This window comes from Oncorhynchus kisutch, linkage group LG3 (assembly GCF_002021735.2).
Source record: "Oncorhynchus kisutch isolate 150728-3 linkage group LG3, Okis_V2, whole genome shotgun sequence".
Classification (NCBI taxonomy): domain Eukaryota; kingdom Metazoa; phylum Chordata; class Actinopteri; order Salmoniformes; family Salmonidae; genus Oncorhynchus; species Oncorhynchus kisutch.
The window spans coordinates 39,208,953-39,281,041 of record NC_034176.2 but is presented as its reverse complement, the minus strand read 5'-3'; the positions used below and the strand labels follow the sequence as shown (position 1 = coordinate 39,281,041).

General features: G+C 42.7%; 1 protein-coding gene across 1 annotated transcript; it reads left to right on the top strand.

Moving 5' to 3' along the window:
- Window positions 1-28,644: 28,644 nt before the first annotated feature.
- LOC109872339 (NMDA receptor synaptonuclear signaling and neuronal migration factor) lies at window positions 28,645-69,428 on the top strand. The gene is made up of 15 exons (XM_031805816.1): window positions 28,645-28,994; window positions 38,899-38,960; window positions 39,453-40,265; window positions 41,789-41,861; window positions 42,819-42,824; window positions 57,350-57,402; window positions 58,471-58,560; window positions 60,408-60,535; window positions 60,828-60,911; window positions 61,168-61,201; window positions 61,339-61,409; window positions 61,569-61,648; window positions 61,783-61,885; window positions 64,390-64,465; window positions 65,056-69,428. Exons 1-15 carry the CDS (start codon window positions 28,924-28,926, stop codon window positions 65,151-65,153), a joined length of 1,842 nt encoding a protein of 613 aa, XP_031661676.1. The 5' UTR covers window positions 28,645-28,923; the 3' UTR covers window positions 65,154-69,428.
- Window positions 69,429-72,089: the final 2,661 nt, after the last annotated feature.

Below are 72,089 nucleotides of genomic sequence, written 5' to 3'. Positions count from 1 at the left end.
TCATCTACTATAGTCCCACAACATTTCTATGTATTATATTTAAATCATTTTAAAATAATGTTTACATTTATATATTGAAAGGTTTCTGGTTTGCTCAGTTAATTTATTCAATTTCTTTATTGCTCTAAATCGAAATGTTCTTTTGCCTATTTCTCTTTTCTGTCTGAATAACACATAGATGGTGGACAATCTATTCCTAGTATTTAGGGAATGTCTGTCTCTTACCAACTGAATACCGTTGTGAACAGAACTTGGCAGTTTTAAATGATGTATATTATGAAATAAAATAAGCATGTTTTTTTCCAATTATTTTCAGTTATTCAAAGTGTTCTTCTATGGGGACAGCCAAAGAACCCTTTTAGGTTCTAGGTAGCAACTTTTTCTTCTAAGAGTGTAGTTTCAGGGGCTCCCGAGGCTCTCGAGTCAGATCCCGAGTGGCGCAGCGGTCTAATGCACTGCATCTCAGTGCAAGAGGTGTCACTAGAGACCCTGGTTTGATCCCGGGCTGTATCACAACCGGCCGTGATCGGGAGTCCCATAGGGCGCGGCACAACTGGCTCAGTGTCTTCCGGGTTAGGGGAATGTTTGGCCGGGGTAGGCCGTCATTGTAAAATAAGAATATGTTCTTAACTGACTTGCCTAGTTAAATAAAGGTAAAATAAAATAACCTAAGAGTGTTTTCCATAGTGCACTACTTTCAACCAATAAAAAGTTTTTCTTTGATGGAGTATATAAGGACCTTTGAAAACTTGATTTTAAGTGTGGACCGTCTACACAGAATCTTATGTTTCAAGAGTCTATGAGGAGTTCAAAGACAACACCAATCTGAAATATCTATTATTGAACTTGACATGGGGAATACGAAGCAAGCGCAGTTGATTATCCATTTTGATCCAGCATTTTCTATACCGTATATATAAATAAATACATTCATAGAGATTCAGCCTTGAACTAGGTGTCCACACACATACATTCCCAGAATAGGAAAGGCAGATTGTCTAGTTATGGAGCTAAAGCTTTTTAAGACTCTACAGTGCAGATGGAATGCTTTGGCAGGTGATGATGCTATGGCCAAAAATAGTTACAAAAATAGTTGCGGCCAAAAATAGTTACATCAAAGGGTTCTCCTAAAGGAACAGCCGAACAACCCTTTTAGGTTCTAGATAGCACATTTTTTTCTTAAAGACTGTAGGGTGCTATCGGGGCCTGAGCCTTGGCCTCTTGTTGACAGTAAGGGAGCTGGTCTGATTGGTCCAGTATTAGGGAGTGATGATGGACGGATCTGCAGGTAAGAATAGCACCTACTGAGGCTGCATCCCGAATGGCACTGTAAGGAGTGTGTATTGGAGGCGAAGTCAGGTGCAGGAGAGCAGAGTGTAGTGAACAGGCACACTTTTTATTCCGTTCCAAAATGACAGCACAAAGTAACATAAAATGTGCCCAAACACGGAACATAGACAAAAGTAATGCGCGTAACAATATCCACAATTCCAAAATACACGTAACACAAACAATCTTACACAAAGACATGATGGGGAACAGAGGAATACATACATATATAGAATGATTGGGGATTGAAAGCCAGGTGTGAAGGGAACAAGACAAAACAAATGGATACATGAAAAATGGAGCGGCGATGGCTAGAAAGCCTAGAAAGCCGGTGACGTCGACCGCCGAACAAGGAGAGGAGCCGACTTCGGCAAATGTCGTGACAGGCACCCTATTCTCTTTATAGTGCACTACTTTTGGCCTGGGCCTGTAGGGCTCTATGTAGGGAATAGGGTGCCATTTTGTGCAAATCTAAGTTCCGTTGGGCAGCTATTTCTGTCTGCTGCTGTTTGCTGAGAGGGAGGGTATATGTTAATGTACCTCTGATGTGCGTCAGCAAGCAGTGAAGCTTCTAAAAACAGCTCTTGCACCCCGGGAGGGCGCTGAGCTTTACATCCCTACAAGTCCAGTAAAATCTATGAGCAATGTGCATACTACCGCACAACAGTACAGATAATTAGGATGGAACCCCTATGATAATGCGCTTAATATGTGCATTCAATTCAGAGAAAGGCCCATATGGGATTGGTATGTTATTAATCTCAGCAACTCAGAACCAATTTTATAGAATAGGTTCTGAAATATATCCTAGTTTGAGTGATGAATGGTTTGGATTATGTTATGGTAGAGGGATCATTCTGCCCTGTGATGGTGTTCCAGTGTGCGTATGTGTGTGTAGGTGTGTGGGTGTGTGTGAATGTAATTCTCTTCTGGTTAGATGGGTTCTGCCCTGTGATGGCACACGGCCAAGTTGTGCTCTCAAAGTGCTTAATGATGGGGAGAGGATGTGATATACCCACTGCACCATGTGATCAACACATGAGCGAACACTCACCCTCATACTGATTAGTAGGCTATGGCACGTAAATGTAGACATCTACGCTATATGCCGGGAGGGATTCTCTTCCTCCTCATTGCACCCTGGAGTCGTTTCTTCACATTTCTATTTGGATCCATCCAAAATGATGCCCTATTCCCTTTAGACCAAGGCCCATAGTGCTCTTGTCAAAAGTAGTAAACTATCTATCGAATAGGGTGACATTTAGGAGACACAATCCACGACATTTAGAAATCTCAACATATGGCTAGTTTTCTCTACATTCATTGTTGTGGGTCTTGATGGAAGTTCAAAAGGTCATACTTTGTCATCATCACACTCCTCTTCCCCCTCTCCTCCATCCTTTCTCACCGCCTCTCACACTGATTTGCAGTGTCCTTCTCCCACACCGCTGACATTCTCTCTCCTACATACTCTCCACGGCTCCACACTTCCCTGTCACTCTCCAGGTTGCGTGCTGTGGGAAATGTCCTTCATGCCTTCTCATATGCTTTAATTGGAAATGGAGAATGAGTGTAATAACCATACTGCAATCAGAACTGCGTCTCAGTAATTCAAGCATTCAACTTTATGTATGGAAAGAAGACATTTTGGCAGGTTATTCTACAGTTTATAAACAATACAGTTACGCTCTCTGGTTCCTCTCCCCTTTTTGTTTACAGAATCCCTATTTCTCTCTCTCATTTCATGGCTCACTTGAATTGCAGGGAAAAGGAGAGGTGAGGATGATGATTATTTTGTGGTCATTTACATAAACCTGAATGACTTTTGTTTGCCTTTCTCCTCTGTTGTTGCAGAATACATTGGAGGTGAGGTGACTCTGAGACATTATGACTATAAAGGTGCATTTAAATACATGCGGAACTGAACTCACTTCATTGTCGGATAGAATTCATTCTAACTCTGTTAGGATTCAATCAAATTCTACAGATGCTAGACCTGAATGACTTTTGTTTACCTTTCCCCTTCAGTTGTTACAGAATAGAGTGGAGAGAGGTGACCGTGACACTCTCTTTCCGAGAAACCTGCCATTTAAAAGAAAATGGCTCCATTTCAATGCCTCTTGGCAAGCTTTGGAATCCTCTAGGGCAGTGGGGAACCTTCTACACCTTCAGAGAAGGCTTAAGGATTTATGAAATAATTATTGTAGTTTGAACATATTACGTTTCCTTTGCATTTATATTTTATCTTCTCAATAATATTTAAATTATATTCTGATTTAATGTCTTCAGTTTGTGTTGGAAAGGATGGACCTACTGTACTGTTTAGTATTGTAACAAGGGTTAGTTTGGGTTACTATGGTTACTGGTAACCGTTTCCTGTTAGCCAAGAGTATATAAGGATGTATTGTATAATATCCGGTTTGTTATAGCTTTGTATGATGTACACTCAAATTGGCTGGTCAGGACGGTCAAGATATTCCCGTTCTGTCTGAGCTAGACTGCACCTACAACTTCAATCAATAACTACAGAGATGAAACAATGAATTCTGAAATCTAAACTGTTGTGTCATGAGTGGTCCAAGTCTCCATGTGAGTATCTTATATCCATGAAAAGAGGTCTATGCCTAAGCTAGCAAGCCTTCCTAGATGTGCCAATCTCCATCATGCGTGGATAAGAAGATAACTTCAGTAAATGAAATGTATGACAGTATTGTACTGTACTGACAGACCTGTCACATTATCAAGTCACAATAGATAACTCTCAAAGTACCTGAGTGTTTTTTGTTTTTGTTTTTAGAGGGTAGATCAGCTTTAATATTGCAGATATATTGCAGATTATATCAACTATATCAATCAATTGTCTGCATCATTTCAAATCCCCCATAAATGTTTTTAAATAATTGTTTTAAATATCTTTTCCTTCTTTTTCCCATAACTCTACCACCCCTCCCCTAATTGGAGTAAACTAAATGACAACAATAAGAGTGTTTGTTTGTGCATCACTAGAATGCACACTTCCTCAAAACTTGAGGATAGAGCAGTGAGTGTTCCACACATTTATCTGTGAAATGCACTTTGAGGATCAATTGTACTGTAATACTGCTGACCAGCTGTTACTGAGTAGGGTTTGTGTGCCACCCAACAGGTTGTAGGTATCAGTAATGTGCAGGGGTGATGGATGGAGACAGACCCAATTAGAATAGAGGTAGGAAGGAACATGATCTGCTCCCTGCTTTCTCTTTATATACCAGACCTGTGTTCAAACACTATTTGAAATCTTTCAAATACTTTAAGCATTTGCTTTAGACAGCCTGGAGTGACAGATGTGCAGGGTTTGCAGTTTTGCAACTATTGTATTGGTTCCATTGTACCAGTCAAACCCAGCTAAAGTATTTGAAATGGTTCCCAATAGTGTTGGAACACAGGTCTGGTATACAGTAGTCCCAGGCAGGCAGTACTCTGTGTGCATACTAGATAAGCTCCTCCATTATGGCTGGCTCAGGCTCTGTGTTGTTTAGCATGCAGCCAGTGTGTCCGTTGGACATGTGCTACTGTTCATCCATCACGCTAACAGCACTGTCCAACATGAGCCAAGACACACACACACATCTATCACCCTAACAGTAATGTCTGACATCAGTGTGTGTGTGTGTGTGTGTGTGTGTGTGTGTGTGTGTGTGTGTGTGTGTGTGTGTGTGTGTGTGTGTGTGTGTGTGTGTGTGTGTGTGTGTGTGTGTGTGTGTGTGTGTGTTGGAAGGTAGTGTACAGTAGCAGCAATGACATGACTCAGCTCTGTGACTCACTGTCCATGCCTGCCAAATGCACGCTGGAGAGCCAATAAACCAGCCCCACACGCACAAATACACACGTACAAATACACATGCACACTCACCTTAACCATTGTCAGTTGTATATCGGGGAATAGGAGAATACAAATCATGTATAATCTTGACCTTGAATCCATTTACTGCCACTATGGTAATTGCCATATCGTATTATGATAACATTGCAAAGCTATGGTATAATTTGCACATTCAAGCAGTATTCCAACCTTGCTCAAAATATATAGCAAGATACCAATAATTCACCAGCGGCAATGTAATGAGAAGCCATTTAAATATGGCATCAGAGGGCAAACTGACAATACAAACATTCAGCTGCCTCCAATGAGATGACACTCCTGTTGAGATAGTAATTTTGCTGTTTAATGATCACATGGGGTTATATTGGATGGTGAGCTGGTGGAGGAAAGGAAGTGGAGGAGGGATGAAAGAGGAGAGGAGGGCTGGAGGAGAAGAGGGATGGAGGAAGAGGTGAAGGGATGGAGGAGGAGGAGGTAGATAGGAGAGGGAATATTATCAGTATCATCGGGTGATGTTTGGCAGCATTGGCTGTGTTGCGTTGGGGGGTTAGACAGTGAGTAGGCTGCAGATCATGTGTAGGCAGTTAATTGGATTACTGGAATGGCTAATTAGATAGGCCTTCTGCCAAGCAGAAGAGTGTCTGAGCCATACATTTTCTGGGGTCCTCCCGCATAATATTTTGAGTTTATATGAAGCTCATTTCCTGCATTCCAACACAATCTAACATGGCCCTTCTAGCCATCTATATTTAGAACAACAAAAAGTTAGCAAAAATGCCCACAGTCATCAAGCTAGGTAAGAGGTCATTATTAAATATGTTAAAGTGAGACTGAACTAGATCAAAGGTAATTCAATAGTCAATATTGTGTTGCACATTTAGCCAGTAGCCTAACAAATGAACAACTCTTTCAAATAAAGTACAAAGACTTATCGTTAGATTGTCTTTATTAAGACATCCTCTATGTCAAATTTCAGGCAGCCCGAGCCGCCTGGATGCCCGACCCCACCAGTCTAGTCAATAACTCAAATCTCTCCCCAACACAATTTCCTTCCCACTTTTTTTTGTTGTCTCAAGGGCAAGGTTTAGAAAACAGAAGTTTATTAAAATGCATACATCTAAACATTAACACATAGAAACAGTACATCCACCATATAATTCATATCATAGGTCTAATAGTACTGTAGAGCTCTTTTTACTTGCACACAATAGAGCTGTGTCACCCTGTTGTCATGACGTTGGCCTGGGGGGTAGGTTTATGACAGTCATAAATACCTCTTCCCCTCCTTTTCAACTCTCTCTACCCTACTGAGGTTACATTTGCAAAACCCTTGGTTAACATAGAGATTCTGGGAACATCAGAAGGTGGGGGGAAATGAACTATACTCTGGTAATCTGAACAATGAAACATATGCGGTGGTACTTAATGAATATGATGTCAGTTCGATGTCATCTGAGACATTCTCATCAATGATCAGATGACATAAACTCTACAGTGGAAAGTCTACACATCAGAGTTATCGGATTCACATGGTATTGTTGTTCAATTTAAATGTTTGAATATGACATTTTTCGTGATGGGATGAAATGTGATTTTAGCTTCTAAAATGTGAGATTTGGGTTTTCATAAGATAGGGCTCTGCTCAATCAGTGGCCCGCCCCTGTGAAGGGACATTGTCACGTTCTGACCTTTATTTCCTGTGTTTTGTATTTAGTTAGTATGGTCAGGGCGTGAGTTGGGTGGGCAGTCTATGTTTGATTTTCTATGATTTGGGGTTTTCTATGTTTCGGCCTAGTATGGTTCTCAATCAGAGGCAGGTGTCATTAGTTGTCTCTGATTGAGAATCATACTTAGGTAGCCTGGGTGTCACTGTGTGTTTGTGGGTGATTGTTCCTGTCTTTGTGTTTGCACCAGATGGGACTGTTTTAGGTTTTCTCACATTTGTTGTTTTTGTTAGTTATCTCGTGTGTAGTTTCTTTATCAATTAAAGAATATGAATAACCACCACGCTGCGCTTTGGTCCGCCTCTCCTTCAGATGAAGAGAAACATGACAGAATCACCCACCAACCAAGGACCAAGCGGCGTGGTAACGGGCAACGGCAAAAGCAGCAGCAAGAGAAGCAGGAGCAGCAGCAGCAGCAGTGGGAGAGGCTGCACTATTTGGAGAGATGGACTTGGGAGGAGATTCTAGACGGTAAAGGACCCTGGGCAGAGCCAGGAGAATATTGCCGCCCCAAGGCCGAGCTGGAGGCAGCAAAAGCAGAGAGGCGGCATTATGAGGAACTAGCACGGCAGAGCGGATGGAAGCCCGAGAGTCAGCCCCAAAAATTTCTTGGGGGGGGGCTCACAGGGAGTATGGCTGTGCCAGGTAGGATACCTGTGCAAACTCCCTGTGGTTACCGGGGGGCAAGAGAGACCGGGCAGGCACCGTGTTATGCGGTGGAGCGCACGGTGTCCCCAGTGCGGGTGCACAGCCCGGTGCGGTACATTCCAGCTCCGCGTATCGGCCGGGCTAGAGTGGGCATCGAGCCAAGTGCCATGAAGCCGGCTCTACGCATCTGGTCTCCAGTGCGTCTCCTTGGGCCGGCTTACATGGCACCAACCTTGCGCACGGTGTCCCCGGTTCGCCTGCATAGCCCAGTGCGGGCTATTCCACCTCGCCGCACTGGCAGGGCGACCGGGACCATTCAACCGGGTAAGGTTGGGCAGGCTCGGTGCTCAAGAGCTCCAGTGCGCCTGCACGGCCCGGTCTATCCGTCACCACCTCCACGCACCAGCCCTCCGGTGGCAGCCCCCCGCACCAGGCTGTCTCTCCGGCCCATCCTTACAGGGGCTCCCTCCTCTCCAGCGCTGCCGGAGTCTCCCGCCTGTCCGGCGCCGCTGCCGGAGTCTCCCGCCTGTCCGGCGCCGCTGCCGGAGTCTCCCGCCTGTCCGGCGCCGCTGCCGGAGCCTCCCGCCTGTCCGGAGCCTCCCGCCTGTCCGGCGCTGCTGCCGGAGTCTCCCGCCTGTCCGGCGCCGCTGCCGGAGCCTCCCGCCTGTCTGGAGCCTCCCGCCTGTCCGGCGCTGCTGCCAGAGCCTCCCGCCTGTCTGGAGCCTCCCGCCTGTCCGGCGCTGCTGCCAGAGCCTCCCGCCTGTCCGGCGCCACTGCCGGAGCCTCCCGCCTGTCCGGCGCCGCTGCCGGAACCTCCCGCCTGTCCGGAGCCTCCCGCCTGTCCGGTGCCGCTGCCGGAGCCTCCCGCCTGTCCGGAGCCTCCCGCCTGTCCGGCGCTGCTGCCGGAGTCTCCCACCTGTCCGGCGCCGCTGCCGGAGTCTGAGGCGCCAGAGCCCCTCAGCCCAGAGGCGCCAGAGCTTCCGCCCCTCTGTCCAGAGCTTCCGCCCCTCTGTCCAGAGCTTCCGCCCCTCTGTCCAGAGCTTCCGCCCCTCTGTCCAGAGCTTCCACCCCTCTGTCCAGAGCTTCTGCCCCTCTGTCCCGAGCTGCCCCTCTGTCCAGTGGGGTCATTGAGAGGGGTGGCCATGATGAGAAAGCCACGGAGGCGGACAATAAGGCGGACTAAGACAATGGTGAAGTGGGGTCCGCGTCCTGCGCCAGAGCCGCCACCGCGGACAGACGCCCACCCAGACCCTCCCCTATAGGTCAAGGTTTTGCGGCCGGAGTCCGCACCTTTGGGGGGGGGTACTGTCACGTTCTGACCTTTATTTCCTGTGTTTTGTATTTAGTTAGTATGGTCAGGGCGTGAGTTGGGTGGGCAGTCTATGTTTGATTTTCTATGATTTGGGGTTTTCTATGTTTCGGCCTAGTATGGTTCTCAATCAGAGGCAGGTGTCATTAGTTGTCTCTGATTGAGAATCATACTTAGGTAGCCTGGGTGTCACTGTGTGTTTGTGGGTGATTGTTCCTGTCTTTGTGTTTGCACCAGATGGGACTGTTTTAGGTTTTCTCACATTTGTTGTTTTTGTTAGTTATCTCGTGTGTAGTTTCTTTATCAATTAAAGAATATGAATAACCACCACGCTGCGCTTTGGTCCGCCTCTCCTTCAGATGAAGAGAAACATGACAGACATGGGCTATAAAACTTTTCAAACACGCCCTCCTCTTCCTTCCTATATAAGCCCTTGACGACAATATAACCTCCTGTTCCGAGGACGTGAGGACGACGGTCCTATGTCAGAATGGTTCAGATAATAACTACAGAACGAAGCCAACATCAGCGTGAGCTTTGATTGCGAATGGTATGAACTTTGAACTCTTATTCACTACAGAAGTGATACCTCCTAGCCGTTGAGTTAGCAACAGGAGATGCAAACGAGGGTTAGGAAGGAACAGACAGAGTATCCCGTCTCTCACCCAACGACGTTACTACAACGTATCCAATTGACAACCAGAGACATTCTTCAAAGGACTCGGTTGGGCAACACGGCCTCCCATCTACCACCAACCTAGCGAAGCGCATTTTTCTTTTCCTTTTCCAAATGGGCGGTAATTCCTTTTTTCCTCAGTCTTCCCGCTCTTTCACTCAAACCCAGCCCCTTTTCTTTTGTGTAACAAGCTGTCATATCTGTTCCGCCCGCCAGGGACGTTTTCCTTTATGACGTAATTTGTAATCAAGTTATGATTTAATTATGTGTATGTGTAATTCTGTGTGATTAGTTAGGTATTTAGTTACTAAATAATTAAACCCAATTTTGTATTGCTGATTCAACTTGTTAGCCAGGGTTCATGAAGATAACCAAGAATTTACAACTTTCAGATGAGATTGAATTAAGATGACGATTAATATTGACTGCTATTGATGTAAAATATTACTAGGTCTTTAATAGGCAGAAATAATACAGTGTTAATTTCGCCATCAGCTGGAAGACAGTGTCCCCTTTTCTCAGCGGAGGGATGGTAAGGCCCGTGTATACTACTGGCAGCACCCTGCGGTGAAACACTGTTTCACATTCATTTTCAATGGAAGGAAAGCAGTGAGGCAGCCCCTGCTCTCTCCCTCCCCTCAAACAGACCATCAGATGCAGGCCATCAGTCCAGTAAAATAGAACAAAACAATTCTTATGCTCACTCAAAAGTAATACAACAAATGATCTATTACAAATGTGATCGTATACGTACATTTAAAAAATATATATAATTTCAAAATAGTCTGCGGAGAACAACATTGGCAGGGCAATTCAAGCATAGCCAACATGCAGAGATAATGTATTGGGCAGATAGTTTACTACAAACCTCATTGCTCATTTTAATAGGTTCATGTTGCATAGGCTTACATTTTTTAAGTCATGTTTAAAAAAAGAAGTCTGAGCAGTAGATCTCGGCTTGCATTTTGATTCAGAAAGTGATCTTGACTCATAAAAGGTGACCACTGATCTAATTGCTTGGCCTTTTCACCAAATCAATGCATGAACAAACAAGCACTTGCAGTAAATGTCAACAGGTTCCATCTTGTTCCCATTCTGGCCCATGTTTGACAAACACATCAGTCTCGGGTTCCATTAGCTAATATCCATCTGTAGAATTAGACTGATATCCAATGAAAGTATAATTCATTCCATGAGTTATTGAAAAGTTTTCCTTTTTTCAAATGGAGTCGCTGGAGCAAATGGAGTGTTTTTGTGAGGGAGAATACATTTTTGGGATAGAAAAACGCTTTCAGTGTAAACCAGGGCTGTCCCGACTAAAAAAATATTGGTGGACCGAAAGTTATCTGTTCTTTTGACCAATCGCTTGAAATTGCTTGAAATGTTTAAATGTGTAATCAACTGTGTGCATTGAGCTTGTCTGATACTTTAAACTTACAGTTTGATGCCTCGAGAGAAGCAGAAGAAAAAAAACTGAACCTGACCCAACTATTCTCCTCTAGCTTGTGCTGGCTTTCGCAGATTCTGCCATTACTCCCCTGAAGTTGCCGATAATAGACTACACGAGGAGTCGGCAAACCTTCTCATCTGGAATGCCAATTTAACTTACCATTTCTACCGATCTGCATGCCAGTTGTAGTTTTCATTTGCACATTTTCATGAAACAGTTTCCTTTAACTAATATCTTCATATCTTCATATCTCAAAATCATTGGCATGTGGTTAATCAACATTTTGTCCAAATCTAAATGAAAATGATTCAAACTTAAAAAGTAACTTCTGTTGTCAACTATGTAAAAAAAGCCAACTTAAAGCCATAAAGCCATAAAGCTGTTGGGACAGCTTTATCCCGATTAAAAATACATATCATATGAATCACATTGGTTTCACATGGCCTGTCTGCAACGAACTTGAAACATTGAATCAACTATTAACTTGTGTTCGGCCCACAGTTTGCACTAGCGAGTTTCCAACATTGTATAAAATATTCTGGGCACACAGTTTCCTGGGCTAGTGTGCTCGGGACAGACACAGCTGTAGACTATTTGCACAAGGGATAAGAAGCAGTGCTTGACTTAGGCAGGAGCTCACTGGAGCTGAGTAGCAGCATCTCAAAATGTTCTACTGCTTGAGCCCCTGTATCTCTTATAGAATATTAGCTCAAAAGGATTGTGGAGCTCCTGCACCATATAAACAGTACCAGCAACCAAACTAAGTACGGGAATTTATTTCAGTCCAAGTCAAGCACTGATAAGAAGCCACTTTATGACGTTTCCACTGGATCAGAGCTTTACATTTTTCCCTCCTCATGTTGAGTGGTTATCGAAAAGGAAAGCTGGAAAGATTTTTCAAATACCTTGAGGAACTATTGTAATTCTCAATGGATGTAAAAACAGACTTTGTTTGCTTGCTGTTTGAGGTGAAGGAAACATGTATTTGAGAAGCTCCACAGGTCATTAGTGGTGGTGCGTTAATAACCTCTTGAGCTTAGGGCTGAATACTGCCCCCTTTGGAGGAAGTGCGTGCCCATAGTAAACTGAAAATATTTTTTTACAAAATTGCTAATATATGCATATAATAATAATTATTGAATAGAAAACACTCTAAAGTTTCCAAAACCGTTTAAATTATGTCTGTATGTAAAGCAGAACTCCCAGGGCAGCCTTTCTTCCAAACTCTCTCTTGTCAACAGAAAAGTTGGGACAACTTTGACGTCATCGCCCCCACCCTTCCCAACCAGCTACGGATCCAGGAACAGTTTCTATGTGTTCAGCGCGATGTCTGCTTTCAAATGACGCGTTCTTTGTGAGAATCTAGCGCGCCCCCGTCCTTTGGCGGGCTAAAAAGCGAATATACATGCACTCTATTGCGCGCCTCTGTCTTTTTTTCCATGAAACACCAATTGACTTCGGTTTGTCTGTTCGCGCTGATCTTTGTTTTACACGATTAAAACATCCTAAAGCTCGATTCTGCACTTAGTTTGATCAATCAGAAATATTATCAGATCCCGAAATGGGCACATTTATATTCCTACATTTCCACGCTGGCCAGGTAGTCTATAGGCCTAATTTCTATGCGTGTGTGTCCTTACTCAACATCGACAAAAGCTCTCCAAACAAAAGACAATTACTAAATTGACAGAACTCGTCAATAAATAAGCCAAAATTGGTTTATCACAAGTGTAGCACAGGTTGTGCACTCTCAGTGGCGACCCTTAATAAAACATTTTTGGGGGGGTGGCTGCCTGTTTTGCATGTTATTTTGCCATTAATACGTGTCACATATCAGTTTGCAAACAATGTCAAATATATATACAGTTGAAGTCGGAAGTTTACCTTAGCCAAATACATGTAAACTCAGTTTTTCACAATTCCTGACAATTAATCCTAGTAAAAGTTTTAGAGCAGTTAGGATCACCACTTTATTTTAAGAATGTGGAATGTCAGAATAATAGTAGAGAGAATGATTTATTTCAGCTGTTATTTCTTTCATCACATTCCCAGTGGGTCAGAAGTTTACTCAATTGGTATTTGGTAGCATTGCCTTTAAATTGTTTAACTTGGGTCGAACTTTTCGGGTAGCCTTCCACGTACCCTTCCACAAGCTTCCCACAATAAGTTGGGTGAATTTTGACCCATTCCTCCTGACAGAGCTGGTGTAACTGAGTCAGGTTTGTAAGCCTCCTTGCTCACACACACTTTTTCAGTTCTGCCCACAAATTTTCTGTTTTCTTGAGGTCAGGGCTTTGTGATGGCCACTCCAATACCTTGACTTTGTTGTCCTTAAGCGATTTTGCCACATCTTTGGAAGTCATTGTCCATTTGGAAGACCCACTTGCGACCAAGCTTTAACTTCCTGACTGATTTCTTGAGATATTGCTTCAATATATCCACATGATTTTCCATTCTCATGATGCCATCTATTTTGTGAAGTGCACCAGTCCCTCCTGCAGCAAAGCACCCCCACAACATGATGCTGCCACCCCCGTTCTTCACGGTTGGGATGGTATTATTCGGCTTGCAAGCCTCCCCCTTTTTCCTCCTAACATAACAATGGTCATTATGGCCAAACAGTTCTGTTTTTGTTTCATCAGACCAGAGGACATTTCTCCAAAAAGTCCAATCTTTTTCCCGTGTGCAGTTGCAAGCCGTAGTCTGACTTTTTTATGACGGTTGTGGATCAGTGGCTTCTTCCTTGCTGAGCGGCCTTTCAGCTTGTGTCGATATAGGACTTGTTTTACTGTGGAAATAGATACTTTTGTACCTGTTTCCTCCAGCATCTTCACAAGGTCCTTTGCTGTTGCTCTGGGATTTATTTGCACTTTTCACACCAAAATACGTTCATCTCTAGGAGACAGAATGCGTCACCTTCCTGAGCGGTATGACGGCTGCATGGTCCCATGGTGTTTATACTTCCGTACTATTGTTTGTACAGATGAACGTGGTACCTTCAGGCATTTGGAAATTGCTCCCAAGGATGAACCAGACTTGTGGAGGTCTACAATTCTTATTTTTTTGGTCTTGGCTGATATCTTTTGATTTTCCCATGAGCAAAGCAAAGAGGCACTGAGTTTGAAGGACGGCCTTGAAATACAATCACAGGTAGACCTCCAATTGAATAAAATGATGTCAATTATCCTATCAGAAGCTTTTAAAGCCATGACATCATTTTCTGGATTTCCCAAGCTGTTTAAAGGCACAGTCAACTTAGTGTATGTAAAATTGTGACCCACTGGAATTGTGATACAGTGAATTATAAGTGAAATAATCTGTCTGTAAACAATTGTTGGAAAAATGATTTGTCCGAACCGACTTTCCAAAACTATAGTTTGTTAACAAGAAATGTGTGGAGTGGTTGAAAAATAGGTTTTTATGACTCCAACCTAAGCATATGTAAACTGTATATATATAATTGAGTCAATAAGGCCTCCATACAAACATAGTCTTTTTTGCTTTCTTGAATAAGGCAGCTCCAAAATGCTGGTGTTTCAACCTAGCTAATTTCTTTCTGTAGTGGTGGGGCAACCAGCGGAAAGTACGGAGCGTAGGGGTTGGTAATGTTCTCTAGTTGTGCCGTGATTGGCTCAGTGTTCTGTCACTCATGGGGACACTACGTCACTGCCAAACCTAAGGGTAGAGCAAAAAAATTCAAGCCCCTTAGAGCTACATTAGAAGTGCCCATCCAAGAAGGTTCAAGGTCATTGGCCACAGATAAAACAATGTCAAATCACATTATATCTACAGTAGCTTGATTGGACTGATCATCATATTTTCAAAATCTTAGCTAGCAGTCATCATGAATCAAGTCGACAATCTACTGCCAAATCCTTTTTAATCCTTGTTATATGAAGAGAAATAATGAAGAGAAATTATAGATCAAATGTATCGGTGCGCATCAGCCAATGGACATGAATATTACACAACAAGTTGGAAATCGCAAATTCAAGAATGAGTGGTTTTGAAGGAATCAGTGACTAACTGCAAGCATTGCAAAGCAATCACTAGCCTGCTATTCAGTGGAGTGGGTGTGTGGTCCCAATTCTCGGTTTAAGGTTCTCTTTTCTTAGTTTAAAATGATAAACATTCAACATTGGCCATGCTGTCAATCCAGCATGATTCCTGCCACGCTCAAAACAACAACTCCGAACTGGGAAATTTGACTTCAGTGAGTTCAACACAACTGGGAAAAAAACAGCTCTGACTGGGAAAATACACTTTGAATGGTCATCTAACTAGGAATTGTAAGTAGGGAACTCGGGCCTCTTTCTAGAGCTACAATCTGAAGATCACTGACGTCATCATGATTCAACCTTCTTCTTTCCGAGTTGCCAGTTGTCTTGGAAGCAGCATAAATCCAGAGAATGCCAGACTTTGATGACAAAGTTTGATGTCACGAAGGAGCGCGGCGGCACCACATTCCTGTTCAAGTGGGCACAGCACAACAAGGTGAGTCCAAAAATGTTTTGTATGTTGCTGAAAAAATGATGTAATATGCCAGGGAGATATGTATACTGCAGCTAAAAAAGTAATACTAAGTATATGTTGTGTAGTAAGCTGTTAGTAGCCCATGTGTCTCACCCTAATAATTTGGTATATTTTCCCCTCTTCATTTCGCCTACTGTTCTGACTTGGTGGTGCACATGTAGTCTATAACTTGTTTTAGAGAAATGTAATCATCGAATATTGTAAGAGCTTTCATTGTCTGCTTTTATATGCCCTCTTTCTTTATCCTACGCTTCTGACTTGGTGTACAGGGAGAACACTGTAAGAAAGGAATGTTCTGAATTCTTTCGCTGTACATTTCAAAAGTGCTGAACAAATAGTTATATTGACTCCGTCCGTCTTATCTCGCTTATTAATGTCTTAATCGAAATCATGGATTGCCTCGTTTCCGCTCGACGTCCCCTTATGCCGTAGTTTGTACATCTCAATTGTCAGTAGAAACCCCATTTGTTTAAGCAAGTCAGCCATATCAGCTGTGCTTTTTTAAAGGCAGTAAATGAGGCTGAATGAACTGTTTCACTGCCAGACAAGACTCTGCTGACAGCCATGTGTAGCAGTGGTAAGATGTTGGGACTGCTGTTGCGACTCTGCTATTGGGATAACTTTATGTAGGCCCTAACAGTTTGTGGGCACCGTTTTTCACTGTTATAGTGCAATTCATGTATTGTTTAGGGTTGTGTTGTGTTAGAGGTTTTACTGGCATGCATCCCCAATAAAACTGCCCCACCAAGATTTACGTGCTAAAATCGCCACTATGCACTCTGCAAACAATGTGTCAACTCCGACAATGAGAACAGGAAGATTGGAACAATATTGAATGCGTATTTTTTTTTTACCTTAACCAAAGTAACAAACATTGTAGATTAGAAATTCTAGGAATTCATGGTAAATGTTCTACTGGTGATATATGGGGAATTGATATACACTAACAATCAAACGCAAACAATTCACACAATGAAGTTATTAAACAATGTGCACAAATTGGCGGGAGAGAGTGCATTCTGGAGAGAGAGGTGCATTGTGCATTTGGGCGCATAGTCAATTCGACTTCTGCATTGGCTATGCAGCATTTACGGTGATATAGCCTCAGCAGAAGTCAGAGCAAGAATGGCCTCAGCAGAAGTCAGGACATTCATACATCTTGCGCTTCGAGGAGCAGTGCAAAGCTGTTGTCAAGGAAGTGAGTTTGTGTTTATACAGGATGTACCGCCCCCACTTACCGTCAACCAATCATGCGGTTTGTGGACTTCAGGAAACAGCAGAGGGAGCACCCCACTATCCACATCGACAGAACAGTAGTGGAGAAGGTGGAAAGTTCCTCGGCGTACACATCACGGACAAATTGAAATGGTCCACCCACACAGACATGCGTGGTGAATAACAGCGCTTTTGGCTTGTCACCAAAAACACACACAAAATTTTACAGATGCACAATCGAGAGCATCCTGTCGGGCTATAACACCGCCTGGTACGGCAACTGCTCCGCCCACAACTGTAAAGCTCTCCGGAGGGTAGGGCAAACTACCTGCCCTCCAGGACACCTGGACACCCGATGTCACAGGAAGGCCAAAAATATCATCAAGGACAACAACCACCCGAGCCACTGTTTGTTCACCCCACTATCATCTAGAAGGCGAGGTCAGTACAGCTGCATCAAAGCTGGGACCGAGAGACTGAAAAACAGCTTTTATCTCAAGGCCATCAGAATGTTAAACAGCCATTGCTAACATTGAGTGGCTGCTGCCGACATAGACTCAAATCTCTAGCCACTTAATCATTAAAAATTGGATGTAATAAATGTATCACTAGTCACTTTAAACAGTGCCATTGTACAATGCCATAATACAATGGCAACAGGTCCCTAGTGGACCAACACAATATGATACTTGTTCCACAAGATGGTGATTTAAAGAAAGAGGGCGAAAGAGGAAAGCAAGAGAGAAAAACAACACTTGGACCCATTTGTAAACTATGCTTAGTTTAACACCTTGCCTCGAACTGCCACTCTTATGGGTCAGAATTGTTATTATGTGTTATTGATTATTTACGTGTTGAAGGTCTCCGTTGGGTATGTCTGATGGTCTGGTCTTTTGTTTTCAGGTGTAAATCTCTGATTGTCCACAAGATGTCACAATGTCCCTTCTCTTAGTTGTCTGTTCCCTTGCACTCGTTCTGTGAGAGTGGGCTTCTGAGGAGGCTAATCAGCTGTGTCGATGCTCCCAGCGTGGGTAGGAGGGCTGTGTAGACAACTGGTGACTTGAAAAGAATAACCAGGTGCTCCTGCTTGAATTCACCTTCCTAGACACTGTAATCAACCGTAGCATTGATTGTTAAGAGGTTCTTTTGTCTTCCTCAACCTTGTGTTGCGTTTTGGGATCGTGACTAATTGTGGACCCTGGCTGCAGTGTGTGGTCCTCTAGTCTGATATGTAAATTCTTAACTCACATGTTTTCTACCCTAGGGTAGTTATGAGGTAAAGTTTCACAATATACTATGATCTTGTTAGACAACTAAAATCATTCTAAAATATTCTCTTTGATCTGGATATTTTCTACAGAACGCACAGGATGTCAATATCATACACACATTATGAAACTCTTCAAGTTATAATGTTTCCATTATAACGTCCTTATTTAACTTTTAATGACATCACAAAATCGACCTTCATTTTCATATTCCAACTATCATTGTTACCACCATTTTGGCTGATGAAATATAATGTCCCAAAGTCCATTTATTGCATGTTACAGTTCTGAGGTAGACATTCCAATCCCCAACACTAAAGGAAAAAGGATTATTCTGTTGCCCTAGAATTTACGATGGGCGTGAAGTGTCATAACACCCCCCCGCCCCATCAATCCCTCTATACCGTTCCCCCTCTGCGGGATGGAGAGATATCTCTGTAGAACTGTGATCCACTGTAACCTGATCCTCACAGGCCATTCATGACAGCTGTCATCAAGGCAAAGGGTGGCTACTTTGAAGAATCTCAAATATAAGAAATATTTTGGTCTGTTTAACACTTTTTTGGTTACTACATGATTCCATATGTGCTATTCCATAGTTTTGATATCTTCACTATTATTCTACAATGTAGAACAATTAAAACCCTTAAATGAGTAGGTGTGTCCAAACTTTTGACTGGTACTGTACATCCATTGTAAAAAGAAATAGATGAAAATGGTGGTCAAATCAACTAGTTGCTAAAACAGTTGTTTAATACATCAATGGTTACGAGTTTTTATCCCACATGGGACAGATATCCCTTTCAAATCCTTTATTTACAATCTTCATCTTCATCCGCTATGTTCATCCCATGCCCACACACTTCTAATTCTGAAAAGTGAATTCATACCTGTGAGATGGGTCACCCTGGTAGTAGTTGTAGGTTTTTATACAGTACCCAAGACCAATCTGTGAGTTCATTTGACCATTGGAGAAGGAGCTACTGCGTAAATACTGCGATGTGGATTGGATTCTAATCTTCACCTAGCTACCTAGCTAACGTTAGCCACAACAAATTGGAATTTGTTACATATCATATGTTTTTCAAATTCGTAACATAGACGATACCAACATGTTTCAAGCAGACCACCATAGTCCCTGTACCCAAGAACACTAAGGTAGCCTGCCTAAATGACTACCGACCCATAGCACTCACGTCTGTAGACATGAAATGCTTAGAAAGGCTGGTCATGGCTCACATCAACACCATTATCCCAGAAACCCTAGACCCACTCCAATTTGCATACCACTCCAACAGATCCACAGATGATGCAATATCTACTGCTCGCTACACGTTGAGAGCTTCAAGTTCCTTAGCGGCCACATCACCAACAAACCAACATGGTCCAAGTACACTAAGACAGTCGTGAAGAGGGCACGACACAAACTATTCCCCCTCAGATCCTCAAAAGGTTTTACAGCTGCAACATCAAGAGTATCCTGACAAGTTACATCACTGCCTGGTATGGCAACTGCTCTGCCTCCGACCACAAGGCACTACAGAGGGTAGTGCGTACGGCCCAGTACATCACCAGGGCCAAGCTTCCTACCATCCAGCCATCCACCTCTACACCAGGCGGGGTCAGAGAAAGGCCCGAAAAATTGTAAAAGACTCCAGCCACCCTAGTCATAGACGGTTCTCTCTGCTACCGCACAGCAAGCGGTACCGGAGTGCCAAGTCTAGGTCCAAGATGCTTCTAAACAGCTTCTACCCCCAAGCCATATGAACAGCTAATCAAATGGCTAATCAGACTATTTGCACCCCCCCATACGCTGCTGCTACACTCTGTTATTATCTATGCACAGTCACTTTAATAACCCTACCTGCATGTACATAATTAACTCAATTACCTCGACACCAGTGCCCCCACACATTGACACATTGACTCTGTACCGGTACCTCCTGTATATAGCCCCACTATTGTTATTTACTGCTATCTCTTACTTTTTATATTTTTTCTTAAAACTGCATTGTTGGTTAAGGGCTTGTAAGTAAGCATTTCACTGTAAGGTATACACCGATTGTATTCAGCGCATGTGACTAAAGTTTGATTTGGAACAGAAATGGTGCCCCACCAAATTGGAAGTCTTCTGACTAGCTTGGAAAGAGAGTACCGTGCAATATCGAAAAGCTCTCATTGCTGCTCGGTCAGCTTACTTTTACAACCTGATTGAGGAAAATAAAAACGATCTAAAAAATATTTATGACACTGTAGCAAAGCTAACTAAAAAGTCAAATTCCCCAAGTGAGGATGCACTTCACTTCAGCAGTGATGAATTAATGTACTTCTTCGACGAAAAGATCATGATCATTAGAAAGCAAATGACGGACTATGCGTATTTCTCCAAAACTCAGTTGTCCAGAACTGCCAGGACCTCGGATCAATGGAGACACAATTTTTACCCCCTCCCTGTATCTTTTAATGGCATCAGACCAAGACTGCTTCTTTCCTCGTGCTCCTTCACCTTAGTGCCGCTTTCAACACCATTGATCACCACATTCTTCTGGAGAGATTGGAAACTGTAAATGGTCTACGCCGACAAGTTTTTGCCTGATTTACATATTTTCTGTGGGAAAGATATCACTATTATTTTCACTGTACACTGAGCGTACAAAACATTAAGAACATCTGATCTTTCCATGACATACACTGACCAGGTGAATCCCGGTGAAAGATATGATCTCTTAATGATGTCACAGGTTAACAAAGGATTTTTAAGTCTTGAGACAACTGAGACTTGGATTATGTATGTGTGCCATTCAGACGGTGAATGGGCAAGACAAAATATTTAAGTGCCTTTGAACAGGCACTTTAATGTTTGGTATACTCAGTGTATACTTCCATATTTAAAATAAACTGGTACTGTGTTACCTTCAGATGAGTCTTGTGAGGCTTGTGGGGTATGTAGGTGTTTGTGAGAGTCTCACCTTTCCATGTTAGTGTGTAGCCAAAAGTGTTTTGGACTCTACAGACAGAAGTTGACAGATCGACGTTACCGACTTCAGACGAGTCCCGTGACACCTGTAGGGGTCGTAGAGCAAAACGGAGACACCACAAACGGACGTTTTCGCGAGAAGACCGATTTTTGGGATGTCTCATGGTCTGACAAACACCGCTGTAGCTCGTCCACCTTCCACCGCTGATGCGGTAGGCCCCCCATTGGTGGGTGCAGTGGATTGAGATGCAGCCCATGCAAAAAACAGGTATATCTAGCGTAAACAGACAGATTCGTTTTTTCTAATGCTGATTTGATTTCCGCGGGGGCACGGCCATCAACTCTAAGGGGTTAACAACTGCTTCCAAACTGGCAGCGACTACAGGCCAAAATAGATCAAAAGAACATGTCAAAATGCTCAGACTTGCTGCCACTCCAATCTGTCCCCTATACATGTTTTATTGATGGGGCACTACTACCACATACCACTTAAGTTGGTAAAGTATTCTTACTAACTACCACATACCAGTTAGATTGGTACAGTATTCCCACTAACGGGTGCAACAAATATAACCTCTCACAAGGCACGTCTCACAATATATTAATGAACAAGAAACAAAAATATCAAGGGTTTTATAAGGGTTTTTGGCACTTCAAAAATATAGTACGGTATTGTATTCTGTGGGAAGGAATTACTGATACCTGCACGTTCACAATGAGGAGGCCTGCACTCTTGGCCTCGCATGCTAGCAGTGAAATGTAGCAGAAACTAAACGTAATGTTGCATATCACACTGCTTTCTTCCATGTGCTGTGCTCTCCTGACAACAAATAATCAACACAACATATTAATTCAGTGAATTGTGCTCAGTAAGCCCATGGAATATGGTGTTAGGTAATTGCGTAGCTACTGTTACGATAATATTTATATACATCTATTAGCAAGTACAAACTACAAGTGCATAACTAGATGGAAAAAGCATTTTTTTTATAGTTATTTAGTTGCAATGTTTTCAGAAACCATGTATAACATTTGATTGGAAATGAAAAAGCCTCATGTTGATGTTGGTCACATTACTAATGTGAGTTTGTAATGCTGTGCGCACTGTGCAGTTCCAAAATAATTCAAAGGGTGGAACCCTAGACCACAAATGAATGTTTTACATGAAATAATGTTCTGGTTATGTGCAACATAGCAGGATTGGGATTTGAGGCTGCTATCCTTTGGATTATTGTGGAACTGCATAAACTCACATCAGCAGTAGGCTTGTATTTTAACTGTAGAGTAGTAGGACACAGACATAGCTTTTGCAGATAATATGTACAAACTCGTTTTCTTTAAAAAATATATATTTCACCTTTATTTAACCAGGTAGGCTAGTTGAGAACAAGTTCTCATTTGCAACTGCGACCTGGCCAAGATAAAGCAAAGCAGTGTGACACAGACAAAAACACAGTTACACATGGAGTAAACAATAAACAAGCCAATAACACAATAAACAAATCAATGACACAGTAGAAAAAATAAAGTCTATATTCAGTGTGTGCAAAAGGCATGAGGAGGTAGGCAATAATAGGCCATAGTTACAATTTAGCAGATTAACACTGGAGTGATAAATGAGCAGATGATGATGTGCAAGTAGAGATACTGGTGTGCAAAAGAGCAGAAAAGTAAATAAATAAAAACAGTATGGGGATGAGGTAGATAGATTGGGTGGGCTATTTACAGATGGACTATGTACAGCTGCAGCTATCGGTTAGCTGCTCAGCTAGTTGATGTTTAAAGTTGGTGAGGGAAATAAAAGTCTCCAACTTCAGCGATTTTTGCAATTCATTCCAGTCACTGGCAGCAGAGAACTGGAAGGAAAGGCGGCCAAATGAGGTGTTGGCTTTGGGGATTATCAGTGAGATATACCTGCTGGAACGTGTGCTACGGGTGGGTGTTGTTATCGTGACCAGTGAACTGAGATAAGGCGGAGCTTTACCTAGCATAGACTTATAGATGACCTGGAGCTCGTGCACCAAACACAAATAAATAAAAAAAGTATTTGTGGTAATAAATCACAGATTCCAAGGTCTATTGGCTACAGCACAATATTTATACCTATTTAATGACACAAAAACAAATACGAGGAATATGATACATGTTTGCAACTTCCTGCAGGTATTCTTCTGACAAGAAGTTTAGGACTGCAGACTCAATAACAAAACCGTCCAGGTTTGGATGCCTCTTAGCAGGTCAGCTTCAACAGCTGAAAATCTAGCAGTTGAAAATCTGATCTAGCTCAGCAAATATTCTAGTTAGGCAAGGGAATTATAGTTTGTGTTCACTAGTACTGTTGCTGACCTCAGAACGTGCCCCCACATGCAGACACAATAACAAAACCGTCCATACGTTTCTGTTTGCTTTTCCCTCCTGCATGAGCTGGATCTGGGATTTCATTGATTTCACAGAAGGACTTTGTTCTCTCGTACAACTCTGTGGTCGTCTCATCTCTATGCTTTTCAAAGCATCGCACACAGCTTCCGTGTAGTCGACTGCATAGGCTAAGTCAACTATCTCCCTTTGGAGGAACTTGTGGAGACCCTCAGTGGTGGCCAGAAGGCTTTTGAACATCAGAAGGAGATAGAGAGTTGAGAACTTTGACAATTTTGCCAATTGGCCCACAGCTAGGGCACTATTAACAGTGGCCAGGCACTGAAGTAGAGCAGGAAGTTTCTCCAACACTGTATCGACAGACTACAACTGGCATGCCCAGCGGGTGTTAGAAAAACCGTTAGAAACCCAGTTGCTTCTGTACTTTTTTGAATTTCTGATGGTTAACAAGACTTCTACTAAAGAAAGAGTACATTCCCTCAAACATGTCAAAGAATTCATTAGCTTCTGGAAATGGCTTTGCAGGTGTGGCACAATACCAAATGTAATTAATGAGCGTAACAGTGGACATAAATTGCTTCCGGATGTTTCTCACAGAAACATCCGGAAGCAACTGCCCCACTCGTCACCGAAGCACCATCATAAGGTTTTGCCACACATTTTAGGTATTGAATATCATTTGATGTTAAGAGTAGCTCAATTGAATCGGTTATTGCCTTTGCATCAAAACCACTTAGTGTGTTAATGCCAACAAACACAAAAACGCTTGAACACCCTCTGGAGTCACATACCTAACACAGACCGTCAACTGTACATTGTGTGTTGACCCTGGCTTCATCTGCCATTACTGCAAGCATTTTTAGATTCCTTCATTGTCTTGACAATTGTTACTGTTATTTTGTTGTGAGCCGTACCCAACCATTTCATTTTGTGAAGTTGGAGAGAGGTAGGGCCTGTGGGATGATGGATTTTACGACTGAAGAAAAGAGTTGATTACTTTGAAGAATTTCATAACCTCAAGGAAATGACCTCGATTGCTACTTGTTTCTGCTTCGTTATTACCACGGAATAGGATGGTTTGTCTACAGAGGGGAATTGCTATTGCTACTAGTCTTCTAAGATATTTTCTTCTTTCTGTTCTTTTTTTCGTTGAAATTTGCGACTTGTAACTGTTCTGCTATGTTTCCATGTGTAGCACAGGCAGTGTAGTATTGCCAAGAAAGCACTTTTTTTGTGCGTGTGAGGATTTGCCCTCATGTTCATGGAAAGTGTCCAGAGTGCTCTTCCAATTTTGGCATCTGGTGCTTATCAAACAATCTCTTTCCTTTCCCAAATTGACGACATGCAAAGCAAAACGCAGCATTTGTGCTAACAGAATATTCCAGCCAATTAAACATTTGGAACCAGCTTTATTGGAAAGCTCTTTTCTACAATCCAAATTGCTGCTGCGGATAGTGGGCAAGTTGAACTTGACTTGGACCTGTTTGCTTAACACCCAAATCATCTGGCCCTTGCTGCTTTGGTCCTTGCCGTCTGAGTTCTCTCTCGTCTGTGTTCTCTTCTTCTGTTCTCCTGAACGCTCCTCTGTCTGTCTTGTGTGGGCCTCCCCTCTCTCTCCCTATGGTTCTTATGTGTTCTCCTCTCTCTGTCCTCTCTGCTCCACTCTCTTACTCGCCTCTCTTCCTTCCTATATGAAGTTCTGCTTTACACTATCCCCTATATTATTACAGAGACAGAATAATATCAGTGCCGTAGCAATATGGAGTAAACACACACACACACACACACACACACACACACACACACACACACACACAGAAGCAATATGAACAACAAATAATAAGTTTACCTGATTTGAGCTAAAGTAAACATCTGGGAATTCTGTTCCTTAAAATAATAGCAGTTCACTCAATCTTAAGCCTGATTCAACTCTCATATTTGGACAGTAATTGATTAGACAGTAATTGATTAGTTAGTGATGCTTTTCAGGTGGTGAACAGAGCTCCAGCAGATGGATTCAGTGTTCATAACATTTTCTGGGTAGTCCCTAGTTAGCTAGCTAGCTTAACGATATATGTCAGTGCAGCTTTTGAATCAACATGTTAATCGGCTAACAAATGGGCTAACAAAACACATTGTTTTTTCATCTAAATTAACTATAGTAGTAGCAATCTAACAAAGTTTACCTCCGGTTCACCTTCTCAACTTTGTGCTCTCTCCCTCAGAAAAGGAACAGTCGCCTGCGTGCGCTGAAATATAATTTCATTGGAGGAATAAAACATGATTTTGGAAAACAACTTTTTTTTTAAAATGATGATGATGATTATTTTTATTAACAAATATCAACAAACAAAAGAGGAATAGTCACATGCAAACAGGCATACAAACAAACTGGAAAACGACTTTGACTCCGCCTCCTAAAGTACCACTGTACACAGGGCAGGCCGGGGTTCATGATTGGAGTCTTCATTGTAGTGTGTAATGCAGTGTAGCCTAGTTTGTTTTACACCATCCCATCAGCGCAAAAGACTCGAGGCTGAGCTAAAATCATTCGGGGCTAAAGCCCTGAAAGCCCGGGTCTGGTGATGTCACTGCCTGTAGGTCTGGGCAAATAAACCAAGGCACCTTTTACTAAAGCAATAAAGGGGTACTCTTCTCTCTGATGGTCTAGCAACCATTTTGATCATTTATAAAGCCCTAAAAACAAAACAAAAAAAGACGTAAACCTCTCCCCGAAAGCCAATTCTGTCCCTGGCTAATTCTGGGGTCTGAAACTTTCCCATTATCTGCCCATTGCACTCACAGACACACCCACAGGCCATTGTCTTAATTATTCATATTTTGGCTGCAAGTCTGATGAGAACCAACTAGTGCTCTAGCATCTCCACATGGAACTGTCAAAAAACATTGGAAAAACTTCAGCAGGCATGTGAGAAAAAAAATCACACAGACGTTTCAGCGTCAACTTCCTTCAGAGTGTGTACCTGAACCACACGTCCCCTGCTTCTCTACCCATCCCCACATCCATTGGTCTCTGTCTGAGATAATGAAGCAGGTGGGAAGTCTCTGATTTACTCAGTAGCAGCCAGTCAGTCCTGTAGATCCAAAGATAAAGACTGCCTCCCAAATGTCACCCTATCCCCTAGTGCACTACTATGGGCCCTGGTCAGAAGCAGTACACCATATAGGGAACAGGGTGCCATTTGGGAATCACACACATATATGTTTTTTATGTTGCTCAGATGGTGGTGGAGAATAGTCTGCTCCATGCTTCCAATGCTGTATACTGTATGTGTATGTGTAAAGCAATGTACCAATGCCATTGTCTCATAGAATACACCGAAGGCACATTGAAGAACACTCTTATCTTTTTCTCCAAAAATGTCTTCATATTTGTCCATAGCAAACCAATTATAACCCTTCATCCAGGTCCTCCTATCTCTTTCTCTCCAACTCTTTTCACCCACCACCTCTATGGCCTACCTACGATGACGTCCTTGTGCATCAGCTGTGTTAGAATAAGGGCTGTGCCCCAAATGGCACCCTATTCCCTATATAGTGCCCTAGTTCAAAAGTAGTGCACTATATAGGGAATATGGTGCCATTTGGGATAGAAAGTGTCAAAAGAGGCAATAATGTTATCTGGTGTGAAAGATTCCCTATAGCAGTCATTCAGGTCCTGTCTGAGTCCGTCAGCTGTACTCCTGCTGCTAATGCTGTCGAATAATCTGAACATCCTTCCTAACAAAGGTTCTGGGGTACGTGCCAAATGCACCCTATACCCTATATTCCCTACACTGACCAGGGCCCATTTATAGTGGACTACTTTAGACCAAGACCCCTAAAGATGCCATTTCGGATGCAGACAATGCAGACAAAGTTCTGGATTATTATGCTTGAGAATCTCTACTTTGTATTGTTTGGGGTGAAATATTGTAAATGGATTGCAATGCAGTTGTCACAGTCTGCATTTCTGTCATAGACACTGTCCGTGGTGCTGAAAAAGCTGTTGTTGTGGCGAGAGGAGTAGGAGTTGTCAATGGTGCTGAAATAGCTGTTGGCGCTTGGGGTGTTGTCCACAGCACTAAACCACATCTGTCAAAATCAAATCCATTTTTATTTGTCACATACACATGGTTAGCAGATGTTAATGCGAGTGTAGCGAAATGCAGAATTTGGTCAGATGGATGGTATGCTTGGTCAATGATGTCACCTCTGTATATACTGTGTTGATGACGATGACAAGGTAACCAAGATGGGTGATTCAGTCTTTACTTTGAGACAAGGGCTGACTTACTTCATCTTTACAAATAATAATTTTGCTATTAGCCTACCCACAGTTTAATGGTGCACTGTAAAGAGGTTATCGTGAATTTGACAGTAGCTTACAGGCAGCTCAGAGGCAAGTAAAAATCTGTATTTCATATTACATTACACCTACTGTAATGCAAATATGGTATCAAAGCAAGTACTGTGTAATGACACACAGTACAATACCAGAAAATTGACTGTAATTATACTATAAAAAAAGTAAATACTACTGTAACCGGAATGAATAGATGAATGAAATTCATTGCAGGGTTTGTATTTCAGAGTAGTATGCTGTAATTACAATGGATTGGTGCAAGCAGTTTGGCTTCTCAGTAAATGTTTACACATTACAGCATATTAATGAACATGTTGTTTTATATCACTTGCAATTCTAATGGCCTAACAAAGGCAACCAAACTAGCAGCGACTACAGGGCAAAACAGACCAAAAGGACATGGAAAAATGCTCAACCATTTAAGGTTCAAGACTTGCTGCCAATCCAATCTGTCCCCTATACATGTTAAATTGATGGGGCACTATAACACCACAGGAGTTCAATTGGTATGGCATTCTCCCTCACGGGTGCAACAAATATTGCTTCTTACAAGGCAGTCCTCAAAATACTCTATGTTAAGGAACTAACTGATTCAACTGAAGCGTGGTCGTCACTAGTTACCACAACCACAAAGTAATAAACCCCGCCCATTTCTACAATTTCTCTTCTTAAAATCTGATTTTAAACCTAACGTTAACCCTAACCACACTGCTAACATTACCCTTAACACAAATCTTAAATTAAGAGGAAGAAGCTAAACATTTTGGGGGGAATTTTTACAATATAGCCAATTTAGACTTTTTCGTTGTATTAACTAGTGGAAACCTTTTCACCACTAGTGGGTGTATAATAAAGGAGTACAACACCAGGGGCACGCAAGCAAGCGCGCGCTACGAACCGGGCACGTTTTCTGCTCTCTGAATCACTAGCGCTGTTCCTGCGCTCACAGTCACACACTACAAGCTTTCCATAGTTACCAAGAGATTTTTTAGATTGAACGTAATTGAGTAGGCTATGAAATTACAAAACTGGTTCATTTTTTTTTACAACTCAGGGTAAAGGGGGAGTTTTCCCATTTAAGAGTGGTTCCGCTTTACCTCCGTGTTTTCAACGAGCTTTTATTTCCTTCATATCTGATCGCCCATCAGTGTAATGATCTGGCTTTTTGCTCGTGTCGTTTCCACTTCAGCATGGGAACTGCAGTGTCCAAAAGGAAGACTTTAAGGAACGATGCAATATCTTCTGTGACCGCAAAAGTTAGGTGAGTGCCTGGCCGGGGGCTCCTCCGTAGCTGGCAGGTATAGTGATCAGATGCAGGGTGTAACCACCATGCTGATAACTGTTGGAATAGCGGTGTTGGTGAATAGCGACTCTGCTTTATTGTTCAAGCAGTAATTCCAAAAGAACGAAAACCTTTATAAACAATGATATATCAATGATAGCCTATCAAATGTGTTTCACTGTTTACTGTGGGGTTGTGTGATCAAATATCTGATTTGCAAAAGTATTTGCAATTATTTATTTCATTACATGGATAAATCTGCTATCATATCAGCCCATCATTCCTCGAATGTATTTTATTTTTAATGGGCTAGCTACAATGATAATGTATTTTCTTCAAGTCATTGAACAGCTATGGGAATTTGTAACAAATATGCTTTGAGCAATAAGAGTTAGTAAAACCACCGAGACATTTATTTTGTCGGCAATACTCCTTATTAGGGCGATTTTGCAACTATGTTAAGAAAAAAACGTGTTTTCTTTTACACATAAAAGTTGACACTAAAATAAGCTTAAACGTTTTGTTAATTTTTCAAATATGCTTTTTGAGTCATTTTCAAAAGTATTTTATTCCTGTATTCCACTGTTTCGGCATTGAGAAGGCAATTGTCCCACACCCTGACTTTAGATCTTCTGCTATGTATTTCAACATGAAAATGATTTGTAAATATTTAATGCACCTGGTTAGAAAAAGGAGTCAAATAAATGAAAGCTATATAGATTTGTTGTGTGTCCTAAGTCCTAAATATATATATATTGTTCTACAAAATACAGTTGTCCCACAATTTTATGTCATTACCATTACTTTGAACAAAACGATACATTATAGTGCTTTTATCATAAGTCACACATGAACTGGGAACTGACCGTGGAGAACAAGGATATGCCATGGAGAGTGTATTATATCATGTCTCCATCTTCAAGAAAAGCAACTTCGAATATGTCAAGATCTGAGAATAGTCTTTACAGCAAAGGCTCTAACTCATCTAGATTATCCTCTATTTGGCAAAAAAACACTTCATTTTGTTGTGGTTGGAATTTATAGCTGATCATATTAACCAAGTAAACCTCATGGTCTGGCAGGTAAATCCATAAATGTTGCAAATTGTCATTACCAACACTGTCACCAACGCCACAAAATGTGTCGGTAATGACAATTAACAGATTATTACCATTACAAGGTAGCGACTATTTGTATACCTTTAGTATAAAATGCTCAATAGTGCTTAGTAAATTATATTTGACTGTCTTTGTAGCAATCAATGATATTTTAGATATCGATTTCCACTCACTTACTGTACACAACTAAAGCAATGTATTACTGCCACACAGTCATTACCAACTTAATGTACACATATTTCCTAAGAAAAAATACATGTAAACATGAACTATCACACATCTGTCTACATCAAGTAGAAATATGTTCCCAATATAACTAATATAAAAATGATATCATAATTTGAACAAGAAATGACATTGTTGATGCTAGCCTCCGTGCAGGCATACAAGCACAGCCAGCAAAGGCCCATATCTATGGATTAAGGTATTCAAATCATTATTTATAAATGTGGTGGTACCAAAAACCTATAGTCAGATGAATCAAATAATCCAAAAAGCCATTATGTTTTTCAATCAGTTTTAAACTAAAACCGAATGTTTTATAATGCAACGGTAATGACATGTGTAGAGGGAAACAGAGAAAAATGGAGTGAAGTCCATGTATTGGCAAATAAAATGGTCACAGGCATTACCAGTTTATGGTTCCTGACAAAATGAGAAAATGATTTCTGTTAATGCATTTAAAAAAAACATGTTACATATGCCCATAATTGCAAAATCACCCATTTATCTACTGTAGGCTATTGTGTTGTAACTCAAGCAGTACCCTTTGTACAATCAAGCTTCTTAATGCCCAGTAGCCAAGGTGGGGTTATGGTATTTAACATATTTTGATAAGTTATTTACACTCCTAGAAAAAAGAGTTACAAAAGGGTTATTTGCGCAGGGATAGGCTTCTACCAATAACCATTTTGATCTGAAGAACCCATTTTGGAAGACAATGGCTCTTTGTAAGGCAAAGGGTTCTACCTAGAACATTTTACATCCTAAGAACCGTGTTTGGAAGAAAGGGTTATTTGATGATTCTTTTGGCAGGCAAGAAGGATTGTTTGGAAGGCAAGAAGGTTTCTACATAGAAGCATTTATCATATTTCCCAGCATGCTCTACTGCAGTGTGATCTTCAGAATTGTTTTTAATATCTGTGTTTTTGCATGTACATTGATTGATTAATTTTATGCTACACAAAGATAAATAGCATATCTTTTTTTTAACAAATCCAATTTGTTAGTATTATAGATGATTGAGGGAGTCTCAATATTCAGTCTTCTCTACCCTGGCAGCCATTCTGAATGCAGGTTGCGGGTGAATAAAAATTCCACTTGTTGGATATCCTATCTCTGTCTGGATTCCAATAGTAGTTTCACATCCCTTTGCAAGCCAGCATAATGTGATTTGCAGGCCTGATGTGGCCTCTAAACCAGGAGTTTCCTAACACCACTGTATTATGGGTATAACTTGGCCCTCTGAGAAAGGCATTGTGATATATGTAATGTATTGTCAGAAATCATTTTAAATTAAAGGCTAATAAGGCTGGTGGAACCATTCATAGAGGGTTCTAGGAAGAACCCTCCAAAGATAAAAGGGTTCTCTGTAGAACCCTTCATAGAGGGTTCTAGGAAGAACCTTTAGATGATAAAATTGTTATTGGTAGAACCCTTCATATCATATAGGGTTCTAGGCCGAACCCTTCGTAAAGGGTTCTAGGTACAACCATATACAGGGGGTTCTATGAAGAACCCTACATAAAGGGTTCTAGGGTGCTAGGTAGAAGCAAAGGCTTCTAGTTAGCACCAAAAAGGGTTCACCTATGGTAACAAACTGAAGAACCCTATATGTGTGAGTGTGTGATCTGATATGAAAAGGCATATGAAATGCTACCAATCAACTGCACACAAAATTGAATCCTAAACCCTTGATTTCCAAATGGCATGAAGCATGTAGGCAACAAAACATTTCGAAAAAGTTTCCATAATTTTTAAGCTTTCCAACCAACAGGCTCTGGCATCTATGGTGTACCAGAAAATGTATTTTACACGCTCTCCTTCTTTCTCTCTCTCTCTCTCTCTCTCTCTCTCTCTCTCTCTCTCTCTCTCTCTCTCTCTCTCTCTCTCTCTCTCTCTCTCTCTCTCTCTCTCTCTCTCTCTCTCTCTCTCTCTCTCTCTCTCTCTCTCTCTCTCTCTCTCTCTCTCTCTCTCTCTCTCTCTCTCTCTCTCTCTCTCTCTCTCTCTCTCTCTCACACACACACATCACAGAATGAAACATACTGACCTTTACATCCACTTACACAGCCTCAACCACATACACACACACTTTTGAGCTCTTTCTGTTATGCTCTGTCATACACACACTCACTCTATCTATCCCCCCTCTCTCTTTCTACCTCTCTCTCACTCTACCTCTCTCTACCTCTTTCTTTCTACCTCTCTCTCTACCTCTTTCTTTCTCCCTCTCTCTCGACCTCTCTCTCTACCACTCTCTCTTTCTACCTCTCTCTCTATCTCTCTCGATCTCTCTCTCTCACATACTCGCACACACAATCTCTTTCTGTCTCACACACTCTCATTCTCATCTCCTTCTCTGTTTCTCATCTTAGTCTTTCTGTCTCTCTCTAACACACACCGTCAATCAAACTGACCACATTATCAAAGACACATATTATTGGACTGAAGCTCAAGAGCTGTGTTTTCCACTTTTTCTATGACAGATTTCGAGACGTGTTCCAGACTCTTCAGAAAGCAATCACCCTTAACTTTAGTGTTCACTTTAAACACTATGATGGTATAAGTTCCATGAGTTATGGACTTTTTTTATTTTTTTTACCAAACTGTAGATAGACTATAAAATCAATCGATGTCATGGTGGTGTGGTTTTACATCACTTCTGCCTCAGAATCACAATCACTGTCTGATTAGTCTCCAGCAGCAGCGACTAAACATTGAAGGTCACTTTGGACACACTTGTTCTGACAATTACTCCGTGTTACCCAGGACATATCTTGTTTACTGCTAGAATAAAGTTTAAAATGGGTAACAAGGTGAGGACACAGACAGGATACCGTCTACGTCTTTATTCTGGTATGTTCTATTATTATTATTATGCTGGACTGGACGGTTGCTGGAAACAGAACTGAGAGTGGTTTCAGCCAAGAGGTATATTTATGCCCTCAAGGTAAATGGACTAATATGTGTACCTGAAAATGCACTGGAGCAAAATATTGATATATTTGGCCTGGTAACATTAGAATAAGTGCATACTTGGCTACACTGGGTATTTTAGTAGAGTTAGGAGGACAATAATTGCAGGCGGCTTGAAGTTAGCTTTCTCTGGCCATGCAAGTCAATAGAACTCCAGAAGTGTTGACGACACTGTTTCATCTGTTGTACAGTGTCATTTCATGGCTCTACTCATCATACCAGGCAGAATGTATTGTGTGGCCACTTGCAGAGCAGTGCTGACCAGTGACTGTATGGCTGAACACAGCAGAGCGAGCACAGTGGAGGTTAGCTCCATTACACTCACGATTAGCCCTTTCTGGTTATTACTGCGCATCTTGGCTTCTCTCCTAATTATTCTACATCCACATTACAGGCCTGAAACGCATCTGGTGCCATGGCATTGATGTGAGGAATAGCTGGTTCAGCAGCCTCTTGGTGTATTCCATTAGGATATTGTACATTGGCGTTGGGGTGGGTGCGTCCAAACTGGCACCTTATTCCCTATATAGTCAACTACTTTTGACCAGAGCCCTTTAGTCAAAAGTAGCACACTATGTAGGGACTAGGGTGCCAGTTCGGGCGCAATCTTTGTATTACACAGTCACAAGCTGCCCTAGTGCTGAACCTACAGCCACTTCTGACAGAGAGGTAATTGTCTGCCTGACACCTAGTGTTTATTGTCTGAATCTCAGGCCATCTCAGTACTAATGTATCTTAATTAAGCCACCGGCCTTTTCACCCAACCTGTGTTCAATTTTCTCTCTGTGCTCTCAGGCAGTCAGAGGGACACAGAGCGATATCCAGAGAGGACAAATACTTTAGACTAGGGCTCCCAGATGAAAATAGAGTGGGTGATCTCTCTCTCTCCCTCCCTATCACCCCCCCCCCTCCTCTCTGTATGGCAGGGATTACAGTGCAGAGGGGATGTATCTGTGGTATCTAGCTGCTGTAATTACTCTGATTACAGCCTGTAGAGGGAGCCTGGACTGGAATGACACAGGGAGACAGTGATCCTGTACAGTGGAGGCTGCCTGGCCCTCATTGATCTGAGTAATTACGCCCATGTTACTGTTGCGCCAACGGCAGACGGAACAGCCGAATGGAACGCAGGACACAGCGGGTCAGAAACTAACGCTGCACACCGGGCCGGCTACGGCGCTCGCGCTCAGCATAACTCATCATGTTATGCAAAGTAGGGCTGAGGTTGCGTTCCAAATGGCACCCTGTCCCCAATAGAGGCCCTGGTCAAACCTAGTGCACTATGTAGGGAACACGGTGCCGTAGGCTGAGACTGTCTTGCGTGTGGTCAAAATACTGATTAAGCTTACTTGGCGTTAACTACCCAGTGATTTCCTACATCTGGTGTTGTTGTTGTTTTTGTTTAATCCAATTACAAAGCAATCATTCTTACGGACTCTGATAAACATCAATTTAATCACCTAAGAACCTCAGTGTAGAGAGTGAAACGGAGAAAGCGGCCAGCAGGTACTTTGAAGGCCTGCCAAATTAGAGATTTCCATTTGACTCCCAGAGAGAAAGAGAGAGAGGGAGAGAGAGAGAGAAAGGGAGAGAGAGAGGGAGCGAGAGAGAGAGCAATTGAGGACAAGAAACTAAGACGCTAAGTGGCCAACTCGATATTTGTTGTGTCATCTTGTCATTTCACTCTATTGGATGTATTTGTATTGGAGAGAGAACACAGTCGAGAAGAGAAGGCGAGAGAGAGACCTTTTATTTTACCCTTATTTACACCGTTTTTTTTATCATTGAGATAACATCTCTTTTCCAAGAGAGACCTGGTCCAATAGCAGCAGAGGGAAAGAGGGGGAGAGAGGAAGACAGAGGGAAAGGTGAGAGAGAGGGGGGATGGAGGGAGAGAGGGAAGGTGAGAAAGATGGGGAGAGGGAGATATATAGGGTGTCTCATAAAGAGGTCATCCTCTCAGTTAGGAGATCTGTGATGAGATTCAGTGGCTGAGCAGGAACACTCTGTGCCCCTCTTTCCCAAATGACTCTAACACATTATAAAAGAGCCCGGTTTGGTGTCAATGAGACACCCAGTAACTGGGCTACACTCATGATTTCACTAAGACACCCAGGGCCAGAACACCGAAGGCTGGCTTTTTGACACAGATAGGAAAAGTGGCTTCAGACTGTCACTTCAGGCACTACCTCATTGAGCTGAATTTTTCTTTCTTCATGTCTAAGGGCCAGGATTCCTTTCTGATTACCTGATGAAGAACAACTCTGTGCTTATAACTAGGGCCTATAGTTTATCCTGGGCAGGTTACCCTACTCATGTCCTCTATTACGGCCCATAATGCATTTTTTCGTCACAGCCCTCTGCATACACATCAGTATGATGTATTTACATTGCACCGCACTGTATGTATATGTTCCGAGGCACAGCAGCGGGATGTGTGGGCTTGGCTACACTATTCCTGCCTGACCACACCACTGCATACATGAGTGTGTTTACTTCCCTATACATCACAGCACCACAGACAAAAGCAAAGGCGTTTGCTTTGCTTTCACAGAACATGCCATTTGGGTTTACATCACTTTTCTTAAATAATCTTCTCCACTTTCTTACTTCAATATGCATGATTGCAATCCGAGGTGAGCTAGGAACAGGGAGATATCAGTTGGTGTTGTATTGGACCTTTGTAGTGCCACAAAGAGATTGGCTCCATGCCAGTTTGTCCTCTGGAAGTGGTTGTTGTGAATGTGTTTTGTCATCCCCGTTACCTTTTTACACACATCCCTTTAGAATGTGTATCAGAAGGAGTGGAGCCAGAGAGATAAGGGATGATAGCATTCTCTCCTCTCCCTCTCTCTACCAGTTGCTGGGACTTTTCAGGGCAGGTTGTTGTTTTTTGGGATGAAGCGATTTCCACTAGATGTGCCAGCTGCAGAGTCAAAATTAGCTAGCCTATATATATATCAGAAACATTTATGAAAACACAAATGAGCTTTTTGGTCTTCATTTAAGGTTAGGTTTAGGCATAAGGTTAGCAGTGTGGTTAAGGTTAGGGTTAGGCATAAGGTTAGCAGTGTGGTTAAGGTTAGGGTTAGGCATAAAGTTAGCAGTGTGGTAAGGGTTAGGCATAAGGTTAGCAGTGTGGTTAGGGTTAGGCATAAGGTTAGCAGTGTGGTTAAGGTTAGGGTTAAGCATAATGTTAGCAGTGTGGTTAAGGTTAGGGTTAGGCATAAAGTTAGCAGTGTGGTATGGGTTAGTTATAACATTAGCAGTGTGGTTAGGGTTAAGCATAAGGTTAGCAGTGCGGTTAAGGTTAGGGTTAGGCATAAGGTTAGCAGTGTGGTTAAGGTTAGGGTTAATCATAAGGTTAGCAGTGCGGTTAAGGTTAGGGTTAGGCATAAGGTTAGCAGTGTGGTTAAGGTTAGGGTTAATCATAAGGTTAGCAGTGTGGTTAAGGTTAGGCATAAGGTTAACAGTGTGGTTAAGGTTTGTGTTAAGCATAAGGTTAGCAGTGTGGTTAAGGTTAGGGTTAGGCATAAAGTTAGCAGTGTGGTAAGGGTTAGGCATAAGGTTAGCAGTGTGGTTAGGTTTAGGTATAACATTAGCAGTGTGGTTAAGGTTAGGGTTTGGTTTAAAATGGGATTTTATGACTTTGTACCTGTGCCAACTAGTGACTACAGAGCTGCCTCCAGTACATGAGTCATCCCAATAAATGCCAACCTGCATTTTCAGGGGGAGAGCTGCTACACGTGCTGCCTCATATTTAATTAGTTTGAGTGTGTGTGTTGTAGCAGGGAGAGGGCCATGGCTACAACAACAAAGCAATCCCATTTCATAGCAGCATCCCCCGGAGATGTGTACAGACTGCACAACGCCAGCCAGCACCACTGACTGGGGGAGGATTAAAGCCCTGTGTATCTATGTAGGTGTGTGTGTGTGCGCGCATGTATGCGTGTCATATGTGTGTAACTATGTACGCACATGCTCTACTTGTGTTAGCCTATATCCTCTGTGTCTCTAGCAAATATTATGTGCAGTCTGCATAGCTATGTGGGCGTGCTTAGAAATGTGTTTGTAGAAATGTGTTTGTAGAAATGTGTTTGCGTTCGAAAGTTTATCTAATTACCAGTATTAAACCACTTAGTACTGCTAACCATGTTTTTTTTCTTTTGCCTATTAAGAGAGCAAGAACAATAGCTCTAGCCACTAAATAAAACATTTCCACATTTTAAGGGAAAGGGAATTGGGAAATATATATATTTTTTAATGATGTTGAAGAATTAAAATGAAATGTATGGTAATATTTCATAACCCACCCTATTAGGTTTTAAGTATTCATAAAGATGTTCCGTATGAAATCCTTTGTCAGAGGGTTGGTCATGGAGCCGCAGATTGTGCAGGCTTTTGTTCCTGCCCAGCACTTAAAACCTGATTCAACAATGGTCTTGATTGTTAGTTCAATCTGGTATTTTAGCACTGAGCTGGAATAAAATGTCTGCACAGTTAACAGCCTTCACATGACCATATCTGAAGCACTGTTCACATGTTTGTGTCCCAAATGGCACCCTATTCCCTATATAGGTCCACTACCTCTTACCAAAGCCCCGTGGCCCATGATGAAAAGTAGTGCGCTGTTAGGAAATACTGTAGGGTGCCATATGGAAGACACATTTGTCACCACAGTCTAAAACCGAATGAAATGACCCTGCTACTGTGTGTGGTACAGTACATGGGAGATCGTATTAGGAAGTATTAAACCCGGTGAAGAGAATTGCACGCAGCTTTGGTTTTGTATTGCAAATCTATCCCCAGGCCCATGCTAAGAAACCGTAGGGGAGATTGAATTTGTGACATGTGAAAGGAGTGCTTTTAAGTTTTACGAAGGTAACGATTGAATTCATGTACATACTCAGCCTCCCACGTCCCTCTTCTAACGCTCCATGCCCAGTGCTCCCCACGCGACTACGTGTGTTTGTGTGTGTGTGCGTGCATGTGTGTGTGTGTCTGTGCTTGTCTGTGTGTGTGTATTTGTGTATATGTGTGTGCAAGCGTGAGGAATCATATCAAACCTGTCTGGAACACACTGCATATTGGATTTCACCTTCTGTAGGAGAGAATAATGGCCACTGTGTAGAACACGGACCATGAAAATTTTTGCGATGTATAGATCGACTAGCAGCGTGAAGTGACCTTCTCGAGTAGTTTCGGCTTAAGAAGACAGTTCCATAGGGAAATCAGAGTAAAGCCAAGTCAATGAGACAAATGTTCAGGTCTAATCAATGATTGCGCAAGGCAATCATAAAACATTGTTTGCGTCGCAAATGGAACCCTATTTCCTATAAAGTGCACTACTTTTAACCAGAACCCTATGGGCTCTGGTCAAAAGTAGTACACTATAGGGAATCTGAAGCTATTTGGGACGTAGCTAGCTACTGAGTAGGAGACGCCTTGAAATAGTGAATCACTCTCAGTTGGAGTCAGCAGGAAGGCTCACGGTGAGAGGCAGGCAGGCAGGCAGGCAGGCTGCCAGTGGTCCAGTGCTAATCAGTGTTGTGTTGTGCTTCTTTTTGCAGAGCAGCCAGAGCTTTTGGAGATTATCTGTCTCACACACACCCTGAGAACCGTGCCGGCTCAGGTAGGCAACGTCTTCACCTGTGCCCAGCCTCATCTGGTAGCCTATATCTCAACCTCATCTAGTACATTTCCAAGGACTTTCCTCATCACATGGCTTCATATTTCGTGTAACCTTCCACATCACTCGGCCTTCCTCTCATCTCACTGTATAGCAGTTAGAAGCAGAGAATGCTCTGAAAATTTGACCACATTATTGGCATATTTTACTGTGAGAGGGTATATCTTCCCAAGGCCCAGGACCAGGCAAGTCTGCCAAACCCCTTCTATCCTTCAACTTATCCTCTTAAAGTCTCTCCCAATTCCCCTTCGCCGTCATCCATCTCTTCACATCTCATTCCCCCTCTCATCTCCCAAAAGCTTTCTTGGCTCCCTGATGTTTGCTCAAATGTTGCCAAGGCCTTGAGATCAAAAGACAAACAGCTCATCTCTTCGCCCTCTCTCTCTCTCTCTTTCCCCCCTCTCTCTCTCACTCTCTCTCTCTCTCTCTCTCCAGATCACCTGCTGTCTGATACCTTTATCGGCCAAGACACAGACTCCCCTGACCTCAGTCGTCTCCACAACAACCTGCACCCTCAGAATCAGCCCCAGGCCCACAGTCTCCAGTCACAGCCCAGCACCCTGCATCCCCAGTCCAGCTGTCTCCATCCCCAGCCCAGCACCCTGCATCCCCAGTCCAGCTGTCTCCATCCCCAGCCCAGCACCCTGCAGCCAGATAGTTTGCAGTCCACAGGACCGTCCAAGCGCAGGCTCTCAGCAGGGCGCAGCTTCTCCTTTGAGCAGCAGCCTCCTCCCAGGTCCACTGAGGGAAGTCTGACGGGCCTGAAGCCAGCTGCCCAGCGGGTCTACACCATCACCAGGGAGGGAGGCATGCTAGGGGGCCAAGGCAGCGAGGAGAGCCTGGAGCTGGAGGTGCTGAAGCAGCCCCTGTCCCCTCCTCCCTCCTCCAACCAGCCCTCGTACTCCAATCCACAACCACCAGGCAGCAAATACCAACACGGCGGCGGTGGTGGTGGCAACCATCACCGTGGCAACCATAACCATGGCCCACAGAACCACAGGTCCCAGTCCCAGCCCCTGCAGAGCTCGGGGAGCGCCCATAACATCCGGGACTGGGGGGTGCGGAGGGGGGGCTCGCGGGAGGACTGCACCCCAGAGTCTGTGACCTGCATCAGGGCCCCATGTCAGAGCCAGCGCTCCCTGGATCTGGAGACGTCCCAGCAAGACGGAGGCAAACAAAGGAAGAAGCTGGAGAGGATGTACAGCGAAGACCGAGACAGAGACAGACAAGGCTCTGCTGAGGAGAGAGGTGAGGAGGAGGGGGAGGGAAGAATGGAGGGGAGTGGGGCCTTAGGTGTCTATATATCTCTTTATCGCCATCCCTTGTCCACTATGATAAGATTGATTTGGAACAGAATGTTTTTCTCAAACGCAAAGCGTTTGGAATCTGTATCGATGAAACTGCCATGTCCGTTTGTAATATTACAACAACAATGATGTTCCTTCAAACTGTGGGGCCCGCGGAGGTACTGCAGGGGGCCCGCAGCTAAATCTTAATCTCAATCACACCTACTCATTCCAGGGTTTTTCTTTATTTTTACTAATAATAGTAAAGACATTAAAACTATGAAATAACACATAGGGAATCATGTAGTAACCAAGAAAATGTTAAACAAATCAAATATTTTATATTTGAGATTCTTCAAAGTAGCCTCCCTTTGCCTTGATTACAGTTTTGCACACTCTTAGCATTCTCTCAACCAGCTTCATGAGGTAGTCACCTGGAATGCAGGTGTGCTTAAAAGTACATTTGTGGAATTTGTGTTTGAGCCAATCTCAAATATAAAATCTATTTTGATTTGTTTAACTTTTTTTTTTGTTACTACATGATTCCATATATCTTCCATATATCTTATTTCATAGTTTTGATGTCTTCACTATTATTCTACAATGTAGAAAATAGTAAAAATAAAGAAAAACCCTTGAATGAGTAGGTGTACTATATACTGGTACTATATACTATATACTGTAAAAATATATATAAACTCATCATTATTTTTATTTTTTATGAATATTACTAACAACAGATTAAATGCATTTTGGCCAAGAGATCTGTGGAATAAGTGTAGAGTGAGTGATACAATAAAATGTAATATTATTCAACTAGAATAATAATAATGTTCTTAACCCTGGGTTAACATGAGCCTGGGAGGCTCACAGGGATTTTGGTATCCACAGTACACCAATTGGGGCGGCAGGGAAGCCTAGTGGTTAGAGCGTTGGACCAGTAACCGGAAGGTTGCAAGTTCAAACCCCTGAGCTGACAAGGTACAAATCTGTCGTTCTGCCCCCGAACAGGCAGTTAACCCACTGTTCCTAGGCTGTCATTGAAAATAAGAATTTGTTCTTAACTGACTTGCCTAGTTAAATAAAGGTAAAATAATTTTTTTATAACTCAATACTTCTTGTATTCCCCAACAATCTTTATTTTTCATAAATTCACTGTATTTTAAGCTTTAAAACACCAAAGTTTTCTATCTGCCTCATGGAAAAATGTGTAGAATTGCAGGATATTAACGTTAAAGCTGCAACAACCCAAAATCAACAACCCAAAAAGGCGAGCCTTTAAAATGTTCTTTCCCAGGGCCCGAGACTTGGTTTGAAGGGGTACCTGACTAATTTACTATCAAAAAAGGGGTCCCCGGACCCCAAAAAGTTTGAGAACGGATCTCAGCTCTAACATTGTATGAAGCATGGTAACTGCTGAGAGAGAACAACAGTTGGAGTCTTATGTTGTGGGATAAACTGCTGCTTTGTTTCCTTGGTATGTAGAGGACAACCCTAATAGCTGGTTCCCCAAAGAGAATATGTTCAGCTTCCAGACGGCAACCACAACAATGCAGGCGTGAGTATAGGATACGCCCAGTCCAGATATAACACACTCCTAACGAACATGACATGGCTTCCTCAAGAGTTCCGTGTTCTCAACACGGATCTAAAGATAGATGAGAGTTCAGAGTGCCTCCCAAATATGCACCGGATTCCCAACAGTATATAGTGCTCTATAAAGGGAAAAGGGTGCCATTTGAGACGTTTTGACTCCTTCACATGGCTCTACCTTGGACACAGTTGGAGGCCAGTAGTTTCAGAGGCTCTGTCATGCAGTACAGAAGGGCTAATGACTGTGCAAGGCCTTCGGACCTTGGGCACTGTGTGTTGCATGAGCAGGTTCATTAGTCTACACACATACACACACACGAGGCACGCGCGCACACACACACACGCACGCGCACGCACGCACGCACGCACACTGCTGACTGCTTAATTATCACCTGTCTGGTTGAACTAGTAATTACGGCCCACACACACCCTGCACTCCCAGCACGCCACTGTCATTCTCCCTGCTCCCTCTCTCACTCCACTCATCTCTCCACTCATCTCCTATCTGGCCGTCCCCCTGGATCCCACACTCTCTCTCCATCGCTCCCTCTCTGTGCACATCTGTCAACGTCTTTGTTTATTTTTCTTCTCCATCTGTCGCTGTCCCTCCTGTCCTCTGCGTCATCTGTCCCCCCCTCATTACTCCCCATGGAGGCCCTGCACTTTATCCCCTATATAGTGCTGTACTTTTGACCAGGACCCATAGGGCTCTGGTGAAAAGTAGTGCACTATATAGGGAATAGGGTGCCATTTGTGATGCACACAGTGTCCTTGACTGAAATATCATATGATTGACAGCTAGCTCTCCCAAACGTATATCTCTCTGTCAAGTTCTTTATTTATTACTAAAGTGTCTTAACTTGATTCTCCTCTCTTTCCTTCCCTTCCGCCACACGGCCTGCACCAACTCCTGCGCCTACAGTATATCGTGAGTAACTCTCTCTTTCTCTCACTCCTTCTCTGTGCCCCTCAGACAACTCACTGTTAAACTCTTGGCTATGTCTCCCTGTGTGCTATTACCCACTGTATCCTTCATCCTTATTAACCCCTCTTAACCCCCCCCCCCTCCCCCCTGCTGTACTGAGTGTTCGATGTTACGGAAAAACATCAACAGTATCCAAAGCTCCAATGAATAAACAATACATATTCTGCACAATCGGTCTAAATTGTAAATAAGTGCAGATTGAATTCTCACTATAACAGTATAGCTGGTATTAAATTGTATTGTAATCTACGGATCAACAATGCAGAACATAAAAGACACAGTACTGTAGCACAATGAGTCACACTAGAGATGGTAATGTAGTGTTCTGTTCCTCTGTAGCCAGGGTCATGACACACACACACACCCCTCTCCACACTGACGTTGTTTTAAGTTTGGTTTCGTCAGTTCATTCGGTGCAACAAAAGGACGACTGACTCTTCAAAAGGACGCATTCGGGAAGGAACAAAGAATTGCCTAGAGCAATATAGGCTTACTGTAGTTACGCAATATTGTATAATACACAAGTGCACAAGTGTAATGAAAAGTACACACTGTAGGTGGTCTCAAGAAAAGGCCATTATGCGACTCATTGTTTTAGTGGTGCCCGTCTAGATAGAAGTAGATCGCAACTGACACCCTATTCCCTATATAGGGCACTACCTTGGTCAAAAGTAGAGTACTATGAAGGAAATAGGTTCCCATTTGGGACGCATTGAGAGTGAATGGATTATATTTCATAATTATGCAATAAGGCACAAGAGACCATGCTATGTGCTGAATACAGTCACGGGTAAATGCTGTTGTTCAGCCCGATGCGACGCGAAAGGCCAGCCAACCCATTTAACTTAGACTGTATTCTGCACATAGCACGGTCTCGAGTGCCTTATTGCTTCTATAAAACTGTTACCAACATATAAAATGTAAATAAATGACACATTTTCATTAACTTTATCTTGATAATTCAGTTCATACTATTGAAGTATTCCTTTAGACGAAAGAGTCCGGCAATGTTGTTAGGGAAAAACACTGGTTGTTCTTTCTATACTTCTAACAAACAATTGTTGCTAAACTAGCTAGCTAGCCTATAGCTTATTTAGTTATGTCTGCTAACTTTTAAGATGTTTTGTTCTCATTAATCTGTACATTGCCATTTATTGTACATCCACTATAAAAGTGTCCCATGTCGCCTGGTACATTGTCTCCAGGAACAGTATCCATTATCTTCCTCTTTTCTGCCGGAGTGGTGTACCAGGCGACACAGAACACTTTTTTTAGTGGATGGACGATAAATGGCAATGTACAGAGCGTTAGCAGACATAACTAGGCTAGCTGTAGGCTAGCTAGTTATCCAGTTTAGCTAGCATAGTCCCAGTTGGTATTAGATATAACGTTGCGCCCCCTCCCGCCTGTGGGGAAAACAACCTGTGGTTACCTAGGTTACCCCATTGGTGCACAGCAAAAACTTCACCTTTTTCGAATGCAATTTTTTTGTTGTCTCCTTGTTTTAGTTAATTACAAAGCTAAATGTAAGAAAAGGGCAACACGTTTAAAGATTACTTCTCAACGTTGCCTGCTCTCGAGCATTCTCACTACATACAATTGTAGGCATGTGGGGCTTCCCTCATGCCCCTTTTAATGACGGTGCTGTGAGTGAGTGACTGCTAGCTAGCTACCAACAGTAGCATTAAGCTAGCCAAGACCAACACAAACAGACTATACAGCTACAAGTAGTAAGTGGAGTTTCAAGCAGACCAGACTAAACAAGTTAAATGTATTGTTATTTTAATGTTGGTAACCGTTTTATTAAAGCAATAAAGCACTTGAGACCATGCTATGTGCTGAATTCTGTCACCGGTAAATGGGTTGACTTCGGGCCAAACAACGCAATTTACTTGTAACTATATTCAGCATATAGCACAAGTCTTTTGGGCCTTATTTCTTAATTGTGCACTGTCCAGTATACATAGAACAGGTTGTGAAGTCATTTGTTTTGTAATCCTCATTTGTAGTTATTAGTTTATACCACAGCATACAGCAGTCTAGTTTATGCACAGTAGGCAACACACACAAACACACACACACCCACAGACAGTTCTCATCATCTGTGTGACAGGCAGTGATTGACCCCAGTGCGTAGAATATGGATAGCATCTGTCACACATGATGGTTACTCTTTTTGGCACCCTGTCACAACATATATCCATTTAGGAGGTACACACAAACACAATTGCTGTCTTGGTGGTATCCTTATGTGTGTGTTTGCAGTGTGTGTCGTGTACAACAAGCACCTGTGCTGCTGGCTCTAACCCACTAGCCACTAACCAGTGCTAACCCTGTGATGGCTAATTCTCTGTGGCGTGGATCCCCGCTCACTAACGCCTTCTAACCCTGCACTCACAAACCCAGACCCTCACTTCTGACCTCTGAGCCCTGACCCCGTTAACACTGTGACGTCCCAGCAGGGCATTCCGGTGCATTGCTGAGAGAAAGAGGAGGAAACGAGAACAGGAGGCAACCTCTACTATAACAGAGACTGAGAGGTACCTTCCATGTCTGACCTGGCTGCCCTGTACACAGTGCTGTAGTGTGGTGTGGCCCCCGCCCCAACAACCCCTGCGCAGACACACACGTGCACACACACAGACGCACAGGCACCCTCTAACATTGTTGTTGTGCCCCCCCTCACCCTCACACCCTGTCCGTCAGACCAACTCTAATGATCGACCATGTCTCAGTAGCCTCTCACTGTTCCAGGTAGCGTGATCATACAACACTTTGCCTAAGAGCCAGACAGTTGACTCCAGAAGTCAATAATGATTGGTGTGCGTGAGTGTCTGGGTTGCTGTCTGTGCATGGATGGGCTGGCGGTAAAGGAGGAAAGCTAGTGTCTTTCTCACCAACTCAAACCCAGCTCAGAAGTTGCGCACTACAGTATATATGGAATAGGGTTCCATTTGGGAGACAGCCTAGCTGTACTACTGTAGATGGGACCAGGAGCTGGGTTTGCATTGGTGAGACTGACACTGCTACAACAGCTTGTCAACATTTTAGTTCCTTAGGCCTGGCGGCTGTGCGACAATGGGCAGTGGTGTGTAACCGTGGCAATGAATCAATGTATGAACATTTACAGCATGACATTGGCATGACAGTTTTAATCAGTGTTAAACACCGAGCTGCTGCAGTGCACACCGTGTGACTGTGTTCATGGAGACTGGACTGTAACTCACTTCTCTGCCGGACAGCGTTGTGTGGCTGTGACTGTATGAATCATGTGTCACAGTGTAGCTCTTACAGGATAAAGGGTACAATAAATTGTCGGTGTATTCAGTGCACCAGGGTTCTCATGTGTTGCAGAGGAGTATGGACAGTGTTTCATTGTATCAATTTGGTTCAATTTATTATATTCAGATTAAAGGAACACATATGGATGGGTGGAGATTGGACTGAGAAGTTTGTATATGAAGAGTAACGCACGCACGCTAATACACACGTGCACACACACCAAAACTCCCCTCATTAATTTAGGTCTGGAGGAGGTGCTCTCTCTTGCTCGCTCGCTCTCTCTCTCTCTCTTTCATCACTGAGTCATTTCAGGGAGTGCATCGTACTGTCACAGGCACCCAGTTGATTTGTGTAAGAGACCGTGACAGTATTTTATTTGTAAACCAGCTGTCTAGAAAACACACGTTAGCTTTAGCTTGATATCTAACACGCAAACCGTTAGGCTGCCGTTACACGATGCAACTTGCACACAATTTGAGTCTTTTGCAACTGAGTTTTTTCTTGATTGCTTCGCGAAGCACCCCCCTGCAACTAATCTGTAACTTGGTTGCATCCAATTAAAACTTTTCAACAGCCAATCAAAACAAACACGTTTGTCACATGATCCATTCGACGGTTCGGAATCCTGACCCAGTTCAAATCAAATCAAATCAAATTTATTTATATAGCCCTTCGTACATCAGCTGATATCTCAAAGTGCTGTACAGAAACCCAGCCTAAAACCCCAAACAGCAAGCAATGCAGGTGGAGAAGCACACTGAGCACACAGTTGTCATGTCAACACACAGCTGTCAGTGCTGCGCAGAACAACCCTCTACCAAGGTTGACAGAACAAAGACAATCACAGCAGGAGATGTTTAAGTGATAATGCCCTTGAAGACGGTGTTTGGAGGATATATTGGCACGGGTGTTAGGCCCGAGACAAAGTTGAGCTTAACAACACCCGTGCCAATATATCCTCCAAACATCAGTTTTATACAACAGGTTACCAACATATTCAAATAATGACTGACATATTTTCATCAAAAAAAAATCATACTATTTCATCCTTCCATAAGATATATTCCCGACACAAATCTAGGGTTGCTACCCAAGCCGGCTGGTCGTTCGTTCTATCGGTTCGGTTGCTAGAGACGCGACCCAGTCATTCGTTCTAAATGTTCCATTGCCATACTGGCTGGCAACATTCTTATCCCTTGCTTGCTAGCTAGCCAACTACGGCTAACTTACAGTCACGTCAAAAAGTGCAGGCAGAATAACAGCAAAGTAGCTGCATTTGCATTTGTTTAACCCTCTGTGGCATGGTGTTTCCCTCAGGCAACAAGCTACCTTTTTGTACCTCACACCACCCCTTTCATTTTTTTTTAAATAAAAAAATATAGATATATTTTCTAACATGTCTGTGTCCAATGAAATGAGGGGCTGAAGTGAGTGTGGCCTTTTGTCTGGGGGTGGAGCAGTCCTTTCACAAAGCCACATGGGACACAGGCCCACCAATTGGTAAGATAAAATCACTTTTTAACATGTTTAAATTCAAATAACTTCATGTAAAAAAATATATATGCATGTGCAGGAGTATGTAAAGAAGTATGTTTGATTGTTTAAATACTTATTTTGTTTTTATTTATATACTAAAACTGTGTTTTTGGTTCGTTGCCTCAGGGCAACATTGTGCCGTTAGACCACTGTTGTTCGGGCCATATCATGCTAAAGTGTGGAGATGTGCTCGGATGCATAATTATGACCATGGTCAATATTTTTACTTTACTATCTACTGATACTTACAGGAAATGGACACAAGAACGTTTTATGGGCAGAAGGAACATAATCGAGCAGTTAGGGTCATTCCCGCTGACAGTGAGGACAGTGAGCTTGAGGAGAGTCAGGAAGAGTGGATTCTGGAAGTTATTGTAGGGCAGTCAAATCTATATGCGATACAATGTAATGTAAACAAGCCCCTTAACCTCACTCCAAAAGAATTGGAGCAGTTCCTGGGTATTGTGGTGTACATTGTTTGGTTTACCAGGCAACTTCATGTTTTGGAACAAAGCCTGCCGAGTGTCCCAAGTAGCTGACACCATGATACTGAATAGATGGGAGGCCATCAAAAAATCCCTGAGGTTGACAGTTGGGATCTGAAGTGAAAGATTATCGCCAAAGTCCCCTGCCCTGCTGTGTACAACAAGAATATGGGTGGGGTGGATCTGCTCGACTCACTGTACCAGGACAAAATCAGATCAAAGAAGTGTTACCGCCGGCTGGTCTTCCACTTCCTGGATATGATCATCGTGACCACCTGGCTGCTCTACCAAAGAGATTGTGAAGGCACTGGCATGAGAAAGAAGGAACAAATGAAGCTGTATACCTTCAAGTCATACATTGCAAAAGTGGAAAGAGTCTGGAGCGCGAGAAATGTTGTCCCAGTTCCACAATTGCTGGTGAGGTATGAGGAGAAGAGGAGAAAAGAACCCGCTGCTCCAATTCCAGTCCCTGATGTGCACCTGGATGCCACAGCCCACTGAAAAGAAGGGGAGATGCAAGGTACCAGGGTGCACAGGTACACCAAAAGCCAAGTGCCAGAAATGTGATGTCCACCTCTGTTTCACATCCACCAGCATCTGCTTCCTGAGGTTCCACACAGAATTGGAAATCAGAGTGTGCTTTGTCAAAAAGAGAAACACTGATTCAAATAATAACCCACACAAACACACATTCAGACACACTGAAACACACACACACTTGCACATATACCCGCACACATAGGCTAACCCCTCCACACACACACACACACACACACACACACACACACACACACACACACACACACACACACACACACACACACACACACACACACACACACACACACACACACACACACACTCATTTGGATGTTAGTTTATTTGATTGTTTGATGTTTTGACTTTGAAGCTTCTTATTGTGATTGACTGGAACTATTTGTGGTTGATGTTTGTCTAAATTAAACTTGTTCTAATGCATATATTGCTTGTTTTCCTTATTCCACTTATCATACGTACTATAGAAAACCTTGGTGTTTTAGCAAGAAACCAATATCTGTTTGGGGGACGACGACGACAAATTTTATGATGGATATATTATCAGGGACCCCGAAGCTCCCCAAAAACCGGGTGAAATATTTTTTTGCCCCAAAAATAAAAAGTCATGCCATAGAGGGTTAAGCTGTTTTCCAGAGACATTTATTTGGATACATCCATAACAATGAGCTAATGAGGCATGCTTTCGCCTGGAAAATGTGCTCACTCATCAGGACACTGATGTTCAGAGGCCAACAACACAGCTAACACAATCGCTTCAAGCTGGAAAGACTGCAAACTAGCTGCACTTAGTTTCTTTTGACATTTTTTCAATTACATTTCTTTGTGGCTATCCATAAAAATGATGCCAGCAGATTCATGATTTCGACTGGTTGAGAAACGTTGCCTGCCTGTATCTGTCTCATCCCGAATCCCGACACTATGGGACAGCTGGACATCGAATTAGAATATTGAAACAATGTTGCAAATATCGGAGAGACAGACAGTAGGGTTTTTACAAATCTCCACTGTTGAAATGGGGTGAGTTTAGAATTCTCAAACAATATGACAGAAGCATCTTCAATTTGATTGGCTGTTCCATGCAATTTTAATCGCATTTGAGTTGCTTCATGTAACAGCAAAGTTACTTGAGATGATGCCACTTGCAACTAAAATTGCATGATAGTTGCTTTGTGTAACCCCAGGCTTAGGCAACAGTCTCAATAAAGGTATTTCCGTTATAAATTGGACACAGCAGAATGCACAACATTAGTTATAATTTATGAGTGTTTCTTCCAACATATTTGTCTTAACTATGGCATTCATACTACAACAGTATAGAGAGCGATTCAGTAATGCGTGCTGGATAACACGTGGGAACAAATACCTAACTTTGAGAGAGTCCTCTTAAACAAAGACAAGCTACGACAGCGCTAAAAGGGTCTTAACATGCATGCACAATAGCATCACGTGTCAAGTAAACATTCATGAATTATGGATAATTTTTTTTTAGGCTTGTTTCTCTTCTTCCACTCTGTTCCACTTACATTTAGGGCTGTTTCTTTTCTCTGTTTCCCCTCATCCTTTTCCCTCTCTACTTCCTCCTTTAAAGCAGGCAGTGTTTGTGGGTAAACTGACGACAGCAACTCTCTCACGCACACGCACGCACGCGCGCGCACACGCACGCACACACGCACGCACGCACACACACACACACACACACACACACACACACACACACACACACACACACACACACACACACACACACACACACACACACACACACACACACACACACACACACACACACACACACACACCCATATGCATAATGCCTGTGTTTGATCCACAACATGAATCAGAACCATGGATATGTGTATACCAGACAGCTGTGTAGAGCGAGAGACAAGGGAACAAGGGATGAAGTAGGTTGAAGAGAAGAGGAGAAGTAGTGAGGGATGAGAGGGAGGGCAGTATTCAAATTCAAAGTCTAATTTCAACTTCTAAGTTAGAGAGGAAGAGGAGGTTAAGCACACATAACTTGCACCTTAAGCCATACCAGTGGCGATTTTAGCATGTAAGTCTTTTTGGGGACAGTTTATTTTTATTTTTAGATGCATGCCAGCAAAGCCACTAAACAACACAACACTAAACAATACAGTAATGTTTTAATTTTTCAATTTTTTATTTCGCCTTTATTTAACCAGGTAGGCTAGTTGAGAACAAGTTTTAATTTACAACTGTGACCTGGCCAAGATAAAGCAAAGCAGTGCAACACAAACAACAACACAGAGTTACACATGGAATAAACAAACATACAGTCAATAATGCAATTAGAAAAAGTATATATACAGTGTGTGCAAATGAGGTAGGATAAGGGAGGTAAGGCAATAAATAGGCCATAGTGGTGAAATAATTACAATATAGCAATTAAACACTGGAGTGATAGATGTGCAGAAGATGAATGTGCAAGTAGAGATACTGGGGTGCAAAGGAGCAAAAAAGGTAAATAACAGTATGGGGATAAGGTAGTTGGATGGGCTATATTTACAGATGGGCTATGTACAGGTGCAGTGATCTGTGAGCTGCTCTGACAGCTGGTGCTTAAAGTTAGTGAGGGAGATGATGAGTCTCCAGCTTCAGTGATTTTTACAGTTCGTTCCAGTCATTGGCAGCAAAGAACTGGAAGGAAAGGCGGCCAAAGAAATAATTGGCTTTGGGGGTGACCAGTGAAATATACCTGCTGGAGCGCGTACTACTATGCTGCTATGGGGACTAGTGAGCTGAGATAAGGCGGGGCTTTACCTAGCAAAGATTTATAGATGACCTGGAGCCAGTGGGTTTGGCGATGAATATGAAGTGAGGGCCAGCCAACGAGAGCATACAGGTCGCAGTGGTGGGTAGTATATGGGGCTTTGGTGACAAAACGGATGGCACTGTGATAGACTGCATCCAATTTGCTGAGTAGAGTGTTGGAGGCTATTTTGTAAATGACATCGCTGAAGTCAAGGTTCAGTAGGATAGTCAGATTTACGAGGGTATGTTTGGCAGCATGAGTGACGGATGCTTTGTTGTGGCATAGGAAGCCGATTCTAGATGTAATTTTGGATTGGAGATGCTTAATGTGAGTCTGGAAGGAGAGTTTACAGTCTAAACAGACACCTAGGTATTTGTGGTTGTCCACATATTTTAAGTCAGAACCGTCCAGAGTAGTGATGCTTGACGGGCGGGCAGGTGCAGGCAGCGATCGGCTGAAGAGCATGCATTTAGTTTTACTCGCATTTAAGAGCAATTGGAGGCCACGGAAGGAGAGCTGTATGGCATTGAAGCTCGTTTGGAGGTTAGTTAACACAGTGTCCTAAGAAGGGCCAAAAGTATACAGAATCGTGTTGTCTGCGTAGAGGTGGATCAGAGAATCACCAGCAGCAAGAGCAACATCATTGATGTATACAGAGAAGAGAGTCGGACCGGGAATTGAACCCTAATTAATTGCACTATAAAGGTGATTAAAGGTGCCCACAAACTGTTAGGGCCTACAAAAAGTTGTCCCAACAGCAGAGCTTTCTTTTCAGCACCATGGAGTGAATCCTTACCACCACCACACCTGGTTATCAGCGGAGCCTTGTCTGGCAGTGAAACTGTTCATTCAGCCTCATTTACTACTTTAAAAACTTGCTTAAACAAATGTGGTTTCTACTGACAATTAAGATGTACAAACTATGGCATAATGGGACGACGAGCAGATAAGAGGCAATCCGTAATTCCGATTAAGACATTAATGAGGGAGCTAGACAACAAAACCCCCGTTTTGCCCGGGTTTGAAGCGGCCAGCTGTCTAGTGATTTTAGTGCAGCATTTGATTCACCTTGTTATGCTGTGCTGACTTGAACAGGAAGATGGCGCGGCAGTCCTTCTGGTGGGCAAATTTCGTCATCAAACTTTGTCATCAAAGTCTGGCATTCTCTGGATTGATGGTGCTCTCAAGACAATTGGGAACTTGGAAAAAAACAAGGTTGAATCAGGATGTCTGATCTTCAGGTCGTAGCTCTAGAAAGTGTCCCGAGTTCCCAACTTGGAATTCCGAGTTGGATGACCGACCGTTCAAAACATATTATTTTCCCAGTCTGAGCTTTTTTTTTTTTTTGAGTTCCCAGTTGTCTTGAACTCACTGAAGTGTGAGATTTCCCAGTTCTGAGTTTCCAGTCTTTTTTTTACGCGCCAGAAGTCATACTAGATTGACAGCATGGCCAATGTATTCAACCTTTTAGGCTAATAATAGCCTAAACAAACCATTATAGCACCATTATTAACTTTACATGCTTGCGCCACCATTATCTTAGGCTATATTGTTGAGCATTTGACACAATATAAAACTCACTACAATGCAAAACCCAAACGTACCTCTTTTACTGAACTAATTTGATCCAAATCTACCCCTGATGCAGTGCTGACCTCCTTAATCCTCCGTTTTGCCTGGGGTTGAAGCGGCCAGCTGTCTAATTCCCTGTCCTTGAGCTGATGTAGTAACTGCTGTGCTCACCGGGGGTGAGATATAAACAACTCATTCACTTGTGCTGTATTCAAACTTTTCTGGCCCATGGTGTTGCTTATAAATGTTTATCCTTTTGAAATGCATATTTAATTGGTCACTGCAAATGTAATTGGTCATTGCAAATGTATGGAAGCTTGCTAAACTGTGCCCTATTCCGAACAACAGCAAAGAACCCATTACTCCTGCCAATAGTCGACCAATTAGTATGCTCCCTTCACTAAGTAAGATATTGGAGGGTTTTGTGAGTAGACACATATGGGAGTACATGGAAAAGTATGATCTGATTACAGCCAATCAGCATGCTGTTCGCAAAAACCATTCCATTACCACTGCATTGGTTGACATGACTGACCAGAGGCTCAATGCTATGGATAATGGCAGGTTTGTGGGTGTACTATTTTTAGATTTCAGTGCAGCATTTGATTTAGTGGATCATAAAATTATTTTGACACAATTGTTGCATTATGGTTTTAAGGAGGTAGCATTGAATTGGGTACAGTCATATCTAACTGACAGGAAACAGTCCACCTATAACAATGGTTAATTTTCTTCCCCTCATGCTTTAAACTATGGAATACCGCAGGGCAGCTTCCTTGGGCCACTACTTTACTTGATATATACCAACGACCTTCCTTATGCCTTATCTGAAACTCAAGCTACTATATTTACAGATTATACTATAATTTATGCAGCAAGACAATCGGTTCAACAGGTACAGCAAGCTCTACAAGTAGAGTTGGAAAATATCAGGAGGTGGGAACAAACTCGTTTTAAACACCAAGAAAACCAAATGTATGTTGGTCTGTTCCACCAAGAAAAGGCCAACACAGCATGGGAATACCATTAAGTATGGGGGGAGTACAAATTGAGAAAGTGGCAGAAACCAAACTACTAGGAGTGCAGCTAGACAACTGCTTATCATGGTTGTCTCAAATAACTCATCTATGTTAAAATAAATATTAAAGCTGCATGCATGATCAGAAGGATAGCTACATATTTAACGGGAAAGATTCTTAACCCAAGCATTCATTGAGAGTCAGGTGAACTACTGTCGTGTGGTCTGGGGAAATGCATCAGCAAGTGAAATTAGGAGACTGCAGAATGCACAGAAGAAAGCAGCAAGGATTGTTTTAAGGTGGACATATGGTTCTTCTGTTGTAGTCATTGCGCAATGCTCTGGTTGGTCATCAATCAACAAGATAATTGAAAAAACATTCTTATTTTATTTCATAATATACACCATTTTAAACGGCAAAACTCTATTCACAACAGTATTCAATGGTAAGAGACCGGAATTCAGTCAATTCTAGGAATAGATTGTCCACCATCTATGTGTTATCCAGACAGAAAAGACTGTTCGAGTATTTATCTGATCAATATGTTAGTGCGTTATGTCTGTTTGTAACAGTGTGTTATATGTGAAAATGTGATCATATTATAAATTGTATTTTAATGTTTAAGGACTCTTTGAAGATTAGTCCAAATGAGGACTAAAAGATATCCTAATCAAATCAAATCAAAATCCTTTTAAGCTTGGAAAAGAGATGCTTAAACGTAGACTTGGACCACACACTCACTCCACTGAATAACAGGCTAGTGATTGCTTTGCAACGCTTTCAGTTAGCCACTGATCCCTTCCAAACCGATCATTGTTGAATTTGCAATTTTCTATTTGTTGTGTAATGTTTATGTCCAATTTTCGATGAGCATGGATACATTTTCTCTATAATTTCTCTTCATATGACAAGGATTGAAAAGGATTTGTCAGTAGATTGTTGACTTGATTCATGATAATGACAGCTTGTCTAGTTTGCTAGCTAAGATTTAGAAAATATGATGTTGACATGAGTCCAATCAAAGCTATGGTAGATATAACTTGATTTGACGTAATTTTATCTGTGGCCAATGACCTAGAGCCTTGATGGATGGACAGTTCTAATGTAACTCTATGGCAGCACCCAAGGGGCTTGATTTTTCAAGCTATCCCCATAGATTTTGCAGTGACGTAGTGTCCCAGTGAGTGACAGACCACTGAGCCAATCACATTACCAACCCCTACGCTCTGTATTTTCCGCTGGCTGCCCCACCACCACAGAAAGCACTGAGGCTAGGCTGAAACACCTGCATTTTGGAGCTGCCTTACTCAAGAAAGATGAGACCATGTTTTTGTATGCGGCTTCATTAATTATGATTTTTTTTTTTACATTGTTTGCAAACTGATATGTGACACGTATTAATGCCAAAATAACATGCAAAACAACACATATTTTATATTAATAACAAAATATATATATAAATAAATAAAGTAATACTGTATATATACATACTACTGTATATATACTGTATATATACATACAGTGCCTTTGAAAAGTATTCAGACCCCATGACTTTTTCCACATTTTGTTACGTTACAACCTTATTCTATAATCAAAATACAAATCCTTAGCAATCTACTCACAATACCCCATAATGACAAAGCAAAAAAATAAATAATAATAACTTAAAAACAAAAATACATTATTTACATAATTTTTCAGACCCTTTGCTATGAGACTCGAAATTGAGCCCAGATGCATCCATCCAATTGACTGGACAAGATTTCGAAAGGCACAAACTTGTCTATATAAGGTTCCACAGTTGACTGCATGTCAGAGCAAAAACCAAGCCATGAGGTCGAAGAAATCATCCGTAGAACTCAGATAGGATTGTGTCGAGGCACAGATATTGGGAAGGGTACAATGTCTGCAGCATTGAAGGTCCCCAAGAACACAGTGGCCTCCATCATTCTTAAATTGAAGAAGTTTGGAACCACCAAGACTCTTCCTAGAGCTGGCCGCCTGACCAAACTGAGCAATCGAGGAAGGAAGGGCCTTGGTCAGGGAGGTGACCAAGAACCCGATGGTCACTCTGACAGAGCTCTAGAGTTTTTCTGTGGAGATGGGAGAACCTTCCAGAAGGACAACCATCTCTGCAGCACTCCACCAATCAGGCCTTTATGTTAGAGTGGCCAGACGGAAGCCACTCCTCAGTAAAAGGCACATGACAGCCCGCTGGGAGTTTGCCAAAAGGCACCTAAAGACTCTCAGACCATGAGAAAGAAGGTTCTCTGGTCTGATGAAACCAAGATTTAACTCTTTGGCCTGAATTCCAAGCGTCACTTCTGGAGGAAACCTGGCACCATCCCTATTGTTAAGCATGGTGGTAGCATCATGCTGTGAAGATGTTTTTCAGCGGAAGGGGACAAAGTTAAAAATGTAAAAGATTTGAGCTAAAATGTCTAAAAACTTGTTTTTGCTTTGTCATTATGGAAGTATTGTGTGTAGATTGCTGAGATGTTCTTAAATCAATTTCAGAATAAGGTTGTAACATTACAAAGTGTGTCAAAAGTCAAGGGGTCTGAATACTTTCCGAATGCACTGTATATATTTTTAGCTAAACAGGTGGGGCTCAAAACAGTTGAGGCTCTGCCCTGAATGACGGTTCGCAACTGAGCCATACCATTGCATGTGTTTCCTTAAAAAAGTTATTTAGTAACTGTTTATGAGGATGCAATGTACAGTACCAGGCTCCAGTAACATGGTTATCTCTACGCATTACTGTATCTAGTCAGTATTTACTTTCTGTGTAACTAACATCACATGTTTTTTTGTTTTTTTTCAAGAGTTTTGTACACTGTCAGTAGATGACAGCTGAATCACAGGAACTTGTTTCACAAGATTGGATTAAAAAAAATTCACAGATCCACAATGTTTTAGATCTTTTTTTCAGACTGACCAAACTTGGAAAAGAGTTCATCTCTTTTGATCCAGTTGAATCGTGTTGTGGGAGAGTTCGAAAGGAATCAGATTGATCAGACTGAATAACTTCAAACAGCAAAGCACCCCCCCACCCCCCACCCCCCCAAAAAAACATGAACAGGCATTGATTGACACGCCGTTTCACTTTCCTGTCCAGCTAAGCTACTAAACTGTTACTCTTCTTCTTCCCTCTGCTCTCTCTCTCCCTCTCCCTCTGTTCTCCTTCTCTGTCCTCCATCTTTCTTCTCCCTTCTACTGCCCTGTTCTTTTCTGTGACAGGAACTTCCGGAAGCACCTGAGAATGGTGGGCAGCCGCAGAATGAAGGCTCAGAGTGAGTTCCCCAGTGAGTGTGGCCCTGGTGCCTGTGCGGTCGTAGCTTGTTATTATGGGATCTACTTTCGTCAGTGTGGTTGTGCTATATGCATGCAGCCTGTACAGTACATGTGTCAGTGTGTGCTGGATAAAATATACTGCATGGTACATTCATGCATTCATAATTAATTGTGGCATGGCTCAATATTAACTAGTTAAAGCTACAGTAAATGGAACCAAGTGGTCCATTGTGGGAGTGTGGTGAAACTGTAGTAGTATAGTCTCCCAAGCACACCGAATCTCACTTCACCCGCCCCCTACCACATGTTCTCCCCTCTAAATTCTGTGTCCCTCTCTTACATTTCAACCTGTCTGAAAAATAAACATCCAACTCCCAGGAGAAAGTGGTCAAAGAGTCAAGATGATCAACGTTACGGCATAAAAGCTTTCAGGTTGGCGTTTTATAGTAGGATGTCTGGTTAGAAGAAGCTGGTAGAGGTGTTGACTTTATTAGCAGCTTTTAAGTGACTGGGTGGTTTGGATACGACAGGCCCAGCTGTGAGCTGGAGTACCAGATGCTCACCCACTCAGCATCACTGTTTCGTGATGATGACTCAGTCAGAGCAATACAAGGAACATGTTTTCAGCCAGGCTGTTTTGAATGAACCGGGATGTGTTGAACATATGGGAAGTGTTTGTGTGTGTTGGCGTCTGCATAGCGGAGTGAATCCCACTCCGTGGTGAAAGACGTTTCTGAGTTACTAGCATCTGTGTTGAGTGGCTACATCCCAATTATCTGTCCTTTTCTCCCAAAGTGTTCCTTTGTTCACTTCCCTTCACTGATTTGGAAGGAAATTACAGGTATTAAAATACAAGGTGGAAACTCCCTCTAGCCTCCACCAATCCAATGCTTTTAGACTTGTGGGAAGTAGTGAACAAGTGTACACTTCAGAAGAAAATAGATGTTATTGGAACACGCCCAGTGTGTTTTGGGCTTGATTAGGGAAAGTGCGTGTGGCACTCCCCCCCCCCCCCCCCCCCGGCCTCCTCCTCATCCTCCACTCATTCTCCTCCACTCCCTCATCAGCATATGCCGACCGCCGAGCCAAGAGTTTCAACCGCTCCTGGAGTGACCCCACCCCTATGAAGCCAGACTCTCTCCATGGCTCCAGAGACAGTGAGTCCAGACACATACTATACACACACTCGCTCATGCAAGCCGACGTGCCCAGGAGACATACGCAAACACACTTTCTCACTCAAGCATACTCGACACACGCACGTACAGTTAAGAATAACTTTACTGAGGCACAAAACAGGCGCTATACGTACACTATGGACATGCACACACTCACACACACACACTCACACACTCATTTGACAAGAAGCTCCCCTGTACAGACTGTTGACCCTGATTGTATTTTTCCTCTACCTATTCACGTCTGTCTTTTGGAGACGGCGGTCTACTGTACCTTGCGTCTGTACGTCTGTCCTTTACGCCTGTACTGTGCGTCTCTGCCGTCCTCCATATCTGTCCAAGGTCTGTCCGAGTCTGTGCTTGTATGTTCCAAGCTCTGTCTTTCATTCTAAATATTTTGTGTCCGTGTCTCTCTGCAACCTATTGTCTATGTATCTGATGGCTTTGTGTGCCTGCTTTATGTGCCTATGATTTCTTGTGCTACAGTGCATTCGCAAAGTATTCAGACCTCTTGACTTTTCCCACGTTTTGTTACGTTACAGCCTTATTCTAAAATGGATGAACAAAAAACAAAATCCTCAATCTACACACAATACCACATAATGACAAAGCAAAAACAGGTTGTTCGGGAATTTTTGAAAATGTGTAAAAACCAACAACACAGAAATACCTTATTTACATAAGTATTCAGACCCTTTGCTATGAGACTCGAAATTGAACTCAGGTGCATCCTGTTTCCATTGATCATCCTTGAGATGTTTCTACAACTTGATTGGAGTCCACCTGTGGTAAATTCAATTTATTAGACAGGATTTAGAAAGGCACACACTTGACTATATAAGGTCCCACAGTTGACAGTGCATGTCAGAGCAAAAACCAAGACTTGAGGTCGAGGGAAAGGATCGAGGGAAGGATGAACGGAGCAAAGTACAGAGAGATCCTTGATAAAAACCTGCTCCAGAGAGCTCAGGACCTCAGACTGGGGGCGAAGGTTCACCTTCCAACAGGACATCGAGGCTAAGCCTACACCCAAGACAATGCATAGACCTGAAACCCAAATGCAGACACAGGAAGCAGATGGTTGGAGTTTGATTAATAAATCCAAAGGGAATAGGCAAGAGAATGGTTGTGGACAGGCAAAAGGTCATAACCAGATCAGAGTCCAGGAGGTACAGAGTGGCAGGCAGGCTCGAGGTCAAGGCAGGCAGAATGGTCAGGCAGGCGGGTACAGAGTCCAGAACAGGCAAGGGTCAAAACCGGGAGGACTAGAAAAAGGAGGAAAGGCAAAGCAGGAAACCGGGGAAAAACGCTGGTAGGCTTGGACATACAAGACGAACTGGCACAGAGAGACAGGAAACACAGGGATAAATACACTGGGGAAAATAAGCGACACGTGGAGAGGGTGGAGACAATAACGAGGTCAAGTGGAACAGATCAGGGTGTGACAAAAAATAGCTGTGCCTCGATGCTCCCCATCCAACCTGACAGACCTTGAGAGGATCTGCAGAGAAGAATGTGAGAAACGCCCCAAATACAGGTGTACCAAGCTTGTAGCGTCATACCCGAGAAGAGTCGATACTGTAATCGCTGCCAAAGGTGCTTCAACAAAGTACTGAGTATAGGGTCTGAGTACTTATGTAAATGTGATATTTCCTCGATGTGTGTCTCTCTATGATTCCTGTCTTCTTCTCTCTGCAAACAGCCAGCAGCCAGGTGCGTAGCTTTTGATTGCAGACTCTCCTCTAATCAGCTCTGTTTGTGATCCTTTCATCTCTCCCCGACTCTGTGTTTCTGTGTGTGTGTGTGTGTGTGTGTGTGTGTGTCAGATGGGGACCTGCAGTCCTCGTCAGGGGCTCTAGATGAAGGGTCACAGGAGGATGCGGACTGGGAGGAGGAGAGAGAACTGGAGAGAGCAGCCTGCGAGGGAGATGACTTCACCCCCCCCAAAATCATAGTGAGATTCTCAGCTCACCTACGAGACCAGTTAGCCATCTCATAGCAGTGCAAAGTGAATAGGGTACATTGTGTTGTTAATAGCTAAGTGTAAACTGTAGGAGAATATCTCTGTAGTGCTGTTCTATATGACCTTAAACAGATATCATACTACTAAGTAGGGTAGTTTCTGACAAATGTATTTATCTGTTTCCATTCTCATTATGATGTTACTTACAGTATATCATTTACCCACTGTAGACACTTTTTCGTGGATTTTTGTATAGATGTTGAGACTGTCTGTCTTCTTCCAGCTGATATCCTCTAAGGTCCCGAAGGCTGAATATGTCCCTAACATCATCCGTCGGGACGACCCCTCGGTCATCCCCATCCTTTATGTGAGTCCCTCTCATCCACTGGTCCGTTGCACTACTCCTACCTGTTATGATAATTCCTGGATATTCTGATGACTGTCATATTGATTTGCAAGAGTCTCTTCTACACTTCCTAATTATTACAGTTTATATGGAAAATATCAACTTTTTAAATGCTATGCCATAACGTGCATACCATAAACCACCCCGTTCACACAGTAGTTGGAATTGTCTTAACGTCTCATCTTATTGTGTCCTATTTTTTTTCATTTTTCTGTAGGATCATGAACATGCCACATTCGATGACATCATTGGTGAGTAGAGGAAGTGTTTGTTTTTCAGTCATAGTATGCCCTGAATAATGATCATCGTACAGTATGTGGCCTCTCTCCTCAGCCTGCAGAAAAGTAACATTTATACTTTCCTCCCTCATCTTTCCCTCCAATCACAGAGGAGATAGAGAAGAAGCTGACGGCCTACAGGAAAGGCTGTAAGATCTGGAACATGCTCATCTTCTGTCAGGTGAGAGAGGGGAAGGGGAGATGGCTTAGACACTATTGTGTGTTTGCGTGTGTGAGCTGGAGAATGGGTTCTTATTGTCTCAAACTCATTGTTTAAGTCAGCTTATTGCTGCTGCGGTTATTGTTGCACGCACATAACCGGAATGAACCTGTTCTCCAGGGAGGTCCGGGGCATCTGTACCTGCTCAAGAACAAAGTGGCCACGTTTGCCAAGGTGGAGAAGGAGGAGGACATGATCCAGTAAGATCACTCACTTCTGACAACAATATCACCATGACAACTGTCACTGGATTGAAGGAGCATAGACCAAAGTCATACACTACCATAAAAATGCAGATTAATTTAATCTCTTCCACTTGTATTTGTATGGACAGGTTCTGGAAGAAGTTGAGTCGGTTCATGAGCAAACTAAACCCTGAGGCCAACCTCATTCACATAATGGGCTGCTATGTTCTGGGGAGTGCCAATGGAGAAAAAGTATGGATTTAAAGTTTCCTATTGTAGTTGCAAAATTCTAGTAATTTTCCCAAAGTTACCAGGTTTTCTAGAAATCCCAGTTGGAGGATTCCTGGATTTCCTGCGTTCTCCCATCCTGATTCCTGGATTTCCTGCGTTCTCCCCTCCTGATTCCAGGAATTTCTGCCAAAACCTTTGGGATTTTGTGAAAGTTACTGAAATGTTGGCCACCATAGTCTGGGTAGCAGTCTGTTTAGCTGTCATTCCACTCCTTGACAATCCTCGTCATGCTAATCTTCGTCATAGGAGAGCTAAACAGACTGGTACCCAGGCTAACCCTACCCAGTACTATATTAACTTATGTAAAGAGTTGTTTCCTGTTCTGTCACTGTAAACATTTATTACCACAACCGTACTGCTTCATTATAGATGAGTGCACAGTATATAGGCCTATTTTTATTTATGTAGCCAGTATAGAGCCACACACACACACACACACACACACACACACACACACACACACACACACACACACACACACACACACACACACACACACACACACACACACACACATCCCCCTGCCCTGCTGGCCCTCCTCACCCACAGAGACTAAGCCGTACTGGCAGACACTGCAGGGAACAAGCAGCTATGCACACAAACAGATTCACGTACACACACAGACACACACGCACACACTCTCAGGCACGCACACACAAACACACACACAGGCACTTAGTTCAGATGGTCTTGAAAATGCATGCACTCTCACACAGAAACTCCGTACATATGCTACAGGATTTGTGTTTACTTATTTAAATAATTGAACATACCGTTTTCACACGCTGTATTAGGCAGTCAAATGTACAGCAACACATACATGCATTTTGTACATTAGCACGCTGTACAGTGTGCCCACCCTCTGACACAGACATCAGTGTTGTTCCAGTCTAGCTGACATTTTCGCCACGTTGTTCCTTCTCTGGAGTGTGTGTGTGTGTGTGTGTCTGTGTGTGTGTGTGTGTGTGTGTGTGTGTGTGTGTGTGTGTGTGTGTGTGTCTGTGTGTGTGTGTGTGTGTGTGTGTGTGTGTGTGTGTGTGTGTGTGTGTGTGTGTGTGTGTGTGTGTGTGTGTGTGTGTGTGTGTGCATGCGTGGCAGTCTGGAGGCTGTACAAGTCGCAGAAATGAAACAGGGAAGCATTTTTCAGTGCATTTATCAGTGTTCTCTTCTGCTATCTGTAATCCCCTGCTACCTCAGCTGGAATGCAGATAGAAAGCTTTAGTCATCCGTCTAATAATAGTCTGCTAGTTTCAGAGAGACCTACGTACCGATACACACCCAGCTTACCTGTAGCTGCAACTCTCCTTGATTGATGTTGTGTGTCTCCCAAATGGCACCCTTTTCCATATACAGTGCACTACTTTGACCAGGGCCTATTGGGAATGGGGTGCCATTTTGGATGCAAACCTTAACTTTGTTATACAGCTCGTTTCCACTCCTTTAGTTGTATTCACTCCCTGTACAGTCTTCTTCTGGGGAGCAGTCACCTCTAGCCTACAAAGGACAAGACAAAAACATAATTAGTTCCTCCTCTGAATTCTGTTAACCCGTCTGCTGGTTTCTGCCGATAGAATCTACCACCGAAATCCTTCTGTTGTACAGTATTCCCCTCTTTTAAAATAGTGACCCGGCTTTAAGGGTTCAAACGATTGTTGTTCATCTCTGTCGACACGGTCAGGGGAGTTGAGGTTAAGCACTGTAACACTGGAGCACGTTATATTCGCAGAGTCCCGCTAGGGGCCGCGAACCCTGACCTCTCCCACACACGCACACAAACTCCCCAGAGGTTCCGTACATTGATTTAGATCATGCATGCTGCTACTTCTACTGCTCTGTGAATGGCGTCAGCAGATAGGAAACGGGCTTCTGGAAAAACATGTTAATTGGTTGCGAGGCTCCATGGGGCAGTGGCACTGGCTGGTCCAGACTGCAGGGAGTGGAGCAGGAGTGGAGAAGAGAAGAGAAGAGGTGCAGGAAAAGGGGAGGTGCAGAGAGAGGGAGAGGAGCGGGGAGAGGGGGGGGGGGTGTAGGGAGTGAGCGGAGAAGTGGGCAGGAGGAGGGTTATGTAAGGTAGAGTAATGTGCTCTGACAGGCTCTCTCCAGCAATGAGCACTCTCCTCGTACACACAACGGCCACTCAACAACAGATATACTCAGTGAGACAAACACAGGTTAACACTTCAGTGTCACTTCCCATTCTGCTGTATACACAAGACACACTCTGCCCCTGTCGTTCCCACTATGAAGGGCTCTTTTCGGTTGATGTTATGACATATTTAACTTTAGAGTTAGTTGTATTGCTTTTGGAGGTACAACTGAGCGTTAGTTTCCTTTGGAAAAAGAATGAGTGACAATATGTCTGCAATTGTTTTTGCTGTGAACAGAAGACTATTTTCTCTCCTCTCAAGAGGTTTGTCTGTTTTGCCAGATGGATGTTTTGAAATGTAAAATGTTCTGCTTCACAGCTAATCCAGAATCTGAAGCAGCTAATGAGACCTCATGCCATCGAATTCAAGTCCCCACTAGAGCTGTCTGCGCAGGGTGAGTATAACACGCATGACCACACACACACAATTTCACATATGTACATTTTCGATTTTTCCAATATCTGCTACATGCTGCACTGTACACGTTCCCTGAATGTAAATAGTGAACATTAATCAAACCTAGTAAGGCAAACCAAGTTAATCAGGACATTAGGGAACACACTGGCAGACATGTCTGAACTTCGTGAGCTCTGAACACACCCCTCATCAATCATTTCCCCCTGACACTTATTGATGTCATGCTAATTATTTCTCAATTAATATCTCATTATCTCCACTGAGTGTTTCCCTCTCCTCTATTGACCCACAAGACCCCACTATTTCTCCACCTCTTTCTCTTTTATCTTGTCTCCTCCATTTCCCCCGGTTTATAGCTTGATCAAGCTTTACAGTACATGAACACTTCAATCAACTGTATATTTCAATCAACCTTTGAGAGTAGTTGTTGGGAAGGGGGGAAAAAAACGTGAATTATTTTCTTTTCTGAGAACGGATTAGCTAGTGGAGAGGTGAAGAGAAATCAACTGGACTTAACCGGAGCCCCTCGACCCCACCCACCCTCTCTCTATTTCTCTCTCTCTCTAGGCAAGGAGATGATCGAGATGTACTTTGACTTCCGTCTCTTCCGCCTGTGGAAAACCCGCCAGCACTCCAAGCTGCTTGACTATGACAACCTTTTGTGACTTTGCTCACCTTTCACCTTTGTCAGCCTACTGGCTGTGTATCTCATCACCGATAGCCTACAGTGACGGCTTTCCTTGAGAGGTCCTGGACGGGAGCGCTCTGTAGAAGAGGTGCAACAGGAAGACGGGGTTCAGGTGGTTTTACTCACCGAGGAGGCTTCAATCCTCAGCTCTCGGATGAATTGAAGGCACTAAGTGAATTCCAGTAGCAGCTACTGTCAAGAGGTGAACTGTATATTTCCCCCCCATCCATTTTCACCGTCTCAACTAATGCCTCTACTGAGAGAGAACCAGAGAGTGAAGGTAGAAGAGTGGATAGATCATCCTTTAGTCTCAAGAGACACATAGAGTTAGATTTTATGCTCAGGAGCCCAGAAAGTCTTCTTGGAAAGAGAGAGAGAGAGAGAGTGAGATGCAGTACCTGCAGGGAAAATAAAGACTCTTTGTGAAAGGGGAGAAGAGATGGCGACAGATTTCCTCCTTTGTCTACCTGTCAGCTGTGTGAACTCAGATTAAAGCTATTTTTTCCGGAAGTACGTAGATCTCCCTAAGGAGCTAAATGTATTTATAAAGTGCTTTGGTGGTTTTCTGAGCTTTAGAGAATAGATTTCCGTTATCTATACATGTACCACAAATAGAAAAGATAGTACTAAATTAGTCTTACCAATAATTCAAAGTATCTATATATCGTATAAAACAGCATTTATTTTGAACTTATTGTGTTCGTATTTCTTATGAACTGTTTGTCTTGAATAACTCAGGGTTACTGCTATCCCTCGTATGATAATTACCGTCACCTCATGTACCGTCATAACGTAACGGAATAGGACGGAGATGTCTGTCGACTAGTTCCGATCCTCTCCGCTCAGTGGTTGTCAGGGAAACCATTTCTGTGTCTCTGAGCACCTGTGCGTGTTTGTGTGTGAACAAGGCAGTTTTTGGGGGGGGATTCTTCATACACTTTGGTCAATTGTAGCTTATTGCTCATTACGCATGCAACAGTGACACCGTACCAGAGCCCTTCCACGTTTATGTTTTACCCTGCTGAACTACGGACACAGACGTTTCTTTCTTGTAGTGTTCAGTTCACTCCCAGGGAATGATACCCTGATGCTGTGAGCGCTCTGTCTTACTGTGTGTGTCTGCATTGCATTGCTAACTGTGCATCACTTAATACTGCCATGAGGTTTATGGAACGTGGACTAGGCCTAGATGAATTGTGTCACACTGCTTATGGTCATCTCCCTCACTGTATATCTACAGTATATTTACTTCTATTTAACTAGTATTGCTGCTAGTTAGTCTAGTTACTCTCTGCACTGCCTGTGTTTTTCTTCGTTCTTATTCGAACCAAAATCTCAGTATTCTTGTCATGTCATTCTTATGGCATTTACTTTCTGTGTATTGTGCTATTGACTTTTAACAAATGGGCTTTCTGTCTTGCCCATGTGATATTGTGCAACACTCAGTAGTGGTACGGTACACCTCAAACACACGCGGAGCAGTTCTGTGAAGGAGCGGGTCATGATATTGAGATTAGTTTCCAACTTTTGCTCGTGCTCCAAAATGGCAAAATAACATCATTTACGGATGCTCTTCGCATTCCCTCCTTAAACTGTTCCACCAGAGCTAATAAGTTAACGTGTGTGTAGCTCCTCGGCGCGTGTGTGTGGGTGGTTTGTGTGTTTCTCAGAATCCTAGCCTGATGGGGCACTGCAGGGGTACTGAACTGTGAGGAGTCTTCATTATCAGTATTCTCTCTTAGCTGGGGGGGAGTGGGATGATAATACACATCTTTATGCATCCATGTGGACATACTCACCACAGAGAGACAAAAGAGAGAGGCCATTTTCTTTATATTCTTTAAGATTTGCTATTATTCAGCAACGTTGGTACAGAGGGCACACGTCTAACAATTCTTTGTTGACCTTCCTAGAATGAGGCAGGCACTCCATGTATTTTACTCACTTGTAGTTTTTTCTACATTGAACTCTTTCTCACTAACATACGAGTATTACTGTACATGCGTTATATTGATGTGCAATCAACATTCAGTTTGTGCCACATGGGTATTGTATCTCTCCCCCACTCCTCTGTTTAATGTGTACCTTTAAAAAACTGTTAACCAAGGATACAAACCCTCTATCCTGTAGCAATAGACTTTGTAACATTTCCTACACTGTTATTAGAAAATATGCATTTGCCTTGTTTTGGTCCCAATGCACAGCAATCTCCAACATTACTGACATTGATACGGAAGCAGAGACAGAGGGAGAGAGCACGAGAGAAAAGAGAGAGAGTGAGAGAGAAAGAAAGAGCACGACTGTACACGTTGATATGTGAGGTTCAGTGTTTATAGCAGATGAGGATGTGTGTATCTTGCTACTCAGAAAGTAGCCTGCTGTATGTGTGGTCTTGGACATCCCACAGTTACTGGCCTTCAACTTCCTCTTCTCAGAGCCTCACTGCTGCCTGTCTCAAAAGTTAACCCCGGGAGGGATTAGGGCCTAGATTTAATGCGTAAGATCTGCGCAATAGCACAATTTTAAATTTAAAAGACAATGTTCCTGTGTTCCTGACTACATTCACGGTGCACACTGCATATGTCCCGCTCGATCGGGAATTGCCCAACTCTTCCTCGATATGGATTGAATCTAGCCCTAGGTGTTGGAGCACAAAGACATTAATTGTTACTGTATTAAAATACATCAAATTGGCCATATCTATCTGTCTTTGCGTGGCCTGTTTTAATGCAAATTAGCTCGAAAAACAGAAATGGAAAAACAGTGAATTAAGTGAAGTGAATGAATTGAGCACAGTGAAATACAGTGAATTCAAAAATGTTGTATGAATCATTGATGTATGGTTCTGCTTTAAAATATGTTTATGACCCAGGGGATAGGCCAGTGGACAGAGAACCATCCTTTAAATACCATGGATATAGGAATATTTATTATCTGGTATTTGAGGATGATTTCAAACCATTGTGCCAGCAGATGAGGAAGTGGTGGAGCAAATGTAGTGCACTATATAGGGAATAGGATGCAATTTGGGATGCATACTTAAGAAGAGTAATATACGAGGGCTATGGCAATCTTTCTTGGATAGTTGACAAGCATGGATAGACATTAAAACTATGAGATTGCAAAAGAGAGACGTGTAAATGAGAAGTTGGTCCGGCCCATATTTAGATGAGCGCTAGGGGCTTTGTCCCAAATAGCTCCCTATTTCCTATTTAGTGCACTACTATTGACCAGGACTCTGCTCAAAAGTAGTGCACTTTCTATAGTGAATGCAGTGACTGTAATGTATTATACTAAAGCCAGAATCAGCGAAGCGAGCGCTGACTGCTCGTCGTGGTTTGACTTATCATCCTGGCCAACGAAGCAGCCATTTCCATTTCTGTGAGTAGAAATATAATTGCACAAACCAAGACATCCATCTCACACTCTCTATTAATTCAAACCTTCTGTCGTCACCAATGAGTAAATAAGACATTTCCATGAACTTTCATCCTATTTCTAATGTATGAGTTTCTCCCTCATTTACTGCGTCTACTTTTTATCAAGATATATTGTATGCCTCCCAAATGACACCATGTTCCCTGTATATAGCACTACGTTTGACCAGAACCCTATGGGGAAAGGGTGGAATATGGGACTCAGCCATTGCCTAGTTCTCTGCTCTGTATGCTCTGTGTTGGGGATGCTGATTGAGTTATGATGATTGATTGATGCAGCTCTAATTGCTCTGACGCCTCATGTTGGGAAGTGATTGTATTTTGGGACGAGGGGGAGCGCACACAGATCTCATATTGTGTAACCTCGGTCTTAACTTTTCACAAAGTCATGTCTGGACCAGGGCGTTGCATTTTCAGTAGATTTCTTTAGGTAGATTTACATAGCATACTACAATAGAAAGGGAGATTTTAGAAGTGACGGCTATCACTAATGTAATTCTTTAGTCAGGTTGAATATCCAAATGTCTTGATAAAAGTATTGTTTAAAATGCTAATTATGATAGTGATAAGGTTTGATGTCTCTGGTGATTTTAATACTAGGAGATACTAAAGAAAATAGACTGGAGTAGTGTACCTTTACTTAGAATAGCCATATATCTTGAGAATTTACATTTAATTGACATTTTAAACTTGCTGTAACTGAACTAATATCACGAGCAGTACAGTATGTTTGACACTGTACAATATTGGTACTAACCAGTGGAAAATGTTTTTAAAGTGTTCTTTTTCTTTCCAGTAAAAAATTTATCCAGTTCTAACCAATTTGTGTCTTCGTTGTTTCTTTTGTTGGCTGACTCACCTGAATCTGTAAATAACTTGCTCGTTTTTACAATGAACTGTTGGGAAATAAGCGGCACAATGATAGATAGGTGATCTATCCATCCAGTCCAGCATCTCAATTTATCCTCAATTATCTGTTGCCTCTCTGCCTATAATACACAATGGTTGATAAACTATTTGTCTCTGACGCACACACACACACACACACACACACACACACACACACACACACACACACACACACACACACACACACACACACACACACACACACACACACACACACACACACACACACACACACACACACACACACACACACACACACACACACACACACACACACACACACACCTCTGGCACACTTTCCACAGTCTGGCTGGTCATCAGCTGGTGCTTAAAGGTTGTCAGCTCATAGGAGATGTACTTAAGTGTGACTCTTCACAGAGCACTGCTTGTAAACAGCAGGCAGAGAATTACTGAAGGTCAGTGGTGGAAAAAGTAAAGATAGCTTAATAAAAAATGAATAAAATTACAAGTCACCCAGTAAAATACTACTTAAGTATCTGGTTTTAAATGTACTTAAGTACAGGGGTGGAAAAGTACAAAAAATGGTCAAGTAAACGTAAATGCCCTACATCCAATTCCTTATATTAAGCAAACCAGAGAGCTCAGTTGTCTTTCTTTCACAGGCAGACTGGGTGGGGCACACCAACACCCTGACATAATTTACAAATGCAGTATATGTGTTTTGTGAGTCCGCCCAGATCAAAGGCAGTAGGGATGACAACACGTTATATTGATAGTTGTGTGAATTGGACCATAACTCTCTCCTGCCTCAGCATTCAAAATACCCCCAAAACGACTTAAGTAGTACTTTAAAGTATTTTACTTTACTACTTTACACAACTGTTGAAGGGAGATGGAGGATGGAGCTGGAGGACCAACACTGCAAAACAAGAACAAAGTGATGGTGTGCACTCATGGGATTGGCTGGCTGGCTAGAGTTTTTCATTAGCAGGTAGAGGGAACAAGAGAGAGGGAGTGAGGGAGGGAGGGAGAAACAAGCCATGACATGTCTGTCTGAATCTGGGCCACTCTCCTCCCTCTGTCGTAAGCCCCAAAGTTAACATTCCTCAAAGGGCACACGATTGGATTACGTGACATTCTCAGAGTGTTGGTGTTTAATTGGTGTTGTGGCTTTTGGCAACACATTTGAAAAAGGTCCCCAGGGATATTAATAATTTAAAATAATGAGTCAGGGTTTTCCATTAGCTCAGAGTGTTTTCTGTGCCTCGTCAAAGACGTTCAACCACACACAGCAAGAGTGATTTCCTATGGATAACTGTACAGTATCTGTACACAAACACATCTCTTTACCTGTACACAGACACGTGCATCTCTTTGTTTGTGTGTGCGTGTGCACTTCCATTTGTGTTCTTGTATGTGTGAATGTCTGCATGTGTGTGTGCCTGTGTGTGTGTGTGCCTGCGTGTGTGTGCCTGCGTGTGTGTGCCTGCGTGCGTGCGTGCGTGTGTGTGTACGTGCCTGTGTGCATGCATGCATGGCTCAGATTGGAGTGAAGAATGGCATTTATAAGCACTTTTATAGCAGGTATGTCTCCTAGGTTGTAGGTTTCACCAGGCATTTACAGCCTGTATGAATCAGGGACAGTAAGATGGGTGATCATATGACAGACTGCTTCAACCTTTCTGCTGTCTTCACTGATGAAGGGTGCTATATTCCACACTACACTACCTCCTGCCTCTCCCCCCGGCCCCAGTCCTACCAAGGGCACTGCTTCATTGCACTTTCCTCATAGAATGCAGCCCCAAATGACACCCTATTCCCTATATAGTACACTGGTCAAAAGTAGTGCACTATAGGGTCTGGTCAAAAGTAGTGCACTATATCGGGTAAATGGTGCCATTTTGGACAAAATACTGGGGTCCTGACCCTCCAGGTCCACTTCACACCTCACAGCTGAGGAATGGAGGCCATAGAGAAGGCTTTATAGTCCTGTAAGACCCTTAAATCTTAACCCTTTATACTCAAGGGAAATGGCCTATATGGATCGGGCTAAATTGAAATGTTTCTTATAGAAGAAATATGCAGAACTATGGTAGCAATTAAAATGGACCAGTTTGGAGATTATGTGAAAATTATTAGACCAAAGGTGATGAGAACAGTTCACCTGACACAAGACTGAATCCAGACATTACACTGCTAATTTTATGTGCGTTTTACATTTACTATACCTTTCGCTGCATTTGTTGATAACGAAATCTATAATGAATCTGGATACATTCAGTAACATGATAAGAATATTCCTGGAAAATGTGGGGTAGGTGCAACATAAGACAACAACAAAAATACAATGGTTTGAGTGAGAGGACTAACTTGTGACTCCAAGTGGCCACACATCTCTCCAAAGTGTGCAATTTCAATAGTCTTCAACTATAAGATGCTTTTTTGAGCTCTCCTAGTTGTGCCATTGATGAACTAGAGCAAGCACACTTGTAGTTGTTTTGTTTGGAACACAACCCTGCATCCCACCATCACAAAATGATTGTTGTTCATTGCGCAATCCAAAAATGGTCCATTATAAATCGCAATCTGGGTCAGGTGGGTATAAT

Coding starts and splice junctions, on each gene's coding strand:
- LOC109872339 (XM_031805816.1), top strand. CDS start 28,924: ATGGGAACTGCAGTGTCCAAAAGGAAGACTTTAAGGAACGATGCAATA. Junction 60,536..60,827: donor TCACCCCCCCCAAAATCATA/GTGAGATTCTCA, acceptor GTCTTCTTCCAG/CTGATATCCTCTAAGGTCCC. Junction 61,202..61,338: donor CACATTCGATGACATCATTG/GTGAGTAGAGGA, acceptor CTCCAATCACAG/AGGAGATAGAGAAGAAGCTG.